Raw genomic sequence first — 72,089 nt, forward strand, 5'->3', positions numbered from 1 at the left:
AAAAAAGACGGACCCCGGACGCAGGCAGCTGTGCGCACGTCTTCCCTTGATCCTCTTCAGACCTGAGAAACGGCGGGCAGGCAGGTGGGCATACTCTGAACGTGAGCAACGGCCGATCGGTAAAGGCTGCGCGCGGCAGCATCCAGGGAGCGACCATCCACACAGTATAGAGGAATGACCGAGGCTCGCGGAGCGCGCGTTCACGGCCAAAGCCAAGTCAGTGGTCATTATCAGTGCATGTGGAGAGTAATCCACTGTGCTGCAGCTGCATCCCGACAGGATGACATGGAGAGATCAACTGCAATTAAACAATTAGAATTCAAAAATGGTATACAGGCAATAATGGGACATGCTCACTGAAAATCACAGCAAAGTGTATGCAAAAAAAGCAATACATTATCATTATTCAGAAAAGATATAAAGGTATTGCCTACTGTTTCATCATGCTTTGATACACTACTGAATATGATAATTTACATGCACTGTATTAAAGGAATAAAAGGTCACTTCCATTATGCCAAATGGGCCATGGCAACACTACATTTACAGCCTAACGCGAAAAGTTGACTCTGACTGTATTTCCCAGAGCCTGAACGTGCCTTTTTTGGGTGTTAGTACCCTCCTTCAGCGGCCCTGTGCTCATTACAGTGGTCCTCATGCATCTCTTTTTAAACAGTGCACCCACTGCACTGCAGGCTACCGTTCACATTAGCACACTGCCTAATGGGCTTTTTCTGTATTAGCAGCAATAGAAAGGTGCAATAACAGAAGCATGCAATTATGCACCATAACTAGGGAAAACATTGTTAACAGTTACCCTACTGCCTCTCCCTCTCCAAGCTGTAAATGCATATTTCCCAATGGAGGTATGATAATAACGCCCGCTTATTTGAAAACACCTTGTAAGGAGAACCTTGTGGCTCTTTTGATAAAGATTTCATTTCAGAGGCATTTTTATGCATAACTGGGGATTGGCAGGGGACATTAAACTCCCACTTCTGGCTTTATATATTTATTTATTAACTCTTTCACGTTTGCCACAGATATATTGATTAAGACAATTAAGGGACTCGGCTTATAGGATGAGTACAATCTGATTTAAATTCACAGATGGCACAGTTGAATCCAGAGCGAAGGGTGAATGGGAAGAGGGGGGATCATCAGATCTCTTGCGGGTAACACAGGTGCAGTATGAGATGAAAAATGCAGATGAGGGGGAGGATGGTGTACTGAACCATTTTTAAGTCCCCAAGTGATAACCTAAAAAAACAGCTTTGACTTGGGCTCACGGTTCCCATTCTTAATCATGCAGGTGCAGCATGTCCGGAGCTTGAAAGTTTCCCTATATTTGTTTTCTTTGAGATAATGAGCTGAGGAGATCCTTTGATACAACATAAGCTTGTCGTCAGAAATGCACTGTTGCTTGCAGTAGTTACACTGTAACAAATTGCCGTGAAAAAAATGGCCAAATTCTGACAGTAATGTTCAGCTTTATCAAAATACATTAAAACACTGTAGATATTGATGTTCTTTGGAGCCAGTATTACTGCTGTAAAAATAGGTCCACATTCTTACAGTAATGTACTTTTTTTTTCAAATTACATTAAAACATTGTAAATCTTAATGCTTTTTGGAGCCAGTATTCCAATTTGAACAGTAATGTGCAATTTTCTTAAAATACAGTAAAACACTCTAAATCTTGATTCCTTTTGGAGCCAAAACTACACTGCATACTTCATTCTACTGTAAAATGCTATAATAAATTTAATGTAGTATAATGCTGGTCATTTACAGTCTTGACACTGTAAAATAACAGTACGATGCTGGCAACTACATGTCATTAAGCAGAAATCTACACTTTTCTAACTAATTCTAACAAATTAGTGTAAAATTATAGCCAAAGTCTAACTAATGTACTGTCCTTTCAGAATACTGTTAAATGCATTAAATCTTGAAGCTTTTTGGAGCTAATATTACACTGTAAAGCTCATATTATATTGTAAAATACTGTAATAAATTCAAAGGTAATATAATAAAGAATTAATTCGAGGTATTGACACTGTAAAATAATGGTAGGTTGCTGGCAACTAAAGCTGCCAGTAGTTTACCACAGTTTTACAGGGAAAAGTGTTGCAGTGTTCGGTTATTCTACATTAATAATAATAACAATATATAATAGAGATATTTTCAACTCTGCACCAAACCTCCTCCTTTCCCAGGGTGGTTGTGAGGATTGGGGCGTAATGATGTCAGCAGAATTAAATCTGTCCTTTCCATCCGTCTGCACTTAAGTCCTTGCATATGGACACACACCTAGAGATTAGCCCTAATATGTCGTATAACAGGCCAACACTTAGCCAGCGAGCATAGATGTGGAGACCGGCCAGTGAACAAACCCAGATTAGATCGCCCAGAAGCTGCAGCTACGGGTGGCTGACCAGCACATTGCTCATTGGTTTAAAATCGACCTCTGAGTAGACAGCCGCCAGCTTCTGCCTACAGACTGCCCATGTTCCTCCTCCTGCCATTATGGAGGATCAGTCATGGCAATCCTCCACCCTCACTTTTACCCCATTAGGGCACACCAAGGGCCTCTAGTGGTGTCTGGGAATTCACATTTTCTTCTATCTATTAAACAAATTGTTGTTCCTCCTTTAAGGCAAACTGACAATATTTTGCCAATTAGTTAGTAGCTAGGTTGTATTTCTTCCATAGACTGCCAGTCTGTCCCTTTCCTTCGCCTCGTGCCATAATTAGAAACCGCCATCTTAAAAAGTGATGGATCATCATAAAATCTGACCCCTCGCATGACTGTGTTGCCCGAGACCTGCTCAAATGAGGAAAAAATCATCCCGGGGCGAGTTGTCAGATGCTATATGTGTAGATGAGTTAGCTGACCTTTCTCTATCACGAACCAATATTAGCACAAGCCATTATAACCTATCAAAGCCTAATGCTTATAGCCAATGCTCAGGGGTCCTGGAGCCTCACAGCGCTCTGATTGAGAATTGCGTTCCCAGCCTTATCTGCACCATTACAGGCTGCACGGTGTCAGGCGTTTGGTTTAACCTTGTGCAATGAGTTCTCTCTCCCGTGCATCTATCACCAATATCATATCCACACCCTCAAGGGTTAACCCTCCCCTCTGTGTGTATCTGTAGGTGTTGTGGGTGTGCATGTGTGCCTTGCTAACAGCGAGGAAGAAGATGCATTGTACTGTTGATTATATAATCAATTCCATTAATTCTCAAAATGCAAATTAGCTAATTAAAGGACCTGAACTTATAGAATTACCACTGATTAGCTGGCTAAGCACTACCGCTGCCCCCTGGATACACCCTTATTAAGCTATATTAACGCTACCTTTTTTTACTATAGCAGTAATATAATACATGAATTATAGCTGTTCAAAATAGTATAAAAAAAAGAGAGAAAAACTAATATTTAGCTGCTTTCAGTCAACCAGGATGAGCACAAAGCAGCAGAGAAACAGGCAGTATCTTTAGCCAATTTGTGCTCACACTAACCTCTGCTTCCTAAAACGAAGCTGGTTATTTAAAACCATATTAACAGGCGGCTTTCAGGCAATTCTTTCACTCGGTTTCTCTCTGTCTGCCTGCATGTTTGTCTCTTTAGTAAATAAGGCTTTGACTTTGTATTCCTGCTCCCCTCATTCCCTGTTTCTCTCATCTCTCCCTCGGAGCTGTAAGTGCCCCCGCTGTAGTGGGAGCTGGCTCATGTGAGGCAGTAACAGGTACATCGGGGAGTAGGAGAGAGTGGTGCAAGTGGAAGAGAGCTGGCTTGGCTTGGCACGCAAGTCTGACAAAATTACATCAAGCAGCGGGGGGCAAATGAGCATTTACAGTATATTTGAGAGGTAGGTGATACATGAACGCGCGCGCGCGCCTTCACATGTGTGTGTTTTCGGGGGAAGCATTAGATCCATCGGCATGTCTAGAAGCTTACAGGCAGCTTACAGAGCAGCGGGGGGTTTGTGGCAGGGGGTAGTGGAGAAGGAGGGGATGGGGGTAAGACATGAGTGGAGGGGGTGTGGAACGCTGGAGGGCTTACAGAGGAATAGGGCACAGCTGGTTTTTAATTGAGTCTCCCCCCCTACTACACGGCGTGTGCGTGTTCGCACACAAACACACACGCACTTATTTTTACTCAGCAATTTCCCAGCTGATGCCTCAGAGGAGCTAAACACTTCGGTATGGCAGCAGCCTTCATATGAAACCCTCCGCACGGGCTTCGTTTTGGTGGTGTGACTGATAAAGCCCTCCACCAATCAAGGCCTCTGACAGCTGCATGCTCCCATGAATCTTAGCGCTCAGTCTCAACACGAGCCCAAACAGCCTGCCTCCTGCTTTACCTCAGCGTGTGATCTCAGCTGGGAGGACCAGTCACACACGGAAATCAAACGTTTTTTTCTATATTTTATGGCTAGTTATGAGATATGGCTCAGCATAATACATCACTTTAAGAACTCGTTTAACAAGAGAAGTTTGTGAAATATTCTTTTGATTTCTTCTCAGGCAATTATATGGTCATTTACTTTGGGATTTTTTTTCTCACAAAAGTGATTTAACATTATTCTAATTTTTAATGCAGTCTAGACACAGAGCTTAATCTTTCACCCCAACACCACTCAACCGAAAAATAAGGCTAATATGCTGATTTGTAATATTTTGACCAAATAAATTTCAGCTGCACTGCCATATGAAGCCAAAACACAGTATCTACAGATATTTAGTCAGAATAAAAACAATTATTATGCAGTCAAAATTAATACTTTCCATCAAAAGAGCATGTAAATGTTTCAGTAGCTACACAATTGTGCTAAAAAAAAACAAGCCACACTGCAGCAACTGTTAATGGTTTAGTAATCTGTTAGCTTCCTTAAACTTTTTGCAAAAGAGCTACAACAAGCTAGCCAGCTTGAGTTGAAGCGAAATTTATTTACTTGGGCTATATTTTTAAAGTGTTAATGGAAAAATACCCGTTTTTCATGTCACACAGCTAAATGAGTGGTTATAGTTCAATCCAACCATGGTGGGGGGAAAATAAAAGAGCTAAACTCCTGCTAAAGGTGATTTCCCTAGCATAATAGCGGTAGCTGCCATCTTAGCGTTTGACTTTAGCTACTATAAAATCACATGTAAATCTGTGAAAATGATAACTGAAAATGCACATTGATAGCAATATAAATATTAGTGGATGCAAAGTCAGAGACGGAGGGAAAAAACATTTGATCCCTATAAACTGTGGAGAGGAAATAATAAAAATTTAATTTGTAGGGCAGCATACATATTGTATGGGACTCCCTAAAAAGTTAGTATTCCAGCCGGGGGCAGTGCCTTATATAGTGCCTCACACAGAGTATTATTTGCCTGATGCACAGTTTGGTTGGCTCACATTGGGTCATCTCTTCACTTTTTGGATAAGCTAGCAAAACTATGACCTTAACATTTGTTTATTATCCTGACTTTGCCTTAACCTTGAGAATAAACCTACAGGACACATCATGCCCAACTCTAACTTCAAACAGGGATAAATATAACAGATAGATAGGAAATACAAAGATCTTTGGTCCTTGTACTACTGGCAAGGCTGCAACCGCAACTTTTGTTAAAAATTCCCTGCAAATTTTCAAATTACTTTTTAATTATTATTTTTTTAAATGTATTCAAGTGTGCAACATAAGAAGTGACAGTACAATACAAACGACCAATAAATAGTGAAATGCAGAAGACCAGAATGAAAACTGTGACAAGTGGGGGAACTAAACATAAATTAACGGTAATAACATTACACTGAAAAATATATACAGCTAGAATAGAGCTAAAATGTATAGACATTTAAATGGACTAAATTATGTCGAACAAAATAAAGATATACTTAGAGTGGATAGGATGTCTGTACTATGCTGTCAATGGTATCTTCCATGGATACCCAGCCCAAATGGGCTTACAAGGCAAATTATACATTTTCATATACATAGGTTGTGAGTTAAAATACACAAAATATAGGAAAATATGAAAAGTATATTCCCTATGTCTTATTACGCAACATGCATCAAATTGTATCCCTGTGTTATTCAGTCCAGTTTGCCTAATTTTCCAAGCTTTAAAAATAAAACTAGCTCATACTGCCACTCAGTCCAACTTCTCTTTTTCATCAAACCAAAATAAAGACTTTTGTTCTGCCCTCTCACAAATGCGGGTTATCATATGAAGTGAAACGTGCACTCAGCACACGGGCTAACATAGTCATGGTACTTGCTGATGCGTGCAATGCTATGTCCTGCAAAACGATGCTCATCCAATGAAATAAAAATGTTTTTTGGTAATCCCCATACTATGGATTCAGTTTTTAAAAATCATCATTTAGTATGTTAATATACAAACTAACCCTCAAATATAGGCCTATTTTTTTCACTTTGTTTTCAAATGATGGAAACTAGCCTATGGCGTAAAGGCAAACATTAACAGCTTTAGATTAAGTTGTTGTATAGCGTTGGCCCATGTAATAAAAAAAGACATGTCAATCCATATGGAAGTGATAGCAAGTTGCAATGCGTTGTTTAGATGTTTGACTGTGGGAATACTTTTATGTTTACAGGAACAGATTGCACATTTAACACTTAATTAGCAAGACATAACGGTACTTATTCCACCACCATTATTGCTCTGTATTTTATGAGAAAATATGTTGTTAGGACACACACTGTGCAGAGCAGTTGGTAATGTAAATGCATCACAGTGTGATAACACAAGGTCCACGGTTCAAATCCACGGTACAGCATAGAAACTGTGAAAAGACTCTGAAATTGCAGTAAATGTTGCCCCACAAAATAAAAGACTTTTCTGTTCTCAGTGCAAACAGCTCGAGCTCTTATTTCCATGATGCAACGCAAGAACAAACAGGCAAGCAAACAACAAGAACGGTTCTTTGTTTTAATGAGTTGTGGGGAAATATGTGATGTACATTTTGAAAAGGATGTGCAGAGGGATTGGAGCACTAACTAGAATGCTGCTTCTCCAAGATTGTATCAAAAAAAAAATGCAAACACATTTCCTGTTGCAAGCCCCAAAACACAAAATAAGCTGAATGATATAAATCCACAGTAACTTTCTGTATTTTTAAAGCTCCTTGTGTTTTGATGATCATGTAACTATGTGATGATCTAGACAATTATCTTTGCTTCCAGTAAGCACACAGTTCATTTTTTTCACTTGGGTGCACACAGTAATTGTTGCTTACTGTAAAAATAACTCCAATGATATGAGGTTTTTTTTTTTGTTTGTTTGTTTTTAAGTGTCATTGTGAAGTAATGCATACGATGCTATTAGCAGTGTATGGGGAAACGTGGAAACAGTGCTCAAAATCCAGTTGGTGCATTAACTCACTAATATGCTCTTAGTCCGTGGTGTCCTACTTCTTGACCGCATCTGAATGCTGTCAGGGGCCCCTTTTGAGCTTTGCCCATGATATGCCAATTTCCGTGCGCACAAAAGCATACATGCACACACACGTGGACCCTCACAGATAGGATGAGCCAATTCCGCTTCGTCGACTACACTGCTCCTTTACAGTGGAGCTGACACCACATGACTGCTACCTCATTAGAGGCTTTAGCCCGTGAGCTAACAGGCCACAGAGACAGTGGGCCATGCCACAATTGCTAATTATAATAATAACAATAACACTGCCTTAGGATGCTACTTGCTTTTCTTTTCAATTAATTTTATCAGATGCACTCGAGGGGAAAGAAATGGAAGAGGCAGAGGGAGGAGGGCAGCCGCCACACTCTGGCTCTATAGGAGGGAAATGATGTGTTTATTCTACATACTTGGCCAGATGACAGGCTGCGTAATTGCTGCCAAATGACAATGGCTAACCTGCTTTTGAGTAAAAATCATTAACGTATGACAATATTGTTGATGCGGCTGATATTACTTACTGTACCAGCAGCTGCAGACAACTTCACCTGTTGTCATTTTCCAATAAAAGTACAGATGTGTGTGACACACAGAGGGGGCGTCTTTCAAGCCCTCGAGAGGGCTGATGTTTGCCTGAGATAGTGAGGTCTCGTCAAGGTATGCTCAAGTGACTATTCAAGTGAGGGGGACCCATAAACAGATGTTTCTGAGTGGAAGCCATGGCCATCTGTGAGATATTGCTTTTGATATTCCTCAACTTACCCCCGGATCAGAGTTCAGCCTCTGCTATTTCATGTTATTATGTTTGGAATAGATAGCAGTCATCCACAGGTGCCTCTTCGACACAGATACCGCGCGGCTCCTAAATCTGTACATCAGCATAAAAATACACACTGACTCATAGCCAGATTGCTTTGTGATAATGTATTCAGGTATGATATGTATTTCCTGGAGAAATGTATAATTTATTTTGACACTTTTGTCAGCAGTATTACCATTTCCCGGCATATACTGTAACAAACGGGGCAAAACACTATTCTCACTCTGCTGGGGTGAGATTTCAAAACAACAGCAGTAACTCCTGGAGCGCATGCCGCCTATATTGTCTTATAACTAAGCTTAAAGAAATCTAAGCTGATAAATCAGGGTTTAAAGATCATAAGGACAGAAATCAACTATTTGCAGCTAGATGCATGTCTTGTATACGCAGTTTGTTAGGTTTTAGTTGGGTGGCCCTCCAAAAGTCCTGTAGCAGGGAAACTGTGGGGTTCAAACTCCCTACATCTCTGAGCACAACCAGCTGATCTCTAATCTATGCCTACAGGAAAACTTTAGCAAGTCAGCAAAGATCCCACAACATTTAAGTAAGACGACGTCGGAGCATGGGAGAGTTAGGCGACAATGGGCCTCTGGGCACAGACATGTAGAAGGCCCCACCACTTCCTACACATGAGCTAGACACACAGACTTTATGTTTTGTGTCTCTTTGTGGTGGTTGTTTTGCCCATTTTGTAGACATCTGGCCTCTTTTTGTGTTTGTTTAGTATCTCTTTGTAGTCATTTAGTGTTTCTTTGTGGGGTTTTTGCCCCTTTTCATAGTCTTTTGAGTTTCTTATTAGTTGCTTTGCATCTCTTGGTGGTCATTTTGTGTTTGTTTATAGTTGTTTTATGTCTCTTTGTAGTCATTTTGAATTTTGTGGTTCCCGTTGTTTTGCCCCTGTCTTTATTATGTGGTCGTTTTGAGTATCTTTTTTAGCTGCTTTGCATCTCTTTATGGTTATCGATTGGCTATTGATAGTTGTTGAGTGTCTCTTTGTGGTCATTTTTAATCTCTTTGAGGTTATTTTGTGTCTATTTGTAGTTGTTTTATGTTTCTTTTCATTTTGAATCTCTTCATAGTCCTGTTGTGTTTTTTTTTACGCTGTTTAGCCTCTTTTCACAGTTTTGCAGGTCTCTTTGTGTCTGCAGATTTTATACATCTCCTTTTTTGGGTACTTTTGTTGACTTTCGTTTTGTCTTTGTTAGTACTTTTTTATGTTTCTTTGTGGACATTTTGAGTGTCTTTGTAGTTGCTTTGAATCTATTTGTACATCTTTAGCATCTCTTTGTGGTCATTGTGTGGCTCGTTGAAGTTGCCTTGTTATTTTGAACCTCTTCATAATCATTTTGTTTCTTTTTGTTCGTTTTGTTTTTCACAGTCTTGTGAGTAGTTTTGTGTTTCTCTGTAGTTGTTTTGTTTAATGTGTGTTTTTGAGTCTCCTCTTGAGTGTATGTGTTAATTTAAGTGACATTTTGGAGGGGGTGGGGGTGGGGGGCAGGTTAACACGTACCGGACCACTCAGTAAACTGTGCACACGGAGAATGGTTATGATGCATAAAAGAAATGACCTTTTGGGCTGCCAGGCTGTGTGCTCACATTTACCGTGTCCTCTGCCAACATAACTTTTTAGCAAGTAATCCGGATTTATAACTGCAGAATTGCAGTCTTGTTGTAAAGTGTTGGTATCAACTTTATAATAAGAGATTGGCCAGCATGCTCTGCAGCCATAAGGAGCAAAACCATGAGCCAGCTATAAAAGCATGGGATGTAAAGGTCTCACTGTCTTGCACCATGGCAACCCAAAATTTGTATTTATACTATTAATAAACTCATTAGCAGCTACTTCACAAAAAACGGCATTAACGACTTACGCATCTTTTATAAGATCCCTTACTGTGAGGTGGTAAGGTAGTAATTTTACAAGGTCAGGGAGGCCAGTTGAAGCAATTAATCTAATAATATATTCAGTATGACAGCACAAGTGGACAGATATGTCGTCTATATAGATGGCTCTGGGGAAACATTGTCTCCGCTCTTTTGTTATACTGTTCTGTCACATTAAACGTCCAGCCAAGAGAGCCAGTGATAGTAAACGATGTCTATCAAAGGTAAATTACTGTAGCTCTCTCTGTTAACATCCACTCTTACTTTATCTCTGTTCCTTACAAACAGGGAGCAGCTAAGGAAATGGGAAACATGCCAAAACAGTTTTTCCCAGTCAGTTTCATGTAGCAACTAAAGCAAAAATAAAAACCAATATCAAACATTTTCTGCAATGACTACAAACACACTCCAAGGGAATGCTTATTAATGGAAAGCAAAGATGACACATCCATCTGACTGAACTAAGAAACAGAGAGAGGGATGAAAAAATACAGTAAGGAAAAAAAATCTATAATTAAGTAAATTAAGCCCTGTCTTATTTGCATGATCTCAATTAATGTGCAGTCCATGTCGCAGCGACAGGCGCACACCAGAAATCAAATTAGCAGAGATGAGACGGCATCTGTCTTTGGCTCCCATGTCCCTCTGGACTGGCAGGGATGGCAGGCCTGGCTCCAAACAGCCCATTGTTTTCACAAGAGCTTGATGAATGGGTGGATGACAGCATGCTGTATGTCAGTCATAGAGACAAACTTACTGTGGTTGAACACAGGACAGCAGACATATACAAGATGGTAATTCAATTAACTGCCACACCGACTGTTATTATATATGCAAGTGGTGGTGGCAATGCATGCTTAAAGAGACAGTTTACCCCAATATCAAAAATACTTTTTTCCTCCTCTTACCCATAGGGCTGTTTATTGATATAGATTATTTTGGTGTGAGTTGTCAAGTGTGAGATATTGGCTGTAGATATTTCTTCCTTCTCTCTAATATAATGCAGCTAAATGGCACTCAACTTTTGGAGCTCAAAGTGCCAACAAAAATTAATTTGACAAACTCAACAGCAATGTCTCTTTCCTAAAATCATGACCCGGTTACCCAAGATAATCCAAAGACCGTGTTGTGAGCAATTTCATATAGGAACTATTTTCTTTCTACCAAACTGCACCTGCCAACAGTATCACTGTGCATCTAAGTGTGCTTCTACTCTTAGTTCACCTAGCACCACTCATCTAGCTAACATTACAGTTCAGCTGAGGAAGATGCTATTCATTTTTAAATAACATGCTGTTACGAGCCACAGCCTCTCATCGAGTAGATGCATGCTAATAGGAATAAAGTTCTTACATGAAACTGCTCATAATAAGATCTGTGGATTATCTTGAGTTACTAGGTGTATCTCTGGAAACACCTTGAGCACCACAAGCAGAGTGCCATCTAGTTCCTTTACACTGCAGAGAAGGCACACATCTCTATGGAAAATATCTCCAACACTCTGCAACTCAAACCAAAACAATCTCGACTGATAAATAGGATTACAGGAAAGAGGAACTAGAATTATGACCTCATTGTTGTATGCCTCTACAAACCAGTCAAGCTGCAGATTACATGTTTGTCCAGACTCATATGTAGCCATGACAACAGACAATGCTTCAAATATGGATGTTTCGGCAAATAAGCTACAAATTCTTGTAGTTGTGTAGAAATTATATGGAGGTGGTAGGTTGCAGTAACAACAATGCTTGTTTATTAATTACATAAGAAAATGCACAAAGTGACGGGGTCAGCGGCCGCAGTATCAATCCAAACACTTTACCGCATCTCACTTTTTTTTATAGCTCAACAGCCTGCATCAAACCATCAGTCTACTTCACTCATAACTGGCTGGAAACCTCCCTCCTATCACACAGAACATCCATGACCTTACTAAATTAGGCTTCACTCTAAGACTGCTTTCCTGGAATCTACCAGCATCACTGCTACGTTGTGTCTCTATGTTCACATCACCATAACAGACCTCTGGTTTGGCAGAACAAATTGTTATTCCACATACTTGCCTAACTTTGTTATGAGTTGTTTATCCCAACCTTGCAGTTCACACAAAGTGCAGCTGCATCTCCTCGAGCATTAGTATAACCATTCAAATGTGTATATGTAAATAACCCCCAGCATATAGAGAATATAAATGAGAGGATGTAATAACATGCGAAACATAATCGTGATATAATGTAACCACAATGTATCCCACTTAAAAACTACCACACTCTAAAACACAGATGCTTCACACACATCTTCAGCTCTTCAGTACAGAAAATCTATGCAATTGCTACAATTTCAAGGTGGATACCCAAGATTACTGTCACCAATACAGCGAGCAAATGTCCCCCCTTCTGTTCCTGAGTAATGGCATTAAGTCACAGCTAGAAAACTGTTTTTGCAGAACTTTATGATGTCACAGAGATGTTGACCTTTGACCTTTTGGTTATAAAATGTCATCACTTCAATAATATATCCGATTAGACATCTGTGTGAAATTTTGTCAACTTTAGTGTATGAATTCTTGAGTTATGGGCAAAAACATGTTTGGTAAGGTCATGGGGACCTTTGACCACCAAATCTACTCATATTATTATTGAGCCCAAGTGGATGTTTGTGCTACATTTGAGGAGATTCTGTCCAACTGTTCTTGAGATATTGCGTTCATGGGAGCAGACTTACGGAGACAGAATGTGACTAATATGTGGCTAAAATAAATAAATAAATAAATAAAATTGTAACAGTCCCCTTCAAAGTCTAGCCGATGATGTTTATTGTGCTTTTCAACTTTAGTTTGTAATAGATTATCTCTACCACTAAAGAGTATTTCTTATTCAGCTGCAATTCAATTTGGAATTTTTCGCTCTCTTTTAAAGAGTAAGTTTACTGGTATGATTTTCAGATCAATCATGTCAGTGTGATATGGCAAAATGTGATTTGACTTTAAGCTGACTTTTGTGTTCTAAGAGAACATTCAGATCTGAATGATAATGTGGGTGGCTTTTTAGCAACTTTTGACTGACAGGCATCTCCAACACATTTATTTGAAGAGCTGTAAACTGAGACAGATGGAATAACAAAAAGGTGTCTCTGCTTGTATTTGTGTATGTGTGAGTGTACCTGCGGCTCAAACCCTATTATAAGTGCAGTGTACTTCACGTGTGACCCTGTGCGTGTTCTTATTTACTGTCCACGTGCATGCGCACAGGTATACTTGTACGTGTGTGTAAACAAGCACACTGTGTGCTTGTTTGTACGTCTTTGTGACTGGCGTTGAATTTAGCCGCTCTTCCCCCCATGGAAATAGGCCAATTTTCTCAGTGAGGCGTCTTGTGACTGCTTTGAAAGAGAAGATGGAGATTCCCTCTAGTTCCAGCTTGGCCAGTAAATGGTGCATGTCTCCTCCCATCAATCACGGAGCTGCACTAACAGACAGCTGGCTGCCTAATATACACCTCCATTAGGAGTCTGTGCTCCTCACCGAAAATCATTGGAATCTCGATAGATACTCCGAGTACATGGAGACTTGTCCTGAGGCAGATTTGCCTACTGCTCCGAGCTAAAGGTGCGCATGAGTGTCAGGATTTCAGTTAACAGCTTTTCGACCTCAAACACAGGGAGTGGTAAATGACATCCCCACCACTGATGGCTGAAGACAAATTAACCCGACAGCTGGAAAATAGATTTTTTTTCATTCGAATATCAGAGTTTGAATCAAAACTTTTACAAAATGATTAGTTACATAAACATAAGTAGGGCAAGTCATTTAAATTATTTAGCGCCATGGTAAATGTTTCATATATACAGTATATCCTCCTATTTCAGTGCTATTACATTTTCTCCTTTAACAAGTTTCTTTGATGACCCCACTAACTATGTTTGAGTGTGCTGTGTTTGCCTTGCAGGTTTGCTAGAAGGCAAAGTTGAGTGAGGAGATAGTCAAACCTGTAACATCTAGTGCTGCAGCTCAGAAAGAGTGGTTTTTCCAGGGCATTGAATGTCTTTCTACTTCCTTCTCAACAGTCTCCTTACTCAACATCTTCTACAAATTTATTCTTGCCATAACATAAAACATTCACTGTGATTTAATTTCAAAAAACAACAAACAAAAACTGATGTTTACCTTTTGCATTCTTATGTTTTAGCTATTGCATGTCCTTAATTATCATATGTGACCTCCTATTCCCTAAAACTGGGTAGAAACACATCACTTTTCGGAACCTGAACACGTTAGCACTCCACTTGTGCTTGAAATGATTGTGATTAAAGGAATACATCACCTCCCTGATGACCACTTGTGTATCAGTTACTCACCCCGTGTTACATTGGATTTGTGAAGGAAACTGTTTTTCTCACATGCCTCTGGTAAATAAAGAGAAAAAGTCTTGATGAAATAAAGAAAAAGAGGGCCAAAAAACAGCAAAACTATAACAAAACATCCATTTAAAAACTCTCACACAACTCATTCAGTATAATTCAAGTCTCATTTATCAAGTGGTATGCTCAGTACTTACCAAACAGACAGCCCTTTCCAATGGGGGACTCAGCAGAAAGTTTCATATATTTAAGCTCTTTTCACAGCCACGCTCTATTGACAAAATCAGCAATTTTACCTCACAGAACACAGGAGTTGCTAGTCTACCACTGCCGCGATCACTTAATTTGTGTTATTGCGTGAATTTGGGGAATCCAGACTAACCCATTAAAACACCAAAGTCATACAATAACAAACAAAGTGATCGTGGCAGCAGTTCACATGTTCAGTGAGGTAAAATTCAGTTCACATGTTCAGTGACGTAAAATTTAAGCTTTTGTCAAGGGAGTCTGGCTTTGAAGAGACTAAGTTTTACTCTCAGTTCAGTTTAGTCTGTTTGGGAAGTACTAAGCACATGTTTTAATAATGGGTCTCTGATATGACCCATAAGTAATCAAAAGCAGACTTCTTTATGGCCCACAGTTGTGGATTTTGTCGAATGATATTACCACTGATGGAAGCAGATTTTGACAGTTGTAGCTAGTAATTGTAAACTGATGTTAATAATCAAAGAGTATGTTTAAAACTGAGTCTCCAAGCTGAATATAAAAATCTAAAATTAAAATCCTGTTAAAAAATAATAGATTTGTGTGATGTCCTACAAAAATGCACAAACAATAAATATGATAAACCCTACAAATTAGTGCCCCATGAATGACATTAGTGGTAATGCACTGGTAGCAGCATGTACTGGTTGCAGCCTTTCTAAATACATGGGATATGTATGAATTTGGGATCATTACATTTTGTAGGAAAACTTACTAACAGTTTATGAGAACAGCCTGGATATGCACATTATGGCTATACATGATAATGCTTGAGATTAGACTGCATGTTCCTGGCAAAAAGTTAGCACCAGCTGATGATAAAGAGTGGTGGTTAGTTACTTTGCTCTGTATTAAAAAAAATATATATATAATATGTAAAAAAATTGTGATTAAAATGTTATTTGTCCTTGGATGACTTTGAGGCTTACTATAGAAAAACATGTGAAGACAGGCAACAGATTCAAGTACCGCTTGACATGATCACAACACTAACGGTGCCTCTGTTATAAGAATCGGTGGTTATTGGGTCAAGACAAAACAAGGCAAGATGTGTTGTACAGAGGGAGAGATGGATGTGTATTGACTGTCACACCTCAGCCACATCAAACAACTATCATTACTCTTTCAGATAAAATAAAGACACCCAAAAAGGAAACAAACAGCAATTTCATCGCTGTTCTTATGAAGTGTGCAATCTGTAAGAAGACACAATGAACACTCCAATCAATACTTCCCCTTTCTTCCTGCTGTCTCTCAGTAATATATTGGAAATGGAGTTAGAAAGATTGATTCTGTACACAGCGCTACAGGCCAGGGGAAAATTAAATGAAAATGTAAATGAAGACTGCTGTGTTTGCCGTGTTTTCTCCCTCAACTTGTTACTCTGCTCTGAGGCCTTTGCCATAGCCATTTGGAATTTGGTTAATTTGCTATTTCACTCCATGAATAAATTCAGACAGAAAGAGGCAGAAAGACAGAGACACAGGGGGGAAATGAAGGTAGGATGTTTAGATTGAGATTTTAATGATTATTAAACATTATTAATGCATCACGACAGCCATGTGCTGCTGTTAGGAGGAGAGCACAACAGCCATCCATTTAGGAGAGGAGAAGGATATGGCTGACAGCACAAAAGAGGAGAAAAACTTCACGGAAAGGTCAGAAAGCTATTTCAGAAACTGACAAAAAAGCATGCATCTGACACGCAAACTTGCACAGGCGCGAGTTCAAGGCACACACACACACACACACACACAGAGAGAGGCAAACAAATACAATCACCTTTCCTCAGGGTTAAAGGAAACTGTACTTCAGCGCTGTACAGCCACTCAAGTTGTCGGAAATGGCTTTGGGCCAAGACTGAAAAACTTAAAATCCAAGGAACTTTTTTGTTGTATCAGGGAGGTTAATGTCTGATCCAAATAAACTGTGAAATGGCTAAGGATTCTAATACAACTTTATTTTGACTGAATAAGTTAATGGTTCATCCTGAATTAATTTCTCTCTTTCTCAGTATAACAGGAAAAGGTCTAAGTTCTAGTGCATGACTGATGTTTTTATTAATGAAAAAGAGGAAAATTGCATTCTACACCTATTTTTCATGTCAGATTTTCTGAAAACCCAGGTTCTCTCTGAGGGCCACCTACAATTTAATTTCATTTAATCACAAATATTCCAAACAAAGAGCAATTTATGTTGGATTTTGTTGTTAGAGAAAAATGAAGTCTATTGTTTTTGCCTATGGGAGCTGTTGTTCTGTTACATAACCTGGAATAACTGCTGGAGGTTTTGGCACAATTACTACGACTAAAGCCCCTCTCACACATGTACTGCAAACCTGAAAATATTTAACTAGACATTAGCCAGAGGAGGTGTATTTGAGAACACAAATGTCTGAACCACTTGGATTGCACATTAAATGGACTCTATCCTGCCAGCTCTGTAGTACAAAGTCCATGAAATGTCCGATTGAGCCCATGTGTGAATAGGGCAAGTAAGGGTCAGAGATTTTACAGCAAGAGCGTGGGCATGGTGATGATGTTTATCAGATAAAAGTTACATCACAGGATGAAGAAGAAGAGTCATTTATACAAAGATGGCAACAAAAGGTCTAGAGAGTTGACGAAATTCAGGAAGTTCTGTTGGTAAAGGGTTTGAAGCTCAAATCATCAGACAAATTCAAGGGATGAAAAGAGATTCTGTTGTTTATGATCGAATTATGGAATGGCTACAAGACTGCAGTGTAATCCACATCATGCTTCACCCTGCCTTCTTTATGCTCTCCCCAGGCACCACCCCAAGCCTAACAAAACAGAGTATTACCAATAGGTGAAAATGCTTCTAACATGGACATGGATCTCCTATTGTGCGCTACACATGTGACAGGGAAACTCCGGAAGATGTCCAGACCTGATATTCCAGACTCTATAGTCCAGGCACAAATTTTCAAGAGTCTGCAGCCACACTTTTGGCTTTGTGCTGTACAATCCTAATCAGCTGACCTTAGCATTGTCATTGAACGTAATGTTTACTATTTTATCATCTTAGTTTTCTGTGTTAGCATGCTTACATGTGCTAATTAGCCCTAAATACAAAGTAGCGCTCAGGCTGATGGGAATGTCCACCATGTTTTAATCTTAAGTCATCACATATTGCCGCTTTTACAGTGGACCCCTGCATCTACATATCACACTCTAGGTATCATTCTGCATCTGCTGTTGATATTCCAGGATGCTGCAACCAACACCAGGATGTCAACAAAAGCATATAGTTAGGATTGGGCAACAAGAGCACAAGGTTATGTTTAGGTAAGAAAGGCACATAGCAACAAACGCCGGGACATCAACAAAAGCACATGGTCAGGATAACGCTACAAAGGCAGAGTGGTTAGTTTTAGAAAAAAAAAAAACATCATGGTTTGGCTATACATTCATACAGGAAGTGAACACCAGGCTCATGGGTGAAAGTCTGGGGTTAGTTGGACCCATCCACCATCCCTTCAGCCTGCCCTGTAGGGGCCATTTGCCAGTTAAGGGTATAACATCAAACCTTACATATGCCCAAATATCAGCATGAAACAAGGCTCAGTAAAATCAAGGCAACACAGCAGTAAGCTATAACCGCTCAAAAAACTATATAAATACATGAAAAGTTGGCCCTTCTCACACTGCCTTGTACAAATATGAATGCCTTCAAAATAATATATCAATAGGCCTGAATAAAGTACAAGACTGGCCTTGATGATGGCAAACTAAAAATGAAAAAAAAAAAAAAAAAAACATGTTTCAATGGCATGTGAATTGCATTAAAAGGCCAAACTCCCTCAAACAAATCGACTGTAATCGCTCGCACACCAAACCCTGGCTTTACAGTAGATGTGTGTATCTTATCTGACTTGTTTATTACTAAAGCAACGGTCAAACTGTTTGTCAGACACCCAGTTCCTCCTTAGAGTCAGCACAAGAATACTCAGAGTGAAGCACCTCTCCACAGGCACACTGGACAATGTTGCTCTTGTATGCCCATTTAATGTTTGTTTTTGTTTTTTAAATCAGTTTTCTTTTCTATTGTTTGATTAATAACTGTAACGTGATTACTGAATTTAGACAGACAAATGTAATTTGATTACAGTTACCCCTAACACTGGATTAGGATACATCCTTGGGGAATCATGGAGATCTGTACCAAACTGTGTGCCAATCCATCCAGTAGATACACATAAAACCTTTGGCTGCCGGTGACGTTAGATGAAAAGTCAGCGGATGACTTAAGTCTTTTAGATTTACCCTCTGGGCGCAATGGATATCTGTACAACCTTTATAGCAATCCATTTTGTCGTTAATTTCAGTCTGGATCAAAGTGGCGGACTGACCGACCCACATCACGATCTCAAAAGCCATGCCACTAGCAGGCCTAAGAATTACAGCTGGGATAGAGTAAAAATTGGAACAGCACTTAAAAAGTCACAATAATGTGCTATAACCAATGCAATCTGTAGCAGGAAATCTCTATTCTGATACAGATGACATTTTAAAAGTAACCTTCTCAACCCTGTCGATACATAATTCTTATTTCAGGCTCAGACAGTTTCATCTGGTTTAGCACATTAACATTTTCCAGGTAGATTGACTCTGACTAATCCTCTTCATGTGGTCTGTGCCAGGCCTTCAGCGAACGCCCCTACATCCTGTTCTACGAGAAGTGAGATCCGCGGATGACAGTCTGCCATAATACCTCATATGAAGGTGTTGTTTGTCTAGATTAAAACCCCTCAGCATTGTATTGTAAGAAGCCGTTCTTCCATTTAAAACCTGTATAATCCCTGGAGGAAGGTGACAGGCCTATAATAGTGGAGCACAGATCCCTGGCGTTGATGTATACAATAGTCTTAACCTCACACATCTCTATTAGTGTGTCCACTGACACAGGCATTACAATCCCCCATGGGAAGTCAACTAAGATAAACAGCGGAGAGAAGCAGACCCGACGCTCATGCTTCAAATATAGCCGCTCATTTTTCAAAACACAGCAGGTGGCGATACTTCAAATATGATAGGGCATCTGTCTGGTTTTGAGTTAGTTCCATTTAATCTTGTGGTTATTTTGCAGAAACTTGGTGCATAATAAAATTTTTTTTATCAGAGAACACTGTGCTGAAAAAAAAAGGTGCATCAAGTGTGTGTGTAAAAGAGAGAGAGCGTGCATGTGGGTGCATGTGAGAGTGGGTCTTTGTAATGATAAGTTAGGAGTCTGTGGGGATGCGTGAAGACTTTGATATGCAGCAGTGACACACATACGTATCTGCATGTGCTACGTGTCTATGTGTGAGGGTGCAGTGTGTGTGTGTGTGTGTGTGTGTGTGTGTGTGTGTGTGTGCGATGGAGCCTTTGACTGTGACACAAACCTGTGCATCTGTGTGGGGCCTTGAGTGTTGGAAAATTGGCCTAACATCTGTGAGGATGTAAGACGACTTTTATCCACGGCGGGGACATGGAGGGGATCACAGAGGCCCAGAGGGAGGCCGAGGGTTTCTGGTTGAGTCCAGACCTCCTGCTGGGGGGACCAATGAAGGAAGGGGGGGGGAGGATCAGAGAGAAGTTCCATTGGGGGGTTTTTTTTTTTTTTTTTTAGGGCTGTGGGCCACCGATGAGCAGGGTGGAGCAGAGGGAAACAGGGATCTGGCTTTTCGTAACACAGAAATACTTCCCTCCCTCTGCCTCCCACTCTGATCTCCCCTGGCTTGTCCCCAGTAGTATTTTAGCTGAGAAAAAAGTGTGTGTTCAAGCGGGGAGGGGATGGGTTCTGCCTTATTTGCTAACACGGTCCAGCCCAACAGAAGGCAAATCGCATTCTGTGGGGGTGTCTGTCCTGTTCCCATGGCAGAATTTGTTCGCTTTGTGCCACTCGACAATAAATCATGCCACCGTCCCCCCCGGAAGGTTTGGACATGCAACCACTGGCAACTAAAACAAGCACTTCACTCATTCTGATTTATTCCTCCCATATGCAAGGAGGAGGAGAGGAGGTGCTAACAGGATCCCTGAGAATAGTGAGAAGAAGGTGCTTGCATGTGTGTGTCCTCATGTATGCCAATGTGCATGGGGGAGACGAGAGAAAAAGAGGACAAACGGACAGCTCTGTTATTCTAAGTTTAGACCACCCTGATATCTTTTTGCTGCTTTGGCGCACACGTCTAAGGCTGGCTCTGCACTGCACTCACCCTGGCACCTGTAGAGGCTGGAACAAGACCTCCTCCAAATGCAAAATTAAGAGCCACACACGCAGGCATGAATGCATGTGCGCAGACATATAAGGACACACACGCACCAAAAATGGGCATGACTGAGTTGATGTGTCTGAGAAAAAGGCTTCCTCCAGATACCAAATTAATCAGCAGGCTGGAAGATGCAAATGACTGGCCTACATGGAACCAGCAGCACGAAGCCAGAACTCACACAGCACCATGGACAGATGGCCTGCAGGACCACACCAGCGCTCACATACCTCTCTCTCATTCTATGTCTCTCCTGCTCTATCTGTGCCTTCCCTCCCATCACCGTCTCATTTTATCTCAATCCCTCTGTCTGTCTTTTTCTCTAACTCACTCTGTCTCTCACTCTGTGTGGCTCTAGTTTACTCTGCTCTGTCCATCTGTCTTACTTTCTGTCTGTCTTTGCACACTTTTTCTCGAACTAAATTATTACATGTCCCTGCCGGTCACCTGTCGAGCACTGCAAAAAACATTAGCAGAAACTAAAAACTCTATCAAACAAAAACATCAAAGACAGCTAAACTTTTAGTTGAAATGAGGCGATGTAAAGTTAAGTAGATTGTTTTCCTTTTGCTTGCCCTTTCTGACTCTTTCTAGCAGGCTGCAGCACAGCTCGCACAGTGCAGAAGGCAGGGAGCAGAGTCTCTGACCTATTTAGGAAACTGGCAAGAGAGCAGCCAGGGAACATCAAAATACTTCAAAGGCTCCCTTTGAATCCATCGTTACGCCCAACTTAGTGTGAGCGTGTGCACACGCACATGCGCGTATAAACACACCGCCTCGGTGCACACACAAACTTCATCAGCCAGCCTGCACTATTTCTCATACACACAGTCACAGACACACACACACATACACACAGCACCCCCCGATATATTCTGTCTGAGCTCTTCGTTTGAACTGTGTCCCACATTGCTAAGTACGGAGAAGTCAGAGAAATCACATTAAACGGTGGGTCTGCCACCAGCATCATGACTCAGGCTGTACCATGGAAATTCTGTCCCTGACCCAGCTGTATAGCATCTGCCTGCCCTTATACACACACACACACACACACACATATATATATATATATATAAAACTGATTATAACTTAATGTGCACAGGAGACTATAGATAATAACATGCATTGGGAAAATATGTGAATTTATGACTACTATTAAAAATTTCAGGCATTAAAAAGCCAGAAAGACTTTTAAGGAGTGTCTTCAATTCATTAGGAGTGCTAATTTTAGACTGTAACAAGCCGGCTGCTCTCCACTAAACAGCATGAGAAAGCCAACACAGGTTTCAGAACTCTGGACAGCTCCTGTGCTGCATCAGCTGGTCAGGACCTTGGACAGCACCACCAAGAGGGTCTCTGCTCTGAATAGCAGCCATCACAACCTTGGAAAGCTGCAGAAGCCTGCTGTGTGGGTGTGAATGTCTCTCTCTCTCTCTCCGTCTATGTGTGTGTGTGTGTGCTCACACGCAATCGCTTTTCCCTTTGTGACATTCCTAACACAGGAGCACATTTATTGCTTTGAATTAGACAGCTGAATGCTGTGTGTGCTTGCACTGCCATTGCCCCTATGTAGCTTTCATTTCTGACACTTTCACCTTAGATAGCAGATCGATAGAAACAACACGAAGAGAGGAATTCAACAGATGACAAATGGAGAGGTTGAAGAAAAAAGGGGATATATATACAGGACATCTTTGAGGTTTTTTTTTTTTTTTTTTTTATTAGGCGCGTGTTTTGCCCAGGGGGAAAGTCTTCCATGTGTTTATTTCTGACTATTTGTGTGTGTGTGACCATGCACAAATAATGGGACAGAGCAAAGGCTTTCTCTGAGGTCACACCGCGGTGCCTCTTTATGGCTTAAAATGCTTGTGTGTGTTGAATGATTACTCATTTTTCAGTGTTTGGGTCAGCATGTCTATGTATGAAAGAGAAGACATATATAAATGCATGTCTTGGTGCATGCTTTCTGTGCGCGACTGTGTGTGTACTGCATTGTACCAGGGGGCATTTCTTTACGCAGCGTCCCTGTGCCTTGAAGCATTAAATAAATGGTAGACAGAGCAGAAAGCATTAGCAGGCCTTTTAGTTTACTGAAAATGCCAACAGGACAATATAGGCACAGTTCTACTTACTGGTCATGTGGCAGGCAGGGTGACCAGGGCAAACAGTATATTTATTTTATGCAAATGTACCTGCATGCATATGTGGATGCATGAGTGTGCGTGAAAGAAAACAACATTTGCGTCTGTGTCTGAGAAGTGTTTGCATCACAGATTTCTGGTGGTAACTGGAGCAAGCCCAAATGGACCCCATGGTTGTTAGGGAGAATGGTGCATCCTGCTGAGAGGGATCTGGGACAAAGGAGGGGGCTACACGGCCTTAGGCGGAGGGACTTGAGGGGTGACTCCGGGTAACATAGAAGATAAGTGGGTACTCTGGGGTGAGTGGCTGAGGTCATGAATGTATTCAGGACACTGGAAATAAAGGGGGTGTAGGTGCATGGTATAGCAGTGTGAGACCATTTGATCCGGAGAGGATAAATTCACAATAATGACAGGACAGGAGGAATGTTTTGGCCATATTGTGTAGCTAGGGGATAATAGGAAGTATGTGTCTGTTTCTGTGTAACCATCGCTGTAGAAAGAGCAGGGTAGCCTTTATGAAACTGTAAAGGCAAGTTATTACATTTATAGTTTAAGCACATTTCTATACCATATTGTATGTTAAGATTCTTTCCCTTTCAATCATGTAATATCAAACAAAAAAACCCAGCTTTCTCATGTTCCTTCTACAATTTGCAAAATACGAAAAACACTTCTGTTTTGTGCTTTTGTCATTGAAAATTTCATGAAAGAATGATGCAGCACTTTCAAATGAGCATTAGCTTTTGTGTCTGCTATCATGCTTATGTGTATATGTGTGCCTCTGTGGCTTGAATGTGCGTAAGTGTGTAGAAAAAAGTGTGTGTGCGTGTGGGATTCCGAGCAGAGGTAATGCAAACTGATGTTAATTATTCAAAATGCATAAATCTGACCACTTTAGTTAAATTAAAGCCTAAACTCTCGTATTAAGGAGACCCCCCTCTGCTCTCTGCACTGGTAAAGGGGGGGATACATAATCAGGGAGAAGCTCATAAAGCATATTGCAACGTGATTGAATTTACACCTTTGGCTGTTACCACTACATATCAGTGCATGTGTCAGGAGACAGATTTGATTTTTTTCCTTCTGGGATAATGAAGTCATTGCTTTATAGATCCATTTAACTTTTGCCATGAAAAAAAAAAAAATAAATAAAATAAAAAAAAAAAAAACACTTTTATGATTTTATAACATATCTGCTGTGTTCAACTGTAGTCGAAAGAGATACGCAGAGCAGTTGCTTTCGCAGGGTCATATTAGTACAAAGTATACACTTCAAATAGTAATCCACCAGGAAATTTACCCAGAATCTGTCAATACTGAACATTCAATTACTCAGGTCTCAGACTGGGATAATCAAGGCAAGGAAAGTGTATGAGTCAGATAATAACACTGCTAAAATACAGACCCTTGCCAATATGCCTCTGAGGAACACACTTAAATGATAAGCCTAGTAATATTCTGTATTTTTCTTACAGTCAATAAAGCCCATGAAAAGACTAAAACCAGCAATCAAAATATCCTAATTTAGCATTTTCTGTGTCTCTGATGCCTGATACTGTCTTATTCTCCTGTGCCATAAACCCATATTGTTGTCCAAAATCTAAAAAAAAAACATCAATGAGCCGCACCAATGTGTTCCTTCATTACCATGAATATGGGCACTGTAGTTTATTTTTATCCCACATACACCAGCCTGCTGCTTTAAATACTCATTAAAGCACCAAATCCACAGCTCAAAATAGTCACAATCAAATGTAATATCTATTCCAGTTTGAATAACATTTGCTAAAAACTACAGTGCACAGCCGTTTTAGGACATTATTTAACTTTTTAAAGAAGATATTAAATACATATATTTGATGTACATCCTCAGCAGGAACAAATGCTGTCAGGGCTGAGAGCCATAAACAGACTGAAGAAAGTCAAAAGGTATTGACACATATACTAACATATTGTTGGTTTTGGTCTTTTCATAGGATTTGTTGACAATAACAAAAACATATAGTATAAAGGCAGCCTTATACCTTTGCCACACTATTCAAGTGCAGCTGCCTAGGTCTATACTATGACATGTTGCTGTTGTACAATAAATTTGAGTACTTGAGTGACAGCAAAAATGATTAAAAAAATCTACTGTAGGAATGAGATAGTTAATTGGCTAACAACAAAAAAACAAGTGCAGTTTAAAAAATATTTTTAACAGACAGGCCTCAATTAGCCTATTAAACCATAAATTCAAGAAAACGTCTGCAAACATTCTGTCACTGCAGTTAATGTTACAAAGACACAGTGCTGAAATACTATCTCTGAGCCGCTACCCTTCCAGTCACTTCAATATGTGCTGAACTTCAACTTCAACTTTTTTTTGTGCCAAGGGGGAATTGGTCTTGATAAGGACAAGCACGACAGCAGTGTCAGCTAACAGCTGAGACCGAACTGTAACGGTCCCAACAAACTCACATTGACACCAAAACGGCTCAACTTTGTCCCATCAATATCCATTAGGTAACATTTAGCCTTGCCATGTGATTCTAACAGTTAGCCCTGTCACTGTGTGTGTGTGAGTTGGTCCCAGTCATTGATCTCACACTCCTGCAGCAGTATTCTGAAGACAGTGACAGAGCACCAGTGGGTCAAGGAGGTACTGAGCGAAGCAATAAACTGCACGCAGCTGTGCAGTTAAATAAGATTTTATAAAATAATATATGTCATGGTAAAGTGTGGAAGTTTGGGTGGCAATTATTCTATTCACTAAAAGAATACCAACATCCAAATTAGCACTTGATTACTCATGTCCAGCACTACTATTAACACATGTAACTTTAATAAGCAGGACTATGCTAGAAAAAAAGGTATTGCTATACTGTATTTAGTCAGCAACCCTTTTCTGGATAAATGAATGTTAAAGAAAAATTACAGCAATGAAAGGGATTTAACAACAAAGAGAGAAGGGCTATCAGATTTTAATTGCCTCTCTATGAAAATGAAGATATTGATAAGACAGCACGGCTGAAAGTATTGGCATATCCAAGAAGACACACAGTCGGTATCATGCAGCTGTAGTGAGAAAGGGAGTGCTCTCTTCCAAGTCTCTTGCAAATCAATTGGCTGATGGATAACATGTCTTTTGTGAAATGGACTGGCCTGCCTGTCTCACACTTGAAGAAATTGCTTTTGAATAGCAAAATGGCAGTTTGAACCGTCTTCATGGATTCTTCAGACTTTGTCATTTGTAATATTATGGTTTGGTTGAGGAGTACACTTGGCGCAATAATAGGCTGCACCCTCAACACATCTCAAAATAAATGAATCCCCATTGGACCCCCCCCCCCCCCAAAAAAAAAATCTAAAGTGCAAGCCCTGATGCGGCTAAATGCTTTGCCACAGTCACTGATTTTGCTCAAGACACAAGGACACACACACACACTTTTGTCTCTTCACACATAGAGCTGCCACAGCTGGCTGACGGGATAAGGGCAGACACAGGTAGGCCAGCTAGGCTCCGTGCCATGGCTCCCAGCTCCAGGGCAGTAGTGTGTCTCACAACATGGAGGACAGGGGAGCAGACAGGAGCGAGAGCCACTGTATCCCTGGGCTGTGTGGCATGGCAATCACTGCCACGGCCCTGACATAAGCCCTGGCCAAAGATGATGGCTCAGTGCCCCTGCTGCAGGCCTCTGCCTCAGCCATTCACTTCAGCCGAACACCTCCAGAGCCTGCTCCATCCACTTAACACTTTCACAATACACTCCATGCCCTTACAACCAGACAATACGCTCTGGATGAATAAAACAACACGCGGCGCAAAGTTATGCAGGGTTTAACGTGTCAATGAGATGAATGGGAAACACTGAAAATTAAATGCAGCTGGATGCATGTTTTTACGCCTCAGGCTACAAGTCTGCCGTCGGCCTTCATCCCCCTCTTCCAGACACTCAGCGTCAATGTAAGTTTCAGGCGGCCCTTAGCCTCTAGAGTACGGACCCTCCGTATGCATACAGACGAACCCATAAACAGGCCATTTATTCCCATTACACACTACAGACTCATGTCTGACAGCATGTGGGCAGATTGCTCTAACAATATATCCTTTAGACCATCTTTGAGAAATGGTTGCACTTCCACCACCCACACACTGTACAAAAACGTCCTGCTATTTTAGTTACCTACGGTGCATAACACAAACATTCAAAGTGCTATGTGATAAATACACACTCCTTTTTTTGCAACCGCCGGTTTTGGATATGGCGCACTTATCTACTTTGGGCCAAAAAGAGAAAATATAGCCTCTGGCTGCTTCATAACACAATTGCCAATTTTTATGAGAGTTGACCGCTAGGACTGACAGGTAAAAAGCCGTAGTAAACACACACTTCATACTCAATACATCGGCTTGACTGGTTTAGTTTTTTTTTTTTTTTTTCCTCTAAGTTTTCATGATTTGCATTTAATTTCAGTTTTTGAATTGGAAGAAAAAAAGGACTGGGCCAAGACAGAATTGGCCATGCAACATCCCATATAAAAAGTGCATTTAAATTGGAAAAGAAGAGAAGAAAGAAAACTAAGATGAAAGCTAGAATCAGAAATAAAGTCTGCAACAGAGAGACAAATACTGTAGGAAGGCTGAGAGTGAGTGAGTGAGAGAGAGAGAGAGGGTTGAGAGGGAGGATAAGGGGGGAAAGAGTGAGTATAAATGCCAGCTGATTTAGTGGAGGCTGAACTGGGAGGAACAGTGAGCTATGTGTACTAGAGCGCAGCTCTGCCACTGAGCGAAGAGGAGAGTCGGCCAGCATGTGCATCACACAAACACACACACTGAGAAAAACACATTGAATAGGGTCCTCAGAGCCAATGTTTCCTCCTTTCCTTTAGTCTCCTTGAACTGTCGCTATCCGGCCTTACACTGAACCACGAGACTCTGCTGAGGGAATGACACTTTACTTATCCCCTGCAATACCCGCTAGAGAGCTCTGTTTGTGTGTGTCTGTGTGTGTGTGAGAGCGATTTGGTAACTAGGTCAGACTCTTGGAAGAGACGTAGACCCAGCATGCTGCGGCTGATAATGTCCTCCACATGGTCTACAGAGGAGAACACACTCAATCATCTCATCTCTCTGCATTAAAAGTTTGTTCTGACCATGATAAAAGTCACATTCCTTATTCTACAAACAGCCAGATATTCCTGTAAGACTATGGAATGAGCAAGAAAGTTAAGTTTTGTTTGCATGTCATGGCCCGGTGTTGATACAGCAATAAACCTTGTGTGAGGTGAGGCGCCTCGGGCAAGGTCCCTATTAGCAGAGGCCTGCAGCAAAAAGAAGGAAGCCAAGTATTGAAATGAAGTAGAGAATGACAGGGGAGTGTGCAGTGGTGTTAACTTAGATGCTGCTTAGAATACAACATACACAAGTGCTGTTGCGCTAGTAGCTACATGCTGTTCCCAATTAGGAAAACGGCGCGGGGGGTAGATGTTCAAACAAATGCATCCTCTGACTTTTATAGTGAGGTGTTAAAACAGGATGACTAATCTACTCAACCAGATGCCTACCCTTGGGCCTATGGCGTTTATTTTCTTTTACAAGAGAACAAAAACAAAGTTGAAATAAATAAATGTTTTCTAATTCTATTTATTATGAGATTAATTGTTAAATCTTACTGCACGACTTCTTAACAATATTCCAGTTGCCGTATTGTACCTCCAGCCATGAAAACACTGCAAATGTTGTTAAACACTGTGGTTTAAAAGAATGCAAGCCCCGACGGCTCGATTTCTATCAGAGTTTGTGGCATAATAGTGTGTTTTAATACCTTGGAGTGATTTGCCAGGAATTGTAAGTGCTCTTTGTGTGATGAAATGATTAATGCGTTGAGAGTTGTTACTCAATGTTGAGTAAAATGAAATGTCTTGTAATCATCTTGAATTGAACCCCCCAAAAAAGAGTATCATAATAGACTCACTGTCAAAAATGTAAAATATGAATGCTTGCAATTCACACGGAGTTAAAGCACAATTTTTCTTTTTAAAAGACATACTGAAATTTAAAAGGAAACCCAAATGCTTTTTTAATCACACTTTAATGAAATGGTAGCAGTGGCATTAACATCTAATATGCTATGGGTTTTGCTTATGTCCAGACACACTCATTAAAATGTTTTTGAGATAACTTGATTGAAGCTGATTGGCATATTAATCTGTTATTATTTTTACTGTGACTGCACATTCTCTCAGCATCATCTAGAGTTTATCATGAGCTTTCCAATATGTAATCAAATGTATTCCCTCTCCAAATGTGACCTGTTTAGTAATATCAATAATTATGGAGACTACAATCCTAATATATATATATATACTTATATAAAACTATAGATAAAGATATATGTATGTGCAGTCACAGAAAAATAAGTAACGGAGAATAATTTTTTTTTTTTTTTTTTTTTTTTTTTTTTTTTTTTTTTTTTATTTTCATAACAATCACATCTTTCTAATGTAATAAATGATTACAGTTATGAGACAATACACATCTAACTATACTATTTGGGTTTTCGCTCTATCTTGTAACCAGACACTACAACTTACATTCTCAATGTATTTTTGAGCGAGCATATAATCTAGATTGAAAGCTGACACAGGCACATAACTAAATCATGTATCTATAATTTTACACTGTACATGCATACAGTCGTCTCTAGCATACATCTCTCTAGTTTATTCACTAGACTTTCGCATTATTCTAATCACAATAATTATCTCCTCTTCCAATCATAGTGACCTTAGTATTAGTAATATTCATATACTGATGGTCTCACTTACAAATCAAATATATTTCTTATAAAATAATACTATTACTAATATATAAAATATATATATAATTTTAAATCTTATCATCATTATCTCAAATAACATACTTAAAAAATATAAGCAAGGAATAGCTTCATATATTGATGACGTAACAAAGGAACAAAAAAAAAGCGAAAGAAAAACTGTATATGGTACTCATAGACATAAACTACTACAGATGATGTAATGTTGAACAATCCTCATCCACTCAACCTATGTGCATACTAATATGGTATCAGAAACTTGAGCCTGCCTGCTCTTGTCAATAGTAATTCTCAGACTACATGCACTAATAACAAATGAATCAACTCAAATATAAGGGCGTATAATCGGACAATACCACTAACACTGATGAACACCGTATATATATATATATATATATATATATATATATATATATATATATATATATATATATATAAACACACATTATTAAATAAACATTCTAACATATAAGCACTGAAGCTCATATATTGATGCGTACAAGGAAAAAAAAAAGAAAGAAAAAAGATAGGCCTATCTAAACACACAGATGGTTGTTGAAACCTTATCCACTACCAGTGTTTATTGATCAGAACTGGCCTGCCTGCCTTGTCAATAGGTAATTTCATTACATGACTAATAAAAATGAATCAATCAATTAAGGGCTATAATCTGACAACCACTAACCTGATGCACCGCAGCCCTCTTAAATTAATCAACCACCACCCACTGATCAATCTGTGTAGACAAAGCTGGATTTTCTGCACTTCAGTACACACACGCACACACACGCATGCACACAAACACAGGGCTATAAAACACAGCCAGGCTTAAAGGCACAGGCAGAAACTTTTAAATCACTGGGAATGAATATGGCTCTGCTAAATTAATTCAAACAAGACTTAAAACACTTCTTTTATTGTTGATGTTGTCCAATTTATACTGTTTCCTCTATTTAAAAGAAGCAACATTTGGTTCAATTCAACTAATTTAGAGTAAGAGTCTAGCTCCTGTTTGTTTTAACCATTCCAGCATTTAGTGGGCTTGCAACAAATGGAGGCCACCCACATATTTACTGGGCTCTCAAACTTGCTGTCTACAGAGTTGCTGTAGCCTAATGCTGCACTTCAACTACTTTAACTGTTCTGAAACAAACAAACAAAAATTACAGTCTGGGACTATCCACCTTATTCCTGGGGGCGTTGCTGTAGAAATAATGATTTGTGAACTTTCTGGTGAGAAAGTGGTCAGTAGTGATTGTGGACAGTAAACTAGTTAGTCCCAGTGGCCAATCACGGTGGCTCAGTGCCAACAGAGGTTCTATTCAAAAGTATTTTGCCTTCAATTTATCAAAAACTGCTTTTTCTTACAGATGTTAAACTAACTTTAAATGAGCATTTTCTAAAATGTCCTTGCAGAGCTCTGGTACACGTTAAGCTGCACCGCATGTGTAACATTACTAACAACCAGACTAAGCTAAATTAGTGGCTTCAAAAACAGTGAGTGAATATGCACCAAGAAGAAAAACAAATTGTTTCTGTAACCAATATAATACTGGATCGCCCAATACCGAAAAATAAAATGCACTGTCCCTTAATAACTAAATTAAAGATGAAATTTGTCCCATATTGTAACACCATATATATACACACGTATATACTACAATGTCACCCGCTTGGTATGACATGGCGAATATTAAAATCAACATGTAACAGAGAAGTGTGAATTTGCAGAAGAGAATGACACCTAGAATGAAACCCTCAACATCAGTACATGATGTCCCTTTTTTTCTCCCTCTGTCTAGCCAGAGGCTAAAAAAACATTAAAATATTAGCCTTTTTTGTCGTACTAGGCTAAATTACTGTCAGCAGCTAGGTCAGCAAACAAACAAGCAAATAACATTGCACAAGCATAACTGTTCAAGCATAACTGATAGTTAAGTAAACACTTACATTTAGCTGGTCAGCTGCTCTCATGTTCCCGTGGGCTCTGGTTGATCTTTGAAGAACTTTCAAGTCTTCTTATTGGTCACAAAGTTCAGACAAAGAGTGGATCTGCATCTGCAAAAATCCAACAATAAGCGATCAGATTTCTCTTAATAAAATTGGGTTTGCTGCAACCAACAGTTTAAAGTAAGCTTTGTTTCGCCGTCTTAGTGGGCTTTTCTGGAACAAATGGTATGACATGCAGGCAGCGATATCGTACAGCTGAGGAAGCAGCTCATGGTACCAAACAGACAGCTCGCAAAGCCTGTGCTGCTAACTTGCTTAAAGGAATAAAAAAAACAATGACAACAGGAGGCAGAGAGCAGAACATTCATTAAGCAGGCTTATATCTGTAACCAAAGGCTACTGCAGCCTTTAGCATATATGTTGTGGCTTATTGTAGAATTGTCAGGCAGACACAGCTTGTGACATTCAACAATTTTGGGTTATGGATTGCCCACCTTTTAAACTCAAAAAGTGTCAACAGACATAACTTGACCACTGAACTTCATTAAATACACAGCTTGAAAAAAAATGTAATATGTTACAACGGCAAATTGAGAGATAGTCAGTTATAGACCTGTGGAACAGGTGAGGACAGTAATGCCAAAAAAAGAAAAAAAATACATAATGCAACATGCACACACACTGAATCATCTTTCAAACATGAAGGATAGCTGCAGCTGCTGTAGTGTAGAATCCATTTGAGTGAATGGACTTTGTCATGATTCACTGACATCTCAGACTATTGCATTATTTTCTGAAAAGCTCAGTGGTACATTAAGTACACTTGAAACGAGAATGATGGAGAATCTATCATGATCAAGTCACTTTGATTACTGATATAGATTGAAAGTACGGCAAATCTGCAAAATAACAACCATGCAAGCTCCAAATCACATCCATCAACATATCGAGGTTCATTGTACATTATCTCCATTTTAATTTAATGTAAAATGCATTTACAGTAACAAAAGAATGTAATGATTCTAATGGCGGAAATATCTACATCATGCTGTTTGTGGACTAAAGGAGTGTTTGTACAAAATTAACCGTAGATTGCAAGAGAACCTGTTGTCTCTGGTGCAGTGTGTTTGTGTACATGTTTACATGTGTTTTTCCTGATATACATCACCCAGCACAGACAGTACATCTAAGCTGTTCAAGCTGTCCACCTCTTGGACAGTTTACATTTTAAAATAAAAGACTACATGAAATATTACTCAAAGGAAAAAAATACTCTTGGATACACTTACAAAGCTAGAAAATCAATTTATAATGCACAGTGCAGGGAACATAGCCCATGGCATTTTTAACCTTGTAAAAATGTTTTCAGTTGGATTAAGGGCCAATTTGAATGGATGATACAACCACTACTATCGATGTCCAACCACACATTCCCACCATTTTAAATGAGCAGCATTCACCAGCAGTAGAATATCAAACAGTGGAGGAGCTGGTTCTACTACACTGCAAGAAAACCAATTCAACCTGTGCAGTCCTATCTCATCTCTCCTTCACCTCCTCTGCCCTTTCGCATTTATTTAACCACCAACCTAACTGCCTTTAATACCTCCATCAACCTCTAAAACCCACAAACACACCACCAATCCAGAGCTGGCCATTTTTCTCCTTTGTCTGTTTCCCTATAGGGGTATTATTGTGGCAAGAAAATATGCAAATGTGTGTTGAGTTGTGAAATTATATCTCAATCCATACTAAGATTTGTCAACGTGTGCAGGAACGTTCAGATTTGCCGAGATTTGTTAATGTGAACACGAATCTGTAAATGTGCATACAGATTTGTCAATATGAGCACAAATCTTTGTTGCTTGTGAATTTGGAAAGCAGCAGAAGCGGAACTACACCCCCGTCAAGATTGACAAGACCACAGTGGAAAAGATGAACATTTTCAAATACCTCAGGGTCCACATCAATTAGGACCTGACATAGTCTGTTCTCACAAACATCCTGACCAAAAAAAGCACAGAGGTGCCTTTATCACCTCCAACAGCCCGAGGATGTCAACACCAACACACCAAACATTCTCCACCTGTGCTGTGGAGAGTATGTGGTCATGGAACATCGCTGCCTGGTATGGGGGTAGTACCCAGCAGGATCACAAGGCCCTGCAGAAAGTGGTACGGTCGACCGAACGTATCACAGGGGGTACTCTCCCAAGCCTACAGGACACTTACACCAGGTGGTGCAGGAACAAGGCTAGTGGAATCAAGGAGCCAAGCCATCAGAACAATGGCCTTTTTGAAATGTGGCGGTCAGGGAAGAGCTACCCCAGTCATGGGGCCAGAACAGCGAGGCTCAAGAGGAGCTACTTCCCTAAGGCCATCTGAATCCAAAATAAGGACACTGCCAAGGATCCTGACTACACCTCTGATGTTGCTGAAAAGTACCTCTATCATTTGGCTGCCCCTCTTTATTTGTACTATTTCTTCTGCATATTGTACATTTAATTTTGTGCATACCTTTTGGCACATATTATCTTATCTTTGTTGTATATATTTTCTCCATTGTATTGTTTTGTCATACATATTGTATTGTTGTATTTTCACATTTATATTTCAAGCACAGTGCTGGAGGAGTCAGACAAGCATTTCACTGCACCATGTAGGGACCATGTTATTGAGTGTGTGACAAATAAAAAGCCTAAAACTTAAACTTTAGGTTTTCTTTGCCCTAAGCTCAGGCTCTCACTTCCAGGCGGACCCTTCTCACTAACCAAATTCCACTGCCACAGGGGAGCCACCAAAACATCGATGGCAATATGCATTAGAGCTGTAAAATGTCACTGTGCTGTTCATAACTGCTCTAACACCAGGCAAAATTGTTCTCAATTTTTCATCCAACAAGTACTTGAAGCTCTTTTTAGAATTGCTAACGGTGCAACCTGAGGACCTGCTGACGTTTTAGGCTTTAAGCAAACATTATCTAACGGATAGAGCAGCTTAATTGCAGTGTTTTTTCCTGAAACGACTTCAAACCATAAGCAACAACTGATGTTATGAATTTTATATTCTGTTTGTGGCTAACATTATTACAATGGATGTGCGTGATCCTCATCTGTGTTGCTAAGGTCTGCTAGCGTTAGCCTCTAGCTTTTTTCGTTAAACAACTGCATATTATGTAATGTCAGAGCCTGCAGGGGACAGAGACGTAAAGATTAAATTCCTGGTTAAAAGCTACAGATATTTATTACATTAAGAATCCTACAAACAGCTATAAGCAATGAGCAAGACTTCAGTGGGCCTGGTAAAGTTTGGCAATACATGTATTGCATTCAGTGGCATAAGGAAACATTATTGGAGAGCCTGATTAATGCAACCTGCTACACACTCTAATTTAAAGGGCTACTTTACCCACATATTGATACTTTGTATATCAGATAGTAATGCTGTGTTACCTTGAGTTTGCGAAGACAATTGTTTTGTCCTGCATGCCTCCAAGGAAAACAGTAAACATCAAATATTTAGTAATTGATTGGGGACCAGGTTAAGAACAGCAAAACAATATCAAAACTATACACTGTATAAATAATGGATGGAGCTACTGTGACATCACCAAGTGGTGTGTGGGTGGCCTTTTTAAAGCCTCAAGTTCAGCATTTCAGCCATCACCATCTTGAATTTTTGAAGCAAAAAAGTGACCATGTTTAAACAAGAGGTTGGAGCTGTGGGGGACAGAGGGGCGGATCTGACTCACAGATTGCAGCAACCAATAGCATTGACTTGACAGCTTAAAAAGTAAATGGGTGACTTGAAAGAAAAAAACAGTACAGTTATCATGAATGTTGACATTAACTGGAGACTAAAACTATTTCTTGTACCAGGCAGCAAACAGGTTTATTTCTGTTGTAAAGTTGCACATTTTAACATAGGGATCTATGGGGATTTAGTCTGTTTTGGAGCCAGCCTCAAGTGGCCATTCAAGGAACCGCATTTTTTTAACACTTGTGTTCTGGCACCATTTTTCAGCCTCAGGGGTTGCTGTTTCTTAAAAACATCCATTTAATAACTCAAACACAACTTGTCTAGTAAAATCCAGGGTCTCTTTTATACAGTCGTATGCTCAGTATTTCCTCAGCACATGCATTATCGCTAAAATCATGCAATTCAAAACTGAACTATCATGCCTTTTTCCAAACCCTGACTTCAATGTTATGGCTTTGTAGTCAAAATGCATGTGTTTGTGATGTACTGAGCAAATGATTGGATAAAAGAGACTTGGAATATACTACACAAGTTGTGTAAGAGTTTGTGAATTAATATTTTAACAAGGTTTTGTGGTTGTTAAACGTGGTCCTCAATCCATCAATAAATCACTGTTTGCCATGCAAGAGGCATGCAAGAAAAAGAGACTTTTCTTCACAAATTCAAGGTAACAGGGCACGACTAGCTGATTTATGAACGGTCATACTGTGGGTGAATTATTCCTTTGATTGCATTAAATACTGTGTTTTATGGACATTTTCATCTGTAATGTATGTGACATTGCAGAGCCAAGTGATTGTGTATGTGCCTTCATCAACTAATGGCAAAAGGCAAACTGTGTCTTTTGCGCTCTCTGTAATGGTTGGGGGCCAATATTGATGTCAAAACATGGAATAAAGGCTGATTTTTAGACTTTGTTCTGTGTTCAGATAAGAGTCTGTTTAACCTTTTTTCCACGATAGAGTGGCTTTGTGGCTTCCTCTTATTTGGCATGAATCGTTTTCGGGCAGGGTGAGAGCATGAGACAACCCGAGAACGGGTGTCTTATGTTTAAAGCCTGAGAGTTGGCAACCCTGCCTGTGGCAGCGGTAGTTCTTTAGTGAGAAGGGTCAGCCTGGCCTGAGCCTGTGAACTTCGATATTTTAAGAACACACTTTCAAATTCTTGAATGTGCAAATATAATGGAAATCTAGAGATTACAGTTTCACAACTTTCCACGCACATTTGTGAAAAGTATTGCCACAATACTACCGCCATAGTGAACCCCCCTCTCCAGATACACACACACATCCCACTGCGCCACAATCAACCTGCACCACCCACTGGGGCACACAACCAGAAACACAAGATTTCACTCAACCCTGACCTCGCATACAGGGGGGGCAAGCAGGTTCATAACTGTTGTCAGGGGCAACGCTGCAGGGTGTCTTTCAGGTGTCACTGCTGATGGAAAAGATACCCCCCATCACTCCATCACTGAATATGGATTGTTCCGTGTGGTTACGCTCCCACTCCTCGTGGCGCCCTCCTTTCACCAATCATGCTAGAATGACAGAACCAGGTAGCGGGTCTCTGTCTCACTGGTGGGTGAGGTGATCGACAACTTCTCCCTACCTGGGAAATATCTGCTATTTCTACTTCAATAACTTTGATCGACTTCATCGGGACAAGAAGCACTGAGAGTCAAAGCCCTCTAAATCATCGGGCCTGCAGAGTAACGACTGTCCTGCTGAAGCTGCTTCTCCATGTTGTCTATTGGCAGCAATTACATATGCATCTGCCTGCCTCTCAGTGAGCCAGCCAGCAAGACAGACAGCTTGGAGAATGAGGGCTGATAAACGCCCCATTAGACAGGTAATTGCCAGAGTATTCTTTAAATCTTAATTACATTACAAGTCAACAGTGATGCCATCTTGTGATAAAGAGACAGATGTTTAACAAATACCATTTTTTTAAAACCATTTTGTGTTGTTATAAAAACACTGTATGCATATGAACGGAATAAGCTGAATTAAATCAAGGCCTCGCGTAATGAGGCATCTATGTGCCGTATAGAAGAGCCGACCATAATAACTCCAAAGCTTGCAGCTTTCTTTACAACTATTCACCATGAAGTAAAGGCAATTCACTGGTGTTACAGTGGCTACAGTAGCCGTTTGTGATAAAGGGACAAATGGCTCCACAAATCTCTTTTTTTCCACCTTTTGTTTTGTTGGAAGGATAAACACAGTTTGGTGCAAGAAAAAGAACATCCATATGCCCTTTTCATACCTGACAGCTTCTCCATTTGCAGCAGCCTGCCATAACACACACTGAGTGCTAATGAATAAACTCCAATTCATGCACTGGTCCTGCGACTGCAATTTCCCATTGTTACAATGACTGAAATGGCTGTTCTGGCAAAGGAACAAAGTACCACATGGCAGGGTTTACCAGACTGTCAACAATTTTCGCTCCATAGATGAAACTAAACTAATGACCGCTTAATAACCTTCCCCAGGGACTGGAGCACGCACGGTGCAATGCAGATGAGGAAACGATTTACTGCAGAGTTTGAAAACAGGAGGAATGTGAGGAGTCTTACAGGGCTCAGAGTTGATTTAACGTAACAGAGACCAATGCATTTCATTTTCTGTATTCGGTTTTCAAGTCATTTCCTGAAATTAGTGAACTGAATAGAAGCGGGTGAAAGCCGGCGTGTGAAAATGGAATGCTGCGAATGTGCGGAGAGTGGCTGCCTTGTTTTGGAGAGCATACCTTACTCCTGGGAGCACATTGAGTGATGAAGGTGTAATGTGGTGAAGCTCATCTTCATTTTGACAGCTTCCCCTCCGGTGGTAATGACATTAAGTGATGTGAGTCAGTCTAGCGTGTTTCTATTTCCTGGTCTCCCTACATGAAGAAGCTTCCTGATTGGCCTCATGCTGTAACAAAGACCTTTTAAAGTGTGTTAATGCAATTGATGGTGAAATTGATTGTAATTGATTGGACTAATGGAAAGATTGAGCAATAATAAAGCGCTATGTGTCCAACTTTTTAGGAGAGGAGAAAAAACAAAAAACCTTTTTTTTTTCTAAAGTCCACATATCAGGATAGGAAGACATACCCAAAGGACATTTGCCTAGTCAACTTTGTGGATATCTCCTGTCATTTACCTAATCCTGATGTTCACACTCCAATGGCGAGACTTGAGGGACAAGGAGACGGGTGATGAGCGGATGAGAGACAAAGAGAGACCAAAGTTGTGATGGCTGTCTGTGGACAGTCCCAGGAGTGCGTGGAAGGTTGGGGCTGGCTGTAGCAGGCTGGCCAGAAGCTAGAGCATGCCTGACAAGCCGCATCGGAGCCACTGACACATCTCTGAGTCTGAGCACTGACTGAAGTGGACACTACAGGACGCAATGCAGCCAGAATCTCAAACACAGTCACCCAGGCAGGGCCATTTGAATGACATTACTATGTATTCTCCAAAGTGTCCTAAATAGATTCAAAAAGAAAGTCTGACCCTCTAAAACATATCATAAAATGATGGTGTAATGCATTTACTTGAGAAAAAAAGAAAAAGAAAAAGAAAATTCTGCTTCTCTTTTATGAATTAAAAAGTCATAATTATTTAAAAATTCTGAAAAAAGATTTCATGGGAAAAAATCCACAATTGACACAATTACTATCTTGTTAATTCTGAAAGGAAAAGCATTTATTTCCCTTGAAAACTCCTCTTAGAATTCTGAGATAATAATCTTGTTAACTTAGAAACGCAGGGCTTTTTTTTTTTGTCTCAAAATGAATGCATTACGCTTCCATAGAACTATAACAACATTTTAAGGAGAAGAAAAAAAGGCCATGGCTTTCTTACTGAAAAACAGCATTGTGTTGGAGGTTTCCTTTCTTTTAAATTTATGAATAAATTGTGAGTCCCAACAACTAGACCCCCAAATACCACTGTAATCAAGGACATAATCTAAAAACACTTTCACAAAATTAAGTCCAGTTTTAACAGATATTTGCTAGATTCTTTTCACTATTACCACGGTCACAACACTCTGCATTTATTCGCTAAGAGAAAAATCTACAAGCCTCTGCCACATGAAATTAATTTCACTTGACTGATTAACTTCACTCATCTCAATTGAGCGGCAGGCCGACAATGGAGCGACCAGAGGTGGCGTAATGCTAACCTCTTACTCATACACTCTGCATAAATTTCCTAGCCGAAATACCACTTCACAATTTACTTCCACATTTACTTAAAGTGGCTAATTCACATGTCAGAGGGGGTGATTGCTGACTGTGATCAACCCAAACATCTGTGCTCTCACAGCACAACCCATACATCAGATGCTGGATTTGTCTACAGATTAACTAATCCACCTCTCAGATTTGGTTTCTTATTGGTGTGATCATGTGGAAAGTATATTTTAAACTAAGCTAAGCTAAGCTAAGCTATCATAAATAACTACTGTGGTCAGTGTTTGAGGGCCAACATTTGGTGCTGTATAGAAAAGCTTTTTTTTTTCTTCTATTTTTACCCCCTGCTAATGTGTGAGCTTCACATGTTTACTTTTACTGCTATAAAATGTGAATGAAACATGAAAATGGAGTTGTTTTGCTTAATTGAGTAGCCTACTTTTCCTCTATTACTGAATGGTGTTGCTGTGCTGGTTACGCGCTACCCGTGTTAATATTATTTAGTCGTCCATGGGGCAATATAAAGATGTGTGCACCCAGATTTATTACGTTTATTCATAAGACTGTGAGGTGTGTAAGCCGTTAAAGGCACCCTGTGGACTTTTTAACCACAAATATCGCTATGGAGCAATGTTTTTATGAGTCCCCGTGATGTTTATATCCTGCATGCACATGCATGATATTTCATTTGTTTAATTGCTCTTACAGTCGTTTGAGTATTTTGATATGATGTGATAATTCACTATGGCTGAGGATAAATAACATTTGATGACTGTATGCAGCAATAGGCATATTATTATAGGGTTTTCAGACCACTTGGGGATACAGAAACTTCTTCTCATATTACATGTGCCACTAGCACAGCAAAAGGCATATACAGATTCTTAATGGAAAAGATTTTTAAAGTATTAAAAGGTGGTACATGCCATTATGATTAATTCTTATGACGGTTTTTGTTTAAAACCTAGCTTATATTTATATAAAAGCATATAAAAGTTGCTCTTCAGTGGGTGCAGCCCACACAATATCCTTTTTTGATCTGATGTAGTAGGAAGAAAAAAAAACCCAAATACTCCACAAAGTCTTTGAGAAAATCACTTTTAGCGTTTTTTTCTTTTTTTTTCTTCTTGCTGATTCAAGTTTCTTTATATATCGGAGAAAGTTTGGTTTAACCTGCAGAGTGCAAATTGCTCTCACTCACTTTGCACCACTACTCTTCCACCTGGTATCCCTGTGCTTCAATCTCTGGAAACATCTTTTCTGAGATGGGCTTGCGCTGGGAGATTCATTTGGGCCTGGAATTGCACACATCACCGCAATATTGGATCTAACCAAGCCAGACTGCAGCAAAAGGACATTTGGGCTGGGTGAAATTGGATATTCTAGTAGTTCAATAAGTTTGAGGATGGGACTGGATGGAGGCGAAGGCAATTATTCATGTTCAACAGTGAAGCCGGCCAAAGTCTGACACGCTTTTAAATAAAACAACACAACTAAATGGTATCATAACTGCGATCAGTGGAGATGATGAAGCCTCTTGGATGAGCTGTGAAATGCCCTCAAGAACAAACAAGTCCAGCTGCTTTTGACTTAGTTTTTCTACATCTCCTCTGACCTGGATGACTGAGAATATTAGACATTATTGCTATCCCACTGTTTCCCTCCATGGGGCCCGCCTTTACTTCCTCCCATGGGCGAGGATGAGCTCTCCTCAGCAGCATTTCTAAATAGAGAAATTGTTTGTTAGAAAAGGTCAACGCTGTTAATTATACACCTCGCAAGGATGAATGTCCCTGTGAGATTGGAGATGGTGTTCATAAACAGTCTCCTAACAGAACAGACAGGTTTGAATCTTTAATGTGTCATTATTGTTCTTTGAGGCATGCTCTCTGAAACATAACCATTTAAGCACGGTCATTTTCAAACTTACACAGGGAGAAATTTCAAGTCTATTAGGCGTGAAAGTACGAGGCCCTCAGACAGTGGCGCTTTTGGAGAAATGAGAATGTGAAGAGTCATCTTTGACCACATTTCAGAGTTTCTTTTGCCTTTGTTAAAATTGCATTTGTTCAATAGACTTAAATAATTCAAGCTTCAAATTTGGCTTCATATCTCTGGCAGGCAGGCCTATTATAATTACAGGCCATATATTTTATTGTGATTGCAAATTCAAGCAAGAGAGGGGGGAAAAAAAGGAAACGTTCCACAAGTATCGGTGATGATTTTAAAAATGTTCTATAAAGATTCTTATTTACATAAAGTGTTGTTGTTGCCAATCACTTCAGGACCACCACATAAGGCTTCTTTGGAGAAATGAGAAAAAAAACACCTATCGCATTACTAATGAGAGCCCAAATCATTAGCATTAGCAAAAAGAGCAAAACCACTTCGTTCACTTTGATGAGATATTTAAAAACTCCTGATTGTGATCATTTTTTGGAGAGGATTGGATCTCTTTTTTCAAATGCCAGATTGCATTACCATCATCTCTGGTGTTGTCCACAGTCCTGGCACATAATGACGACTGATTTATGGGTGATGCATCGGGATAATAGCCAGATATTTGGCCCGCTTTTTTCTTCCTCCTTCATGTTACGCAAGCACATAATGTAATCTATATGATTTAATGGAACGCAAGATAAAACACTGAATCAAAAAAGATGCATTGCACTGTGCACTAATGGAATATGTAAGTGAATCCTGAAATGTCGAACAGTGTCTTTAGTGCACTTACCAGGAGCTGAGTGAGCTGGCTGATATTATTTGTTTGCTCTCAGAGTGATCTGAGGCTGCGCCGCTGTGCTGTGGGGTTGCAGCTTGATGGACGTTGAGAGGTGCTTGGCTGTGGCCTACTGTAGTGGCTGATCTGTCTGGGATCAATAGCAGCTAATTACAGCCCACATTGATCCAGAGGGCTCACTAATTTAGAGCCGAGCCCAGGCCCTCTCCATACAGAGCCAGTGAAGCAACTCCAATCCCAGCCCTCTGGCCCCGCAAACATCTCACTCAGCACTCAGCAGCTCATTATCTCTGAGGAGCAACTGGTGGGGCATTTGTCTTCCTCCTGGGATCAGCTTCAATACTGGCAGACTGGATACCTGTTATGGGACATATAGATTTATCAGATGTCATCCTTTCAGCTACATCTGACATTGGGGACAATATGGGGGGCAACAGGGACTATGGATATATATTATCTTTAAGGATCCAGAGGTAGCATTTTTTTTTTTTTTTAGCAGGCCCATTGTTTCTAGCAGTGCTTCTGACATTCGAAAGGCAAGATGATTTGTGTGAATTAACAGCCCAGTTGCCAGAGAAAAATGTTGGCCTCGTATGTTTCTGCAAACCATACGCACATTTTAGATGTATCATATCAACATTTCTAAAGTGAAGTAGTTCTGTTTACATGTGTATGAACTATCTTTGTCATCGGGAGGTGGAGGGGATGGTAGATAGCATAAGATCCAAAATTAAACTCAAAACCAACCGTTTCAAAAAAGCGACCTGTCTCCCACTTACTCCCCAAATCTGACCTGCCATATCCTGCTGCTTTTTTATTCTGCTGTATTTGTGTCTGTTCAGTTCATGTATATTCTCTCTTCTGCATCTTTTTTTTTTTTTTTTGCATTTCATGTAAAGCCTCTTTGAGTACCTAGAAAAGCGCTATATGAGTACCATCTATTATTATTAATTATTATTATTATTATTATTATTAAGATCTAGGTGAGATGGCTCCCAAGCTACAGACTTCTGTTTAAGACCAACAAACAACAAAAACAGCTGTTTTAAGTGAAATATCAGCAGCATTTTAAAGCTGTGAATTTGCCATCAAAACACAGATACACATCAAAAAGTATCTTACAATTTAGAAATACTTGTTCATTAAATGTATCAAAATAAAAAACATCATTTTGGTATAATGTATTTCATTAATATATTAAGTAATTTAAAAATCTATAAAAGTACATTATATACAAACTGATATTATCACATTTTACGTGTTTAGTAGCCTGAATATTGTTGAAAATAGTGAAGAAATGAAAATTAAAAATTACTGAAAATTAAATACATATTTGAAGTACATTAAATTGAACCTGACCAAACGTGAACCACAGCATTGTAAAAACATCTACTTTCAACACATCCACTAAATAATAATGTCCAAGTGTTACAAATATTTGGTTTGCAGAAACATAAAATGCCAGCATTTTACTCTGGCGATTGGGTTAAAATAAATCCAGTGAAACTCGCCGTTTGTTGGTCCTCTTGTCCAAAATCCAAGTAGCAAAACATCCTCAAAGTCACAAACTCCTTGCTGTCACTTAAACTGAGAAATGTTTAAACCTGCCTCAGGCCTAAATCACAGCAAAAGCCAGGCACCCCAAACAAAAGCACCATGTGCAGGTGAGCTGATTACCTTGTCGCATGACTTCCTGAAAATCCATATTTCAAAATAAAATGCACTATTTATATAGTGAAAATAAAAACAAAACAAAACTACTTTCTTAGTAGAATCTTTGTTTACTGTATAATATTGTTTGCAGCACATGTGATTGGCTCTGTGTCATCAATATTCTTCATATGTATTGGCAGTTTATCTGCAATTACTGAACCTAATATTCTCATTCTATTTCTCCACAGTGTATTTATTTCATGTCAGTTCTCTAAGAGTGATCCGTCATCTGTCGATCCTCCAGAGCCATTTCCCTGTTGAATGTTTCTGGGGGAGTTCTTCCTCTTCCAAAATGAAGGTCTGAGGGAGTGTGTTGTATTCAGTCCAGAACTTAAATCCTTTTTGAGGCAAATTTATGATTTGGGGCTATATTAATAACACTTACATGACTTAAATTGAAACAGGGAGTTTTGGGGGTCCTCTGAGATGTCTTTAATTTTGTCAAAATAAAAGTACTCTGCTACTTTTATGTTGTTACTGGGAGGGGACAAATGCACACATTCTAAATATTGAGAAGGACAAGTCCCCTGCATGCCCTTCTGAAACCTACACCTATGCCTGTTCAAATCAAATCTATCATGTCAAGTCTCTGCACATATTTTCTATTTTGTACTGAAGAAAAACTTTAATTTGGAGCTCCTCATTCAAAGAGTTTGGATGAAAAGTACAGAGGCATCTTTTTTGGCTTTCTATTGCGGTGTTCATGTGTGTGCATGTGTTTTGGCTTGTGTGTCTCCAAGATCAAGGCCACAATCTTTTCATCCTCTGCCCTCCTGCAAGCTTTGATCTGACATTTGAATGTTGCACCTTCTGTTCTTCCATTTGTGTCTCCTCACACACCTTAAAATCTACGCTGCAACCGCCTTTGGGATGTTTGGTTAGCTGTGGTCTTTTTTGGTATAGGTGACCTGAGGTCACTGACCCATCCTGACCCCACCTGAGGAGCACAAACACAGGAAGGCAAAATAGTGGAAAATAGTCGAGCTCACAAACTCACCAGCAGCTCACATGCGGGGAAGACGTGAGCATTCCTAACCATGTTAGAAGCGTCTGTCCTTCAGCGTATGACCTCTGCTTTACAATAGCATTCAGCTCAGACTAAGCTCTGCTTTTACCATTCTGTCTTAGCACTTTCAACACTATTTAACTCCACAAGATTGCCTCGCTCTGCAGCTATTATAGCACATCGCCACTCTTCCAGATTGAGCGTTTTCACTCACACACCTATCCCTCTCCTCTCCTGTTTTTCATCCGTCTCAGCCCATTTCCGTCGGGTGCTCCAATTGCCGGATCACCCCAGGCTCTCCTAAAGGTCCACATTCACTGCGGCTGAATTCAGCTGAGGGGGAGCTGGGGGTGTAATTGCTTTTTGTACTGTGAGGTGGTCATCTAATAGCACTGGTAAGCACATACATGCACACAGACACGCAAATGAACAGGCCGAAATCTACTCTCCCAGATACACACATTGAGATCAACATAGGTGTACACACAAAAACCATTACAGGGAAAGGCTTGCCATTATTTCAGTAAAGGCTTGAGTGTCTCTCACCCTGCTGTGCCAGACATGAGCAGAACGAGGAGACAGTGCTAATAGCATGTGATGAATAGGGACCGGAAGCTCTTTTAATTCCTTGTGGATTTTTTGAATACTCGTTTTACCTCAAATGGCCTTGATAAAAGAGTCATCAGTAGTCTAAAGGTTAGAAAATTGCAGGTGGAAAGTTAGAAAAGCTACCACTGTGTGTTCTCTGATTTACTTCCGAAAACGTAACCAAACAACATGTGAGCATTTTTTACTCACATGTTCCAATTAAGTCAAAATATACTACAGTATACAAAGCCATCGATTCACATTCACACACACACACACACACACACTTGCACAGAAAGCTAGCAAAATGCACACATTCAGTGAAGAAAAAGAAACACACACACACAGTACAGGGAAAACTGCAAAAACACATAATTGAAAAGCATCCATTCCAAACAAAACAGGGAGCTGATTCTGTGAAGTTACAGGAGGTACTGTCTTTCAGCAAACTTTCACAGTGATGTCCAGGAATCAAAGCAGCTCCTCTGTGTGACAGAGAATCTTATTACCGAGCTCTCATTTCTGTATTGACTTCAGTGGGACAAGCTGTCCTCTACAGCACTATCTACTGATCAGAAAATGCTAAAATAGATCTGTCTTTGTCATGTTTGCTCTCCTTCACTGAGTTGAAAACATTCCCACTGGTTTGGTTTTGGATATCTTGCTAAAACACTGTATCTTTTCATGTAATGTTTTTAACAAAGAATGTATGTTTTTATGGGTCAGAGCAGTTTTATTCAACCTACTGTAATATTTTAAATTACAGTTTAACCTTCTGAGACCTGAGTGTATTGACTTGATGTCTTTCAGAAACATAGGAAAAAAGGCAACAAGCAACTTAAAAAGAAAACACCCAAAAATGAGGGGAAAAAAGTAAAAATGAAAATGAAAATTTGAAATTACAACCAAAGAAAATAAAAGTAAAAGAAAAAACAAAAAAGAACAAGGAAATTACCCCAAAAAGTGCTTAAAAATAATTATATAATGATCACAATCAGGAGTTTTTAAATAATTATAATTCTGTAAAATATTTTTTTAAGTAATTATGATAACTATAAAATAGTTGTTTTGGACTAATAATGTCTTGTAATTTGCAGAACAGTTCTTGCCAACTTGCTCGTTGCCTTTTTTTCTCATGTGTTCAAAGGAAAACAAACCAATTTGCTCAGTTTTCAAAGGTTTAAATACTTATAAAGGTGTCTAAACGCAGCACAAGAAAAGTGATGTTAAAATATTTTCAGTGATAATCATCCACACATTCAAGACAAGTTTTTTGTTAATAAATTTAAACTGTGTATTCCCTAGTGTGTGTGTATGTGATTTCATTTATGAGTGTGCATGAGTTCAATTGTGTCCAGGCCCAGCATGAGTTTGGATTACATCTCTCAAGGCACTTCATACATATCTGTTCCATAATGTTAAGTCCTTGCACCACCGTAAACAGTGAAATTGTTAGGTAAAAAATTAAATATGTTTAACAAGCCAGCTCCTTTCGAAATTGAGCTCTATTGCTTTTCTGAATTCTTACCTTTTGTTTGTTTTTTTGTTTTTTTAAGTTTCACAGAAGAAAATACTTCGAAACAGTTTTATCTTGGAAAACATGGATCATTGCATTGCTTATAAACACCAAATACTTCTTTTTAGGACAAGAATAAAGAGTATTTATTAAAAATAAGTGGATTTGATAATTTTTGAATGACAAGAATCGTCAGACATTTTCTTTAAAATTCTCTCTGATTGAACTATTGTTGACAAATACATCATAATGAACACTAATTATACATTTGTTGGCCATTGATTACTCCTTTTAAACAGTTGATACGAGTATGTATGACAAACTAAAACTACACAGATACACATTAGTTAAAATCAATTTGTCATAGGGTTAGGGTCTTTAGTTTCGCTCTTGGTGGATCTCTCACTCACTTACTCATGTACTACTTAACTCTCATAGTAAGTAAAAGTAGCAATACCATAGTGAAAAAATACCCTTTAACATATTAAAGTTCAGCATTCAAAATCTTGTTTAAGTAAAAGTATATAAATATTAGAATCACAATATAAAATGTTAAAGTACTCATTATTCAGGCTGGATAATTTTATAATATTAGCCTATAGATCACTGACTAATGATTAGCCATGCATTCATGTGTAACTATCACCAATGATGCAGCTGTAATATATTTTATATAAAGCGGAAGTAATCTTTAAACATACATTATGTTGTCATATAACTTTAGCTTGAGCTTTTCACTTTCTCAAGCACTTTAGTACTGAAGAGCAGTACGCATCAAGATGGCTAGCATTAGCACTGGAGGAAAGATCCGACACGTTCTCATCCTGAGTTGTAACATATTGCAGCTTTGTCAGTGGACATTTGCATCTACATATTACGCTCCTGGTATCCCTCTGCATCTGCTGTCGACGTTCAAAGATGCCACAACCAATGCCAGGATGTCGACAGAAGCAAATGGCTAGGATTATGCTACAGAAATACGCTGTTCTGTTTAGGCAACAAAAGTAAATTGCAACCAAATGCTGGGACGTCAAAAAAAAGCGCATGAGAAGCAGTCGGCTGACACCACGTTATTGGTTGTGAAACATAATATCTGGTAAGACAGAGGCAGCCTTCCTGCGTAATAACATTAAATAAAATCCCTATCCCCTATGTCCAGCGACTTATGTTCAACCCAAGTTAGAAAACACACCTGACCTTAACTGACCACAGTTGTGAGTTCTACCTGCATTACTGTGCCTGCAGTGGGTTTAAAGAGCCTGTGACTCAAATCATATTTTGGTTCCAAAACCCATCTATTTTCCAGGCAGGTCTCATATGACGAGATGTTGAGACAATCATGCTAATGGAACTGTCTCATTTTAATGCATAAAGTGCTAATGCACCTCTGAAGCATTACTTTCTCCACTGCACAGGCAAAGTACATGTTTTTACAACTTCTTGGAAGCATAGTTAATTAGCAAACAGGTAAATAAGGTCACCATCTGAGCCGAGTCCTTCCATCATCTCACAGAAATTGTATTTTTTGTGCTGTTTCAAGTACTGTTTTTCTCCCACTTACACTCCTTCTCCAGAAAACATCTCTGTCCACGAATGAGGATGCCATTTCTGCAGGAGGAGCTCAGGACAATTGGCTGAATTTCCATATGAAAAGATGGGGACAGAGGAAGGAACAGGAGGAGGTACAGAGTGCTTCGCCCTTCATCTGAGTTACCATGGGGATTGATCGCAATGCACCCTCTAATTGGCTGAAGAAGCTTCCATTTGGCCCCTAAGAGTCCCACTCATGGGCTCTTTCTGTCGTATGTTCCATCCAGCCACTTCACTGCTCCATTCACATGAAAAATAGAGCTCTTGGATGCATTGATAAAAACACTTTGAGTAAAACTTCATTCTCTTAGTCTTTCACTGATATTCTATCTCTGCCCACACAGTTGAGAGGATTTTACCTTTACTACCCAGACCAAGAACTTATTACCAAAGTAGCTATGCCAACTAAACTAGTTTTTTTCCCCAAACAACTGAGCACACAGAAATTACAGTAAGTTGCTAAAAGTCAATCAAGAAATTTTTATGAGGCACGGGTCAGCTGTACAAAAGGCATTGAGATAAAATGTTTGATGATACAATCATTCCTTTTTTTCTCTCTTTTTTTTTATTTACACCCCCCACGCACCCACACACATTGCTTTTCAAATTATATTCACAAAAGGTTATTTCACCAAATCCGCTCACATAGCCCTTTCCTTTATCAAGATGAACTGCTGATGTGCCTCAGTGCAGAAGACAAATGTGCAAAGTCAGACAGCCCGTCTCCAAAAGAATGCCCCCAGTCAGACGAATGCGCTTATCTCTGATGTATTCTCACCGAGTTCAGTGCTGACAAAGAAGTGCAACTTTAAACTGGAGTTTTGCTTGACACGTGTCAAAACATTATGGAGAAACGGTGCAAATGTTGACATCACCCTGTTGTGAGACCTTTTGTCATGTTCACACCAGAGGTAAGGGAAATCAGAGTGACTGTGTTTTAATTTTACACTGAGTTTGTCTCAGTGTTTTCTCTATTTTGCCTCTTCTTGTCCTTCAGGGTAATAACTACAACCTTTTCTATATGCAATCAGCCAGTGGCTGGGGTGCACCAGTTCTCTCTGTTTTATAACATTCTCCATTGTAAACACACATGTGTCACACAGCAACATGTAACCCACACTGTGGATGATTCACTGATTGTAAGTGGATGTAGTCACCTTTTGTAGCGACCATTGTTCAGTTGGCTGGTTGGTCCACCACTGGTCAAATCTCAAATAATACTTCTGAACTATTGAAAGGATTTAATGGATTGCCATTCAAATTTGAAACAGATTCATGGTGCCAAGGGAATAAATCCGACTCACCATGTGCATTGACTGACTTTTCCTTTTGCAAAAAATGTGTTGACAACTATTGGATGGACTGCCATTAAATTTGGTACAGACAATAATGTTTCCAGCGAGATAAATTGTAGTAATTCTGATTATCTCCTGTCCGTGACACCATCATCAAATCAGTTTCGGAATTAATGACCACATGACATAATCTTCATCCTCATTTTTGTGGTTATTAGCAACATGCAAGCATGTTTACAGAGTAAACAAAAATACTGATCATGTTTAAACACCACATCTGCTAATCATCAGCATTAATATTGTCATTGTAAGCATGTAGCATGCTAATGTTAGCATTTGCTCAAAGTTTTACCGAAATACAGCCTCACAGAACCAATGAGTAGACTCTCAGGCTTCATTGCATACTTTGCAATACATACATAATACTTTTTAAAATAATAATCATCACATTACTTCCTGAGAGCTTCCTTGTTGGTTGGAGATGTGCAAAGGCAATACCCTCTGCACAGGTGGTGGTGCACAGTGAGCTGACGCGGGATCATGAAAAGGAAGCATTTTGATCTTTTATACTCGGTGTGGTTTCTCCTCATGGCAAACCAATATCCACTCCAGCTGCAGGGGCCATTGCATTGAAAACTCACGTCTACAGCATAGTTTTCTGCCAATTCACATTCGCATAGATAGAAATTGTCGAATGTGCACGGACAAGCAAAACCCACCGTGTGGAACCCACATAAAGTGCCAATTCTGATTTGCCCGTGCACATATTTGTGACCATCATGGATGCATCAAGTATAAATCCAGCATAACCCCTGCCAACCTCAGCTGTACCTGCATCTGCAAGGCCTGACAGCAAGCCTGACAGACCTCTTGAGGTTTTGTTTTTTCCTCAGATATGTAGTCTTTGTCTTTGGCTGTCAGAAAATGTGGACCATATATTCTGAACTAATCTAATCCTTTGAAACCTGGAGCAATGTCACTTTTCAATTGCAATTCAAGTGCAATTTCTTTCAGAAACATGGGAATAAAAGCAATGAGCAACTTGGTAAGAAAAGTTCTGCAAACTGCGAGAAATTGGAAGATTTGGATTTTTTTTTTTTTTTCATTTAAAGTTTGGGAAAAATGTCTATGGAAAAAAGAAAAAATCTAGGGAAAATTACAAAATAATCATAATTACATAATTTAAAATTATATTGCAAAATTTGATTATATTAACACCCTTTATGTACAGTTTTTTCAGTATTTTTTTTTTTTATAAATTTACAGGATTTTTTTTTTTTTTCATTTCTCGCTTATGTGGTAATTTCTTCTTTTGATGCTCATTGCCTGCCTCTCATTTTTTTTTAAAGAAATCAATCCAGTTTACTAAGGTTTCAAAGAGTTTAAAAACTATAGTTCACCTAGTATATTGAAATCTTATACTTTTACTTGAATTGAATTTCACTGATGCTACAGAGCTGCCTTGGTCACTGTCTTTCATTGTCTATAATGAACATTGGCAGCTGTAGAAAATTGCACTGTGGGGCCAGAGTGGTGTCTATTGTTTGCATACTGAATCATTTGACCAGAAATAGCATGCATGTAACAACTTTTGTTTTCATACCACAGTTTTGGACTATACTATAAAAGCTCAAATACTGTGCAAATGTACCAAAAAGCATATACATGTGTATGCAGAGCAAGGCTCTCCTTTTGTCTTCTTTTTTTTTAAATTCTCATAGATTAATTTTGGCATATTTTCTTCCTTTCCATACGTTTCTGCCAACCCCCCCTTTTCTTCTGCCTTGCTACATATCTTGATAACCCTGCTTCTGCTTCTTTGCTCCTAGGATGAATTTATACAGCGCCAGCAATACACCTGTTATGTAACAATTAATTGAGGTGTTCACATAGTAGTTGAATATGTGTGTTTATGTTATTGTACTGAAGATGTGGGTATATTTCCATAGGCTTTGAGACTTTATAAGAGCAGGACTATTAACTGAATTAACAACACAGGCTAAAGAGAAGAAGCTGCTCTTCGATCATGCCTGAAAGCCTTTATCCCATCTGGGGGTTAGTTTGCTTAAAGAAAATCTTCAGAATGCCCCAGGTCATCATTAGCAGCATAAGCTGGACCAAAACATACAGTATTCATGTAGTATGAGTCAGGTCAAAACCTTACCAATTATCAATACAGCTGCCCTCCAAAGCACCATTAAGCTATGGTTTAAACACACATACATGTTTTAAAGTCCTGTTGAAACACAATTATTAGAATGTTTGAAAAAGCAAATCAATTCTGTTGGATGGACCTTGCCACAGGTCCAATGCTCTACCCGGTCGATGGGGATTCCCAATGGTTAAATGGGGGTGAAGTGTTTGACAGTCATGGCAACAGTACATCTACAAAAAAAATGCAGACAAATGAGGAGGAAAAACCATAATGTTTCATCTGCTCAGAACCCTATTGTAAGAGCAACCCAACAAAATAACCCTCAGCCCTCTGCAGCTGCCATCATCCTCTCTCTGTCTCACTGTGTTGCTGCAGTGCAATCAAACCTTAAAGTTGTGGATTCGAGAGCTTGACATGTAAGACAGATGCCGGTTTGAAATGTTTTCATAAAACACACATTATACAAAGAACACTTTGAATATAGACGAGCACAAACTGATCACTCATATGCTAAAAAATGATGTTCCAGACAGAGGAGTCTCCTCCGGCACTGAAGCAGTCTGATCTGCCTATCTAACTACCAGACACTGTGACCTGAATACAGCGACAGAAAAACTGTCAGCACTGTCTTCTTTTCTGGGGCTCATTTGCTAGTTGAACAGATGCATAGGCCCTAAAGGAAAAACAATGAGATAATGTGATAGGTTCAGTTAGACACTCTCTGACAAATACAATTGACCTTGGTGTAATGGCTGTGTTCGCAGCAGCTTTCCTGCTCGCTCAAAAAGCCGTTTTACAGTGGCCATCATGTCATATCAGCAAATACAGAATCAAAGCTCAAATGCCTAAAGTTAATTATTCAAGAGGGATAATTAAAACTTGATGAATATGTGTACTCTAAAAACATGTGAATTTTCAGCTTGCAGGTAGCAGTAGCAGGTGACAAGTTGGGGTGGTGTGTTTCCTTTTGCAATGCATGACAGCAACAGCCAAGGCAAAAAAAAAATCATCAGCAAATGCTTCTTCAACTGAATAACAATGACGCATTGATGCATTTCCAGCAACAAATCAGAATGATACATGACTTAACTAAGGGGCATGGAAAATAGTACTATGCTATATACAATGTGCACAAGTAAATCACTTCACAAGCACTCCTGTTTTGTGCACAAACCCAAAATAACATGCCCAAAATGAAATGTGCACTGCTCTAAAAACCCTTGTGATTGCAGTCATGATCCTGGCCTCCTCTGAAAAGCAACTCTTTGGAACTTACTACCAGAGTGGAAGACTGTGTCTAAGTGATAACCACATTTACTGAGGCGCACACAGTGTAAAAAAAAAAGGAAGTGTCTTTCTTGCTTGTTTTTTCCCTTTTATGTTTCAGGGTTAAGCTTTGTTGTCATTACACATCACAGGATTGCACAACAAAATGCAACTGTAGCCTCCTCCAGGATGAACACAGAAAAAGTATAAAAACATATTCAAGTATTTAAAATCTATCTACCTACCTACATATCTACCTATATCCTGTATATTCATATTCATATATATAAACAATATGTAAAACACATGCAATATGCAGTGTAATACGCAAGTTTATTGTTCTATTTTGTATCGACTCCTGTACTTAATAAGCAGATTTTTTAGAGTGGCTGGTTAACATGCATGTTTTAGCTAGTTTATTATGAACTACTATATTTTTAATGATTAATGAATGCAGACATGTTGCATCCCTGACCACACCCCCCAGTGATTGCACAGTTCGCCAACACACCCTGGAGTCAGTGTTGTGCATGAACGTCCTCATGCGTGATATACCGCTGCTTTGCCAGTGGCCCTGGCTTAAGATACTGATATAAAGTGACCTTCTGCTGTGCTATGATATGCCATGGGTCAGCCGAATGGCACCTGGCTTGGCTGTATGATATGTGGACGGGCGGTGTCAGTTGATAACACAGCCAGACAGAACCTTATATGCTGCTGGACGGCGTCAGGTTGCTGCCTGTAACAATGTATGCACAGGAATGCAAAGGTTCCATTAAGGCGGGCAGGAGGTGTGGTGGATGGGTCCAACTAACTCTGGACTTTCACACGGGAGCCCAGTGTTCACTTCCCATATAAAACCATGATGGTGGTAAACCTAACCACGTGCTTCTATTGCCTAAACCTAACCATCCCTGCCTTTGTAGCTTAATCCAAACAATGTGCTTTTGTTGACATCCTGCCACTGCTTGTGGCTTCACGGAGCGTCAGCAGCAGGGAGGATACCTAGAGCGTAATATGTAGACGCATAAGTCCTCTGGCAAAGCAGTGATATGTGAAAAAAACTACAGCTAATGTTAAGCTTTAAACATTTAATCAGCTGCGAGCTATTTCTTGTCATTAAGAGATGTTCACTCATAGCATTTCCATCACATTTTGAAAAGAGTATGTACTGCTAAATGCTTCACAAGCAACCAATCAGTCTCAACAAAAGAAAATCCTGTTTCACATTTCCCAACAACAACAACAACAAATGTGTAGAAAGTGCCGGTGGAGAAATTTGTTACTGTGATAATTAAACACTGTTAACTAATCTAACAAGCCTGCAACAGGTAACTGAAATTAGCATCCTGTTGTTATGGAAACAAGATGCATGTTCCACTTTTTATTAACCCTCACAAGAAAGCGCCCCAGGCAGTGTTTTTCTGTACAAAACATGATACACATGATTAAAGCACAATCCTTTATTCCCTTCATTGGAGATAAACACAACTACGAACCAATCAAACAGCAACATGTGCATCCTCTCAGGCATCCAGATATAGTGTGAAACAAATAGAATGGCTGAATAGATTGATTGAATGAATACAGCAGAGTGGTTTCCTAAAATAAACACACGACATAAAGAAAATAGTCTGTTGGCGTTCACATGTGGGGCTTTCAGACTTCAGGTGTGGGAGTGGGAGACTTAAAACATATTTTCTGTGTCTGATCTTGACCCCAAAAAACACACATGCAAGTGCACAAGAATGCATTAATGCATTAAAATCGCTTTGATTCTAAGGGAGAAAAGGAAAAAAAAAAAAAAAAAGTGTTCAACAAGAATGAAAATGTGACATGGGTTTATTTTCCTACTTAGCCTCCGAAGTCCTTTTTCAGTGCTTTACTTCTACCAAGCTTCAATAAAAGGCATCTTCGAAGTGCACTTACGGAAATTTCTCATCATAAACTCAGCTATGGGCAATAATTCACACAAATTCACTTCAAATGCTCTCAGCCAATGGAGTAATGAAAGGTATTTTGCAAACAATTGGTCCCTTTCCTCCTACTGTGCACTGAAGGGGGAAGGAGCAGTGACTGAGTGAGCTGTGACATTGTGCTAGCATCAGCAGGCTCTTGTGGAACTGGGCTCGCTGGCACACAGGAGTTAGCCAGGATTAATGAAGATGCCAAAGTCACTCCTCAGCTCCTGGCTCTAATGGCACAGCACACAATGCAAATGCAGTCGACACAAGATGCCATATGGCATCACTGCCACCGACACACCGGGAACTTTTGAGGCTGAAAAGCCTGGCATAGACGAGACAAAATGCACCCATTACGCATTTTGCTCGCACGTACATTTGTGCACGGGATTGTTAAAATGGCATCCGAGTGCATCCCGGGCTAATTTAGACCAGCCCTTTAGCAGGAAATCCTCTGGTGCCCAAGCATGAGTGATATACAGATCCACCCACAAAGGCCCCGGCTCTATCTATCTCCCATGTCATTGGCATTCTAAATCTCTCAGTCATGCCTGCATCCATAATGGCCCAATTACTGCCGATGGGGATCCCACTCCCTATCTGACAATTACATCTGTTAGAGTTTGAGAGCGTTAATGCCTAAAAAATATCAATTAAGGTGATTGATCAGGATGTTAATATCCTATTAAACAGCAGTCTGGGGCTGCAGAGCATTTCTGTTGATTGGGCTGAAATGAGAGCGACTCTCCAGGATGAAGCGACTGTAGTTTAGTGGGCCAGTTAGATTGCAGATCTAATGAACACAGAGATGGCCCAGAGTTGCATTTTATTGCCGGATAAACCTGGACAAGAACAACTTTGGGTAATTGCTACTGAAAGGCATTTCATGGAGCTATAAAAAGCAGAGCGGACGGACAACTTTTCTAGACGGCTGCGCCAGAAACAGACAGGTATCGATGAGTTTTTTTTTGTTTTTTTTTACAAAGAGCAGGGAAGAAAAAATGACACTTTAAACATTGCATCAAACACAATGATATTTGTCAAAAGATCCCTCACTGTAACAGACTTGAATCAACATTTATTTTTCATTAAACTCACTGGCAGTCATAGTTGAGGTACAGTATGGTGTGCTGATTCTCATTTATAGATTGACTGAGTAAACTTTGACACTGTCTTCTTTGTCAAATGGTAAATTTGTTTCAACAATGTCTTATCTTGAGGTGATGGTATTTCTTTTTCTAGGCTTTTGCCGTTTTAGCACAGTGTTTGAAGAGCTCTGCTGGTGCCGTCTGATATTTAAGTTATAAGCGCTGCAAGCGGGACATTTTATTTCTTCATTCAGCCCCCAGTTCAGCACATGAGGAGGATATCTGCTATTTAAGCTCTCCGAGATGATTGGACGTATTTTCAATTGCAATACGGCTCCTTTCTACCCGACTGATTGTTTGAAAACATAAAGGATCTCCTTGCATTGTTGAAGCGCACAGTGAAGCCTTGAATAGGGGGGCAATTAAATTCTAAAGTGTAATTTCATACATTTGCAGTGTGTTACAAAATGTTTCCTCTTTTTATCGTCTTGTCGATGATCACCAGAGTGCTGCACTCATCCCTCCCTCCGTCCCCTTTTCCCCTCCTCCGCTGCTTCCATTTCTGAAAGGCTTCTAGCCGTTCCATTCTTCCCCTGGCACGGCATCACACACTCATTTCATTTCTCATTTACAGACTGATAATCAGAATGTCATTACAGTGTCCACACTGGGCCGCTGGAGGGGTAATTGAGCAGCATAAAAGGCATTTGAAAGAGGGATGAATAATATAAGTGGAGAGGGGGGTGAGTGGCGAGCTGGACCAAGGCCTGCTCTCTCAGGTGTCTGGCTGCTATCGGGTGGCATCCGCCTTGGCATTATGGTTAACCATGTCTACGTCAACCTCATTTTTCACTTCTGGCACATTAGAGGCTGAACAGGCATCAACACTGATCTGGAGGAAAAGTGGGGGAGGATCAATAGGAGAGTTTTAGAAGGTCAAAGTCAAGCATCAACAATCGCTTTACATCATGCAAGCCCTGTAGATTTAGACGCTAAAATGGAGGATTATTTTGTCCTTGATTAGGGTGTTCTCGCCATTCGTGGCAAGTCCTGGCGGTTGAATCTGCACACAAAGCACGTCCACCCAGGTAGAGGTTAAGCCCATGTCTCTCTGGGAGGCTACAAAGACTTTATTTCTCATAAAGACTCCGTCTGAGCTGTCTTTATATATTACTCGCAAACTGCTTGATTAATTAATCACTGGCTGGCTTTAAAATGTTGTTGTGTCGTAAACAATATATTTTACCACCGCCCCTAAAATACCAAAATCGAGCATGACTCCCCTCAGTTGCTTTGACACAGACAACAACGGTTGCATCTGTATTACAATCTAATGTTATTTGTTTTGTTGCTTACCCCTCCCCTGCTCCCATCCGCCCCGGCTGTGGCGTGGCAGCTTGGCACAACGCCAGCCCCGTTTGGCCGTGGTGGTACATTTCCATCTCATTCATCACATAAAGACAGATAATCAGAAAGTCATTACAGTGGCTTGACACCAGTGCTTGCCCCAGGAAGACAGAGTAATTGAGCACCACAGAAGGGAAGAGAGCAGACTGAGCCAAGGCCACGCGGTAATGAATGTGAGATGTCGACATACGAGGAGGGGAAAGGATCTGGACGCGCGGAGACACGGACGGACAGAAAGCGAGACTGACACCTGGGCTGGTAGAGGAAGACTGATACGTGTGGGTTCGGTGGACAAAGAGAACATTGTGAGGGAAGCGCGAGAGAGGTAGACAGACAAACGCTGGCATGACTTTCAGGTAATTGAATCAATACACACACTGTCAGGGAGAAGAAACCACAAAAAAGTGAGATTTGACTGGTGCTCTGACTGGTCCCGTGATGCTGTGGTAACTGTATGTGGGTGTGCTTCTGAGGAAAGCTACAATATTCACTTTCTAATCACTTTTTATCAAAAGAACAACAACAGCAACAAAAAAAAAACAGTTGCTGTTAAAAAAAAACAATTAAACAAACAGTTTATTTATTAGGAGAACAACATTTATTTAATCAGTTTATATAATTGAAATAAATATGTTTTTCAAGAACAACTATGAGTTTGGAATTTCAATTGACTCATAAAAATAGGGCTAAATCACACTGTTTGTTTCAAGCAGCAACCTATGAGGCTGAAAAATTAAGCCGATGCAAAAGTGCCAAAATCTGCAGTTCATTGAGTGGCCCCTTGAGGCTGGTTCAAAAACACAGTCAACCTCTATAGACCCCCATGATAAAAAAAAACCCCAAAAAAACTGTCTGGTACAAAAAACAGTTTTGGTCTCTATAACAAATGTTATGCATAATTAAGGGCGGGGCCAGTTGAGTAACAGGCTGAGGTCTTGCTAGTCTGTGAGTCAGATCCATCAGTCACATTTATAGCTTCAACCTCTCCCTCGAAATGCAGTCGCATTCAAATCGGCAGTCCACAAACTAATGGGCGATATCAGGGTAGCTACGTGCGAAAATGTTACAGTCTATGCTTTGTTCCAAGTAGAAAACCCCAGAGTCTGGTTCATTTAATGAAACAGCAGAGATCAAACGTGTCCTTGGTTAGTTTCTAGCCAGCTAAAAAATTAATATCAGTTTATATTTAGAATATTTCAGAGCTTTACTTTTGCTGTTAGACAGCCTGTTTTGATGGGGAACTACAGTCATTATCTCGTAGTCATCAGACTCCATTAAAAAAAAAAAGTTATTTTAGAACACTGGTGTTGCTGGTCTACCACTTCCTTGATTAGTTACTGTGTGGGGAAGGTAAAGCAGTGTAAATATTCCAAATAAAGTAAACGCTTGAACTTATATAAATAGTTTTAGGTGGCTAAATTAACATGTCACTACACCCCCTATCCACAGCAGTACATTAATTTGCTTCTGCAGGGTTTGCCACACATTTATTTATTTATGGCGGCATGCCACAACTAACATCTTCCGCCACTTATTGACTTTATATTTTTGGAGCTGGAAAGTTCATGAGCAGTGCTATTGGAATAAATATGTTGTTTGGTTATTAATTGCACCACACCGTCAGAGTCCAAAGTGCACTCTGGGTATATACGCAGCAGCAGAGCCCCAGGCACAGACAAAGTGAAACTGAACCCTTCATTGCACTGCGTCTAAAAATGTTCTTTCACTTGCTTCTTAAGCAGCTTCTCTTCTCATCCGCAGATCTGATCTGATCAGCTCTGACTGGATCGACAGATCGATTATCCATCCAGCGGCTCAAACTCCTTACACTACTACTGAGCGGAAAAAAAAGAACTCATGACAAGTTCTGTCTGTGCTTTGTTTCAGGACCCCCACAATCTTCCAAATTTAGAGAGGGGACAGGGAATGATACAAAAGGGACAAACAGACTCAAGATTAAAAAAAAAAAAAAATTAAAAAAACAAAAACAAAACAAAACCAAAAAAAAGATAAGTATGCTGGCTGAATCTGATGTTGTTATTTATGAGGTTTAAAGTAACACTAAGTAAAATAGCAAAAATGGAACACCAACACAGAATATTAAATAACACGACTTGTGAGCATAAAAACATGCACATGACACCGCTAACCCTCACATCACACACTCTGCTTAAAAGCACAAACCAGAGCACGTCGCTGACCCAGAGAGTCATTATGCCCAAATGACCAACACTGACTAAACAGTTAAAATATAAATATAGATACAGCATGTAAAGCAGTATAATAAGCCTCACAATTAACATAATATCCAAATGCAACATGACTTGGTCCTTGCACTTTGAGTAAATGTGTAATGGTTTTTTTTTATCGGATTTTCAAAGTAGCTGGATATTTATCTCCAATCAAAATCCATTATAGCTGCATTATAAATCATCATATTGTCTCAGTTGGGCTAAGCACACAGAAATAAGACACCACCAAACACCTAAATGGACACAGATCTGAAAGGAAAGCATTTTTTAAACAGTGTTTTAGGGTGCCTATAAAGTTGCAGCAGCTCTCAATTACAGTTCCTGGTCGTGTAGCTACTGACACCAAATCAGTAAGTGATTTACGCCTGCAACAAGGTGACTGCAATGAATATGCTTGTAGAATGGAAAACCAGTAAAAGTATAATCCCCAAGGACTAGGACTGAGAGCGGCCGCTCTGTCAGACCCTCTTTGTTTTGTCAGACTTCAGGTGGTGCTTGGTTTATTGCTACCTGTAGGTGCCAGGACAGCTCTTAGCCGAGGATGATCTCATTTTCTGGGTTGGTAGGTTTCCAAGATCTTTTAAAAGTTGCTTGTTTTTTGAAAATTTCCCAGCCTCCCTCTGCAGTAGAAAATTATGCTACCAGCTGTTTTTATTGTTATTTATTTTTTTTTACAATTACAGTTTATACTGTATGTGCTTTAAGCAAAACAGAGTTTGGACTAAACATCAATAACACAGGGAGGAAATGGCCGTCCATTTCTTTATGTGTTTTTGAGGGAAGACTTTCTGATGGTAATGGAGCTCCAGCCCTAAAAACACCAGCTCTTAGCCAGGTCTTAAGAGTGTCTCAGACGCCTAATTTTCAAAATCATAGAGTGCCTATTATACCAACCCACTATTAGAGTTCCTCAGTAAGTGATAAAAACAGTGACTGAGCCACAAAAAAGCTCGAATTCCTATTAAGAGTCCTTTTGTAGGTAACTTTTTGTGAAGGGGCATCAAGCAGGGCAATAGGGTTATCAGGAAGATAAATGTTGTTTTCTTGGTTCTTCACCTTTTCCTCAAATGACTGAGTCACAAAGTATCTCCACTCCACCTAAAGCACGTCTCCACTGGAGAAACAAGGCCTGATCCTGTGGAGTATTTCAGGGATTGTTTGCCAGTGTTTTGGGACAGACAATTATTGTCTAGACCGTCAGATTATCAGAGCAGACTCAGTGATACCTTAAGGGCTTGCAAAATGAAGAGCTTTCTTTGTTGTAGATTTTTTTCTTAAAGTAAAAATATATAGACATTGACAAGCCCAGATTAACTCGTTTTTCATAGCATTCCTTGGATACGTGCTGCTTATGCTCTGGCATCTGTTCACTACCTCACCTGTGCACTGTGTCCAGGAAAAACCCGAAAGCAACAGATTTAGAAAAAAAACAGAGTCAGAGGTCAGAGTCTCTGCAGATAAATACACCACACGTTTCTAGAGTGATGTCAGAGAGGGATTACTTTTTATATGACTTTACTCAGAAAAATATCTTGCATAGTATAGCTTGAATGAAAATGCACGTGACCTTCCCCACACAAAATCTTTCACTTCTTCATGTCGGCATGAAACTCTCTTAGTAAAATAATCCATAGAATTAACACCTGTGCTGGAAAGTACCTGGTTATTTGATAAAAAGTTTAAGGTCCAAGCCTGCATGCATAAAAACTTCACGATAGATTTAACTACAACTTCCAAGATGCTTTTGGGCTAAATATTCCTGTATTGTTGGAAAAACACTGAGAACACAATTAAATATTTTTGCTTTTAAATTTTGCCACAAATTTTGATGAATTCAGCAACCATGTTTTGTCATTAAATCTGACTCAGACCTGACTTGTTTCTTATCCACCGTGACCGAAGTTCATGGGCTTTGTAGTAATTTGAGCCATCTATCAAGACAAAATGACAACAGACATGATTACTCAGAAACTATTTTGAAATAGTTTAAACTGATGATCACACCATAGGCATTATCCAGGCTCTGGATAAAGTGGATAGTGTTCTCTGCTAAGAAATGGGAGTATGACATTAAGGAAAAAACACTTCAATTTGTGATTTTAGTGTGATTTTGCTGATTTTTCTTCTTTACAACTTTAGTAGATTGCTTTTGGAAAATCATGCATCGCCTGTTGTAACAATCAGCATTAACACAACAGCCAAGTTGCCAGAGAAAATGCTGGCTTGTCAGCAAAACATGAATATGTTATATTTGCGTGTTTAATATGCAATATATCAATGTTTCTAAAGTGACAGAACTTATGAACTGACTTTGTCAACTGGACACCTGCATCTGCCAAGCTGCAGACCGCTTAAGATGACTGCTGGAGACTAACAAACACCAAAACTGGTTGATTGCCATATTTTTAGCCGCTTTTTAGGAATGCATGTTTTTTCTGCCAAGACATAACCGCTTTTCTTACCAGAACAGTGGCAATAGTTTTGTTTATTTATTTTTTTTAATTTTTTTTTACAGAGGAATTGCTGCTTTTTCTACCATAAAAGTGGCACAAAACAATGTTTTTTTTACAGGGCTTCACAGCTTTTCCTGCCTGGACTGTGCCCCAAAACTGGGTATTTTAAACCACAGCATAATCTCTCCAAAACCATAAACTAGTCATCTTTGTGCCGAAACCTAACCACACATACCCACAGCATTATTGAAACGTTAAGTTTCAACATATCCACAAAATTATTACGTGCAAATGTAACATATCCATGGTTTTCAGGGACAGAGTTTTCTTGCACTAGTGTTGAACACAGTATGTTCTCTGTTGTCACCTGGAACTGGATTACAAAGATAAGAAGACAGACGTGCCTGCACTTAAACAAAATATATACAGCCTCTTGTAAATAATACCGTGTGTTTAGGCATGCATTGTTTTAAATGTTTTTAAGGTGGCACATAAGAATCAACACTGAACACAATAGTCCCACTGCTAATCTATGTTATGGCTTAATTGAGAGATGATGTGCAGAGGCAGCTGTGGAACACCACCTGCCAGGTTCTGACCCTGGTCTGGAGCTCAGCTGTGTCCAACAAAGACACGCTGTGATTGGCTATGGACTCTGTGATTTCTCCAAGGGCACCTGCGGACCATAATAAGTCTATTATAGAGAGGGCAAACCAAAAGGCAAGATTCAATACTCCCTCCTCACATCTGTTACTTTGCCAAATATTTTCTACAACACTGCTCTGATCTTTTCATTTCACTCCAAATTTGAAATAACCTAATTCCGTGTGCTCATTTGTAACTGCCATCCATGGGGGCTTTTCTTTTATTATCCATGTGTGGTGGGTTCTGTCTAACCAAGGCAGTTGTTCCATCGATTTATGACTTAAATGCATGACCATACTACCATGCCAACCACACAGATCCCGTAGTAAGACACTGCAACCTTAATTCAATGTTACAAACTGACTGCACGCTGTATGAGTTACTGTGACATAGTGTAGCTTAGTCTTAGTGGTGTGGGTGGTGAAAAATGTTTTCATCTCAGGGGATACTGCAGCCATACAAAGCCTTTGCCCTTTGCTGACATCTTTCAGTACCATTGGCAAACCCTTACTGGACAAGACTAGTGTCTCCTGAAACTGCATGACATACTGTTTAGAAACTGATAGTCCTCATTAAGGGGCTTTTTATAAATATGTGTTGAGACTACTGTGCCCATCTCCTGGAAACCTGACACACACGCTGGTGATACAGGATACAGCGGACGGAGCTAATGTTGGGGCTTCCCATAAATACTTATGTGTACTGTGCTCAGACTAATCAGCACTACTGAGCCTGTCTACTGGAAACTTCTGTTATTGAATAAAGCAGATGCAGCTTGTTGCAAGACCTCCCGCTTAGTTTAATGACTCCATACACTTAATGCCCATTTCTACAAAAATGCTTTTGACTCCACACATGGATCCTTGAATGCTCAGTATTACCAAGCACAAAAAAATAAATAAAAAGGCCTGTGACCAAGAATGTCAAGGGTTTTTGCAGATAATCTATAAAAGCCAACTCAAAAAGGCTAATCCTCAAGCAACACTCAAGCATGATATATATCAAGGTAATAAGTTATTCCCACTGCTGTTTTCATAAATAAATCATCATAAAGCACAGATGTGAAGACAATGGCAATTCTTTCTGACGGGGGACGTGTGGGTGGATGGTAGCGAAGAAAGGGAAGGACAATTAGCAGTGGGAGAGTCAAACTATCAGAGGGCCACATACAACAGCTGCAAGCAAGTGGGGGTTCCACAGTTGCACAGGAGCCACGATAACAGAAGAGAGTCATTAAGATCCATGTATCTTGTCAGAATACACCAGGTACCCAAGCACAAGCTGAAATAACAACATCTGAGCCAGCAACACATGCACCCTTCCAATCATCATGCCATTAGATATCCAGCTGGTGTATCAAGCTTCCAACAGAGGACACACGAGCTGCTGACATCAAGGAACTGTGGATTCCGACAAGAATCAAGCAAAAGTAACACAACAGCTGGGAAAACAGGGCAAGGGCTAGCTAGAGTGTGTTGACACAAAAGCACTGAGATGTACATGCAACAATGTCAGATAAAAGAGGTGACTGACATGAAACAAGATGGAAAACAGGTTAATTTGTGGGATCTGTAGAGCAGTGAAGATCTCCTAATCAGCGGTTCCCAATTGAAGTCCAAAAGTGGGTGGCAGGTCTATTCTGCATGGACCACATGTAACTTGTCAAGTTGTAAAAAAGCACATAAAGTGCAACAAATTTCTGGTACAGAGCTTTTATTTTGAGGAGCAAAGTATAGACACTGAACATGACCTTAGAGATGCTTTGTCAACCAACGCTCCTGACTTTGAGAATCTTTTGAACAGCAAAACACATCCTCCTCTTTCCCATTTACTTGCTTGCCGTTTGTTTGCAGGCAAGCATTTTCACATGCTGTGTATTCGTGTTTTATTTTTCTTTAATAAGGCATACAAAAAGCATACAGACTTTGTAAAGGGCCCTATTCACATCAACCTATTTCTTTCCAGTGCAGCAGCTACTTTATTGCTCTGTTCTTGGCATCATTTGGCCTAACATGCTGTGCCTTTGCACTTTATATGTCACTGATCTTATAATAATATGCACTTATCTGTTTGTCTGCTATCTATTTATAAGTTTTAAGTAACTGCAATTTATTCTTGCACTGTTTATTTCATTTTGTTCTAAGCCAATGTGTTGTTTACATTTTGTGAGATAAAACTGAATATGTGGTAATTTATCTTATGTATGGAGCTTGCACAAATGACTTAGGAAAAATCTAGAACATACGACTGCAACACTTTGGCACCACTGCCGTAAACAAATCAAGACAAAGAAGCAAGTCCAGGAGAGGGACACCAGACAGCAAATTTGAGAATGAAGAATGAAGTCCTTCAACCCATATGACCACATTAATTGAATGTTTATACTAATTGAATACAACCCACATGAGCATTTTCTAAATTAGCACCTACAGGTCGTAGAATGAATATCTTGAATCACCCTCTAATGGTCGCAGTCACAACAAAACTACTTGGTTAGGTTAAGAAAAAACTTCATGGCTTGACTTAAAAAAAAAGGTTTTTTTTTATATATGGTTACATAATGTAGCTCACATGACACACGGCAAGTCAATCATATGTTGACATACTCCGTTTCATTGTTTAAGTAACCATGATTTGACTTTTGGTTTCCCACAGGGCAAAAACGACAATCTCCTGGATGAAAGTCCAGTACTTGTTTGACACATCTACCTAAGCTTACATTCTCTTTTTACTACATTACGTAACTTTCCCTCTTTATCATTTCATAACTACTGCCACTAGAAGTCACTACCTGACAAATAATGTACCATATGGGTCGCGATTTCTGTTTGTAAAAACACCCAATGTGTTCATAATTTAGACAGCCGCAAAAATCATGTATGATTTCCAGATCCAGGCCCTGGCCAAACTGACAGTACTTTGCTCTATGAACAGACAGCGACAGTGGTGATTATTTGAACTACTCAGGGCTGTGACACAAAAGCTCAGCAAGTGGCACCAACAGACTCAAAGAACAACATCCAAAATCTGCGGCCACAAAAGTGCTGTTATAGGACCTGTTATGGTCTAATTTTCATCTCACTAACAGAGGCCTAGTTTTTTCCTTTTTTATCACACCCACTTCAGCTTTATTTTTCCCTTTTTCTCAGTTCATTAGCACTGGTCGAGGTGTGAGTATGTGTTAGTCCTTTCATAAGCAGAGGTGGGTAGGTCTGCTAAAAAACTTGATTGAAACTTGGAGGCGAAAAAAGTGAGCAGTGCTTCTTTATCAAAAGATTTCCCCTAAATTGCTCGCACACATTTCATCAAATAGAAATGCCACTTGATTCAATTTGCTTTCCTGCATCTCCACCTACCCAGCAGCGTGCACCACATTCCGCTTTGCTGTGGCATTTTGTCGATTTGTTAGCGGAGCCCATCTCTCCTTTTGTCGTGCGTCCTTCAATCCCAGCTGAGGATTTAAGCACGGAGCAGACACATATGCAGACAGGTAACAATATACACACGCGCAGGCTGGTGCACACAAACACACAAATGCATACAACACTAGCAGATTGGACCCCAAGTGGTTATTTTCCACAGGGGATGGCAGTTAAGAGACGGATCAGTTCAACAAAACAAGGCAAAACAAAAACAACCTCAAAATGACATTTCCATGGAATTTAAAAGAGGTATCTGCAGTATGTGTGAGTGCGTGTGTGTCTGCAAACACAAACAAAGGAGAGTTGAATCCATGACAAACAGGCAAAAAATAATCATCCAGACACCACCGTTTTTGCTCATAAGAAACAGTGTCTGTGTGATGATGAGAGGACTCTTAAAGAGTGTTAAAGAGTCTTCTCATCAAGTCACCGCGCTTCACAGCTGAGACCCAGGCTACAAGGCTACACTATTGACGCATGTTGAGCATCCTTCTATGTTTTTTATGAATGTGTATTTTCTTAGACACAAGTCTTACAAAATGCATGTTCTGCATGCATAAATATTAATAATGTTTACTTTTATGTGTAATAATGTGGCCATATCATGCACCTCAAGTACGTGTGTATGTGTGTAGGAATACACACAGGATACCACGTGTTTGATGCTAAAAGTTCCAATGGGAATCTTCACAACAACTTGTTTGAAAATGAAAATGGTTGTATTTTCTACAAATACCCCCTGTTGGGTTCATGGAGAAGAAAAGAGACGTTTCAGTGGACCCCCTCCTGTTTTAGTTACGGCCCCTTCACTCCGCGCACTCTTTTCTAGCATTTCCAGGGAAAACACAGGCCGACACAGACAGCTGCCTGACTCTCACTCATGTATGGCACAGTATGTGCGAGTATTTTTGTGTTCTGGTATGTGTGACAAGTGTGTGCAATTTTGGGACAATGTTTGATGCTGTCTCTAGTGTGTGTGTGTGTGTGTGTGTGTGTGTGTGTGTGTGTGTGTGTATGAGGGAGAGGGTGCATGTCTTGTCAGTATGGAACAAACACAGCTCTGTGAAGCTCAGCTCAACTAAGAATCTCTCATGACAAAGTTGTTGAACACCAGTTTTGAAGTACTGCCTGTTGCTTTGTTATACTTTTACCATTGGAAAATATAGTAAGTTACCGCAGCATTAAGTGTGTGGGAAGGAAGCAGTGGCTTTATGAATGCAATATAATTATGAATAGCTTGTTTATTGCTTTGGTGGTACAAGTACTAAGATTGTTTACTTAATAAAAATTCTCAAGAAAATACTTCACTACAAGGTCAAGTGCAAATTCAAAATATTATTGAAATAAAAGTACAGGAGTATTAATCAGCAACATGTCAAAAGTACTTATGCAGAACAGCTCCTTTTACCGTATTTAATTACAACACATTCTCACTCCAAACTCTTCAAATACCTACGCTTGATCTGCCGTTCAAGAACGGCGTTTCAACTTAGCCTTGTCGCATGCATCGCTGCTTTTCAAAATAAACTTCAAAAACTGGAAACGAAAACAAACATTTACAAACATTACATAAATTACATATTTCTCGATGTCTCGTTGCTCGCATAATAAGTTTCATACACTAGCACATAAAATCATTAATAAAATAACTCAACTGACTTTTGGCTTCACAGGGTATATAAAAAGCGACCCCTGGGGTGAAAGTCTGGAGCGTGATTGACCCATCCACCCCCCCTCGCTCCTCCATACACTATTCTCAGCCAAATTATTTGCTAGCGATTATTATTTGCCCCCCCCCCCCCAAAACCTCAATTTGCCTCAATTAGTTTAGAGATACTGGAAGATTATTCCATTCAATTGCAGCCATGTATAAAAAGGTATTATATATAATATTATATTGTATCTGTTGAGCTGCCTCTACTTGCACAGTCGTGATTGTCTCTGAAGCAATTTAAGTAGCTGGACAGATATTTTGGGACCTCATTATGAACAATATTATGGGTAAATCCCAACTTGATTTGTATGACTCCTTTTCAAACTGGGAGCCAATTAAGTTGTTATAAATATGTTGAATCAATATGGACATGGGAATATTACTTTAACAAAATCCCAATTAACTTGTTTTAGGCAGTTGGGCTGCTGTGTAGTGGTAAATGAGAAAATGGCAGCATGCTCAAGGCGGCAATGAACGAGTGCTGCAGCTTATGTCTGTAGTGTTGAAATAGTGTTCTTGCCAAGAACTCAGTCTTTTGATAGATTTTAACGAGGGCTTTCAAAGCCATGGCCTCCGCTGACTGATGTTTCTCTAATGTACATACTAGTTCACTATGTCCTTAAATAACAGTCCCTCCTACTTTATCCTGGGGTCTTTCCTACTTTAGTTCTGGACCCAAAATAGATGGCCTGTGCTGAAGAGACAGCTTGTTATACGACAGCCAAGTCCTAGCATTCTGAAGCTTCATACCTGAAAAAGACTTTTGCATACATACACATCTGCTAAATCTGTTTGAGACATGAGAATAGTTCAACCGTCTGCATAGAGAAAAAGGTCAGATGAACAGCAAAGGTCAGATGAACAGCATCCTTCAAGTAATTAACATATAATAAAACTAGAAATACCGCTACGTGGTTGTATGCCTCTGCTAACCACTCAAGTTGCACTTATAGTTTACATCCATGACAGCCAAGGTTAGTGTCACCAATTCAATGTCTGACCAAATATTCCCCCTCTGTCCCTGACTTAATGATGTTGAGTAATGGCCAGAAACGTGTGTTTGCAGAACACCATGATGTTATGAAATGTCAGAACTTTATCATTATATCCTATTAGACATTTGTTTGCAAAATGAGTGTATGAATTCTTGAGATATGGCCAAAACTGTGTTTTATGAGGTCACTATGACCTTGACCTTTGACCTTCAACCACCAGATTCTAATAAGTTTGCTCTTGAGTCCAATAGGGACATTCCCACCATATTTTAGGAAACTCCTTTGAGGTGTTTTTGAGATAACACATTCACAAGAATAAAATGAATGCAAGGTCACTGTGACCTTGACCTTTGATTGCCAAAATCTAATCAGCTCATCCTTGAGCATGTTTGGGCCAAATTTAATGAACCTCCCTCCAGGTGTTCTTGAGATATCGTGTTTATAGGAATGAGACAGACAAGGTTACAGTGATCTTCACCCTTGACCACCAAAAATCCAATCATTTCATTTCACGTTTGTGCTACACTTGAAATTCCCTGAAGGCGTTCTTTAAATATTGCGTTCACAAGAATGGGCCAGCGGGACACACAACCCAAAAATATAATGCCTGCCTTGGCGGTTGCTGGCATGGAGGCAAGAAAGCAGAAAGAGTAGCCCCAGGACAATCCTTTGAGGGACCCCACAAATTAAAGTTTTAGCTTTGAATCATGTCCCATTGACATCCGCTATCCGTGTCAACAGAGTCTTACGAATTGACCCACTGAACAGCCAAATTGTTAACCCGATGGCCTTCAGCTAAAACAGGTTTTCATGATCTACTGTATCAAAGGTCCTTTGAAGGTCGAACATGACAGTTCCACAAAATTGGCCCACATCAAAATCCTCGCTGATGGTGGCTGTTGAACCGTCTAAATACTAATGGTCCTTCCGCAGATATTTTAATCAGTGTTTCAGAATTCTTTGGTTTCATTTCTGTAACAAACGTCCAAGATAAATAAAAGTTAAATCACTAATCACTTACATCTGGATACCTTTTGATCCAACTGTGTGTCAAGACCAGAAATCATACAGTTTGAAGTGGCTCACAGCAACTTCACAAATCTTAAGGTGTTGCATCACAATCATCTGAGAAATTGATCAATAAGCTGCCAAACAAGCATTGATGGCTGCAGTCAAACAACTGTCAGTCAAACAGTCATTAATGGACATGCACTGTTCTAAACCTTCCTTTTCTGTGCTTTGGCAAAAACAATGGCCACCTGGATTCATTTTGCACAAAAGTGGCTGCAGTAACTGGGAAAATCACCTTCTGAATAAATGGCCTGCAGCTGCCACCATATTCCCTTTCCAACATAACCTGAAGTTATTTTGGAAGCTTAGTATAAAAAAACATTGATGGAACACTGGTGATTCTTTCTAACTAACATACTAGATTGAGCTGAGAGTTCTTCTTTCACAAATAACATCTTAACTTTCCCTTTGCTTTTAGACAGCTTTTACAGTGAGGAAATGACTGATGCCTACAATTGCACAGGCCTCATACAAGCTAAATCTCATCTAATCCAAACCTCTTGACAGCACACTTTAATGGTAAGCTAACTTTTATACACTTTGAGAGATTCAATGTGTCTAACATTTTAGGAAAAGTTCTTTATTTCTTAAGTAGGCATTTTTTTAATCTTGATGCAGTTTTACTGTCATTCTCTTCAGGCCTTTCATACTTGAGCAAATTGGCTTGATTTTTCCAACTTTCCGAGATATGGCCAAACAAGTTACAAGAAAATCACTTGGAAATAAGCAAAAAAGTGCGAAAAAATACTCTTTTTTTAAACGTAATTTATATCGAGAATTAAGAGAATTACAATTATGGTTCTTTTTCTTTTTTTATACACTTTCCCTTGTTTTTTTCATCATATCTAATTCACACCCACAGCTCATTCTCATGTCATCTTTCACTTGTTTTTTTTTTTTTGCAGTTTGCACGTTTGCGAGGTTTGTATATGATGTTTTTCTTGTGTTTTTGAATGATACAGCTTCTCAGCTTTCAGAGCTTTAAATGCTAGTGAAAACTGATGTCACTACAGTTGCTAAAGGATCAACTACAATATAATCTGTAGTGACACTGGTCCTGCTTGTGTGGGTGAACAAACATTTTGAAATAGCACGTCAGCAATGCAGTGGGGTTCCACACACTTGTTCAAAAGTCGAAGCAAGCACCTACATCTCAGTTAAAGAAACATGGACGCAGCCAACACACAACAACACACTCCATTCACATAGATAATTTATTCAAGAATTAAGTATCATGAGAAAATCTAACATTCCTTAATAAATTTACCAGAATGTCTGGAAACTACTTGTAAATCTTGTTTTTTG

The sequence above is a fragment of the Plectropomus leopardus genome, chromosome 9 (assembly GCF_008729295.1).
Source record: "Plectropomus leopardus isolate mb chromosome 9, YSFRI_Pleo_2.0, whole genome shotgun sequence".
Classification (NCBI taxonomy): domain Eukaryota; kingdom Metazoa; phylum Chordata; class Actinopteri; order Perciformes; family Serranidae; genus Plectropomus; species Plectropomus leopardus.